The 72,089-nt window shown below is 39.8% G+C and overlaps 1 protein-coding gene across 1 annotated transcript; it reads left to right on the top strand.

Moving 5' to 3' along the window:
• Positions 1-17,761: 17,761 nt before the first annotated feature.
• On the top strand, positions 17,762-57,038 carry RNF11 (ring finger protein 11). The gene is made up of 3 exons (XM_044430117.1): positions 17,762-18,309; positions 51,584-51,753; positions 54,680-57,038. Exons 1-3 carry the CDS (start codon positions 18,187-18,189, stop codon positions 54,849-54,851), a joined length of 465 nt encoding a protein of 154 aa, XP_044286052.1. The 5' UTR covers positions 17,762-18,186; the 3' UTR covers positions 54,852-57,038.
• The last annotated feature ends 15,051 nt before the right edge of the window (positions 57,039-72,089 follow it).

The raw sequence follows: 72,089 nt of genomic DNA on the forward strand, positions 1-72,089 counted from the left end.
TATTGGCATTTTTTCTGCTTGGTTTCTGGTTATTTTAGAGAATTTTCATTTTTTTGGCATTATATTTAAAAACGAATACACAAAATACTGTATTATGTATGTGATGCTTTTTTTCTTCCTCAGTGGTCCCCAAAATAATTTCCCTATTTTTGCTGGTCCCCAGCTGAAAAAAGGCTGAAAACTACTGGTCTAGACAACCATAGGAACATTTGGAGTTCCACCTCTGATCTTGGAAAAGTACTCCAACATAAGACCTGGGGCTCCAGGTTTGGAGACCCTCTCTCTGCCTTTGCAGCTGGCACAGTTCTTTCCCCACCAGTTATGGCTCCAAAGTTGCAAGTGTCACTTCAAAGCCAGCACTGGAAGGAGGGAAAGTGTGAAGGTCCACTGGGATGTAAAGAATCTCACAGTGCCTCAAATCCTCTCCTTGTTTGCTGAAATAAAGCACTTTCAGAGAGGACGTGGACCATCTGTGCGTTTTGGACAGTGGAGGAAACAGACAAAATGCTTTACTTCACATTCATTCTGTCTTCCATATTGGATGCTTCTAATTCTCTGAGTTCAGCAGGTTATGATCATCCATATTGAAAGGAACTGTGAGGCTACAGATGCTTAACTGGGAGTAAGTTCCATTAAACTCTACAGCATTTACTTTTAGGCAGGCATGTATGGGATTGTGGTGTAAAATTTGAGCAGGTAATATCCCTACAAAGAGCATTTACCATATACTTGTGAGATCTTTACATATGGAAGTAAACCAAAACTGTGAATGAAAGTTGTGATAGAGAAGGGCTTCATGCTTATTTTGCTTTAAAAAAAAAGGAGGAGGAGACAAAAATTATAACACCATGTTCCAGGATGCATAGTTTATTTCCACATCTCTTTGTTTCATCCATAAACATGAAGCCTAAAAGAGGTAAGGACACAGTTTCTAAGTTACAAGTGGTCCATTCTCCATGCCACCCCACAAAAGGTTGCCAGTTGAGCAGTCCATTTTAACATCAAGGAGAGTGAGGCGGGCACCTCCAGTGTGATGCTGGGAGGTGGCAACAAGGTGCTAAAGGAGATGTTTATTTATTTATTTATTTAGACTATTTATATGCCGTCCTTGCGCAAAAGTCTCAGGATGGCTTACATAAATAAGAATAATAATATAAAACATAATACAAATAAATTCCAGATCCACCCTGGCTGCAGATTAAAACATATATAGCCAATATTAAAAGTTATTAAAATATTGTTGGAATGAAAAGGTCTTAACCTGGTGCCAAAAAACAAATAATGATGGCACCAGGTGAACTTCTCTGGAGAGCGCATTCCATAGGCGGGGCGCCAGCGCAAAGAAAGCCCTCCTCTGGGTACTTTGCCTCCTCATATCTTTCACTGAGGGTTCCCGGAGGAGGGCCTCTGCTGCTGATCTCGGGGTGGGAGGTCAAATACGGAAGAGCAAATATGGAAGGTGTTCCTTTAGGTATCCAGGCTTCAAGCCATTAAGGGCTTTATAAGTAATAACCATCACCTTGAATTGAGCCCGGTCTTCGATGGGAAGCCAGTGAAGCTGGTAGAGGACTGGGGTTATATGAGAATAACGCCCAGTCCCCGTCAGCAACCGGGCTGTTCTATTTTGCAACATCTGAAGTATCCGGACTGTCTTCAAGGGCAGCCCCACATAAAGCGCATTGCAGAAATCCAACTGGGAAGTAACCAACGTGTGTGTTACTGTTGCTAGGCAATCCTCCTCCAGGTAGGGACACAGCTGATGGATTAACTGAAGCTGAAGGAAAGCACTCCTCGTCGCCACAGTCACCTGAGCTTCCAGGGACAGCTCTGGGTTGAGGAGCACTCCCAAGCTGCGGACCCTGTGCTTTAGAGGGAGTGCAACCCCATTCAGGGCAAGGTCCAAGCCACCTACCCAGGAGCTTGAACCACCCACCAACAGGACCTCCGTCTTGTCTGGATTGAGCTTCAGTTTATTGGCCCTCATCCAGCCCATTACCTCGGTCAGGCACCGGTTCAGTACAGCCACTGCCTCACCTGGATCGGTTGAAAAAGAGAGGTAGAGCTGGGTGTCATCAGCATACTGATGATTCCGCAGCCCAAACCTCCTGATGACCTCTCCCAGCGGTTTCATGTAGATATTGAATAGTAAGGGGGACAAAATGGATCCCTGCGGTACTCCATGGCATAGCTGCCATGGTGCAGAGTCAAAGTCCCCCAGCACTACCTTCTGGAATCGGTTGTCGAGGTAGGAGCGGAACCACTGCCAAACAGTGCCTCTTACTCCCAGTCCCGCTAGCCTATCCAGAAGGATACCATGGTTGATGGTATCGAAAGCCACTGAGAGGTCCAGGAGGACCAACAGGGACACACTCCCCCGTCTCTCTCCCTCCACAGGTCATCATACAGGGTGACCAAGGCCGATTCAGTACCATACCTGGGTCTGAAGCTGGATGGAAATGGGTCCAGATAGTCAGTTTCATCCAAGAGTGCTTGGAGTTGTTCCTCCACCACCCGTTGCAACAACTTGCCCAAAAACGGGATGTTGGCCACCAGTCTATAATTGGCGGCCATCTCTGGATCCAGGGACACCTTCTTTAGGACCAGCCTGACTATCGCCTCCTTTAAAGGAGCAGGCACCTGGCCATCCCTCAGAGAGGTGTTAATGACCTCCAGGATCAGGCACCAATCCCTTGTTTGACTTTGGTCAGCAGCCACGACGGGCAAGGGTCAAGTAAACAAGTGGTGGGACATACTTGTCCAAGCACCTTGTCCACATCATCAGGCCGCAATCTGTGAGTCACATGTCCCCTGAGATAGCTTGCTCCCTTTAGGAGTAATGGAGGATGCAACCCCATTGCCAGTATGGAACAAAGAGTCAACTACCAATCCAGAGAGCTTTTGTACATGGAATGAGAGGGGTTGCCATCTTGTCTTTTGTCTCAGGAAGCAAAAATTAGCTTGCATACTAAGCTGCTGCTTCACCATGTAAAGGTAGTGTGATTTCTGTCAGTTCCCACACCATCAGCAGCCCCCCATAGCTCCCATTCTCTGGGATCCCCCAACCTTCTGTAAAAGATGATCAGAAGGCATAGCAGGTACAGAAGGAAGGGAATTCAAGAATTCATAATTCTGCAAATTTTTTGCTCACAGAAGAAAAGTTAGGACTAATTCTGCTTTTATATTTAAAGGACCACTTGCTTGCACATGAGTAGTCATGCCCACCCTCTGAGATTTTGGGGAGAGAGCCCTTGTTATGGATCACACTTCTGTCAGCAGTCCAGTTTATCTTCTATTTAGAATCTGTATATGTTCCTTATAGTCTAAGTTTGGCTAGTGCAATGTGATATATAAGCATGTTGGATGAAAGCTGTTTGTGCTGTCAGCTGGAGTGGGCTTCAAGGAACAGGATCTCTCACACTTTGCCTTATGTCCATCCATATCTTGGCTGCCATGGTCCCAGCAATGGGACAAAGAGCACTGCTTCACCCTTCTGAACCAGGAAGACAGTGTCTTGCCACACAATTGCACCCAGAGAAGGCCAGCGTTTTGGAAGTTAGAATTCCAGGAAGGGGCTGGATGGCATTTCCATTGCTCTCACTGATGTCAGTGGTGATTCTGGCAGTTTCAGCCTTTAAGGAAGGTGGGGGGCTTCCTTAAAGCATGTTCTCTGGATGAGATCTCGTATCAGAGTGTATAACATTATCTGGACCAGGTCTGCATTGCACTGCACTGGCCATACTGTTCTTCCTCCAGCTGGTTGGTGGAACAAAACAACATTTGCTGTAGTACCCAGATGGTAGAACATCTTCTGCTTGTTTTGACATGCTTTTCATATTGGTTAGTTATCCAGGAGAAGAGCTGGTTTATTAAGGTATTTGCTGTTTTTGTTGTTCTTCCAGTTACTACTACTACTACTACTACTACTACTACTACTACTACATTTATACTCTGTCTTTCTTCCTTTTGTAAGGAAGTCAAGGTGGCTTACAGGGTTCACCTCCTCTCCATTTTACCTTCACAACAATAGCTCTCTGATGTAGATTAGGCTGAGTGTGAATGGCCCAAGCATTACTCAGTGAGCTTTATGACTGATGGGAGCTAGAACTGGGATCTCTTAAGTTCCAGTCCAACATGCTAACTACTAAACCACAATGGCTCTGTTAGATGTTTTGCTGATTTTTATTTTACCAGTGTTTAAACGTGGCTTTTTATGTGGTTCAGCACTTATCTCCCATGTTCACTTAAATGGCTTCATTCCACTCTGCTTTACACCTGAGCAGCAGGCAGACCTAAGTACAGAGAATATTACAGACATTTTAACCACTAATGATCATAATAAAGTTGTTTTAACTGTCAATTATAATAAAGCAAATACTGTACATGTAATATTTTCTTATTAACTTTTACAATATCTTTCTGTTTAGATTATTTGAAGCGTTTAACCTCTGCTCTTACAGCAGGTGCTACTATTTTTGGACTTGCTCTGTTTATTTTGGCATTAGCAGCATGCTACCTTTACAATAAAAGAAGGTAGGCTTAAAGGGTTTACTATTTCTTCTTGTTAAATAATCCAGACAGTGTCTTTTAAATACTTCTGTGAGTAATCATTGTATGTGATAAATCTGCAAGATGTTCAAAGTCCAGTGTATAACCAGTTAAACTCACTGTCAACCCTGGTCTTCAACTCCTATATTTAGTAATGTCATTGAAATTGCTTGAATGAAGTAATGTTTTCAGGAGCAAATGTGATTTCTATTTGATGGTGGATTGGTCTGTTAGAGGCAGTGATGAACTAGAAAAAAATATTCACAGAATTCTGAAATTTTGAGATGCAATATTACAATTTTGTCAACATATTGCTTCCTCCCTAAGTTCAAATAAAAGAAGGTGACTTATCAATGTTGAAACTATTACCATTATATATCCAATAGATCATATATATTACCATTATATATCCAATGGAATATATTTCTAGGCTTTTTCTTTTCATAAAATAAATGTACAATTTTACTAATTTGTTACAAAAGATGAGGATTTGCATAAATTTCTTCCAAACTGCACTTCTGCTGCAGCAATGCAGCACCTTTCTGGTATCACTCTCTCAGTCCCTCTCTTCCCAGTGCAAGTAATTAGTACTTTGGAGATGCTAAAGTGGATCAGCCTTTCCCCTTAAATTCTCCTGCAACTCTTAAAAATGTTGCAAGAATCAGGAAGACCACCAGTGCCCTCCAAATGTGCCATCTCACTGGGCTTTGCTTTCTCAACTTTAACTATGTATCTAGACAGACAATCTGAGAATTCTGCCTGTTGCTTTTCCAGCACTAAAATGTGCACCTTCCCAAATTCCTTTTTCTTTAAAGGAAAAAAGAGCATGGTGGTTATTTCTTCACAGAAAGGCCAACTCATTAGCACAAAACCCCTTGGGTGGCAGAATATTGCAATAATGTAACCAGATACCCCTTGCGAAGCCCTATATAATTTACCATTCAGTCTCTCAGGCAGGGAACTAAATCAAGTCTCTGGTAAACTCCCATATATGGCTGGTGGGCTGTGCATGCCTTGGTGAAACACAAATTGTGTGAGTTTGCCACAGGGTGAATATAGCACTACATACTAGAAGGGTTTTAAAAAACAAACTTCAAGAACAGCCCATCCCAACCTCCAGATGTTTTCAGCTCCAAGCAGGATGGCCAATTCCCAGTAATGCTGGGAGTTGCCATCTAAACCATCCAGTGGCATATATTTGGGCTTTTTGGGGGGGACTTATAAATGACATACACGACATTGAATCATTTCTCATATGTGCTAGCAGTCTCAGTAGTCTGAATCTGTATACAATGCAGTACATTGCTCTATGAAGTAAATATGTGCTCTAGAAACTAGTGGTGTACCAAAAAAACAACAAACCCTTCTTCCACAATTTTCCCAACCATTTGCATTCATCTGAATGGAAGAACAATTGCTTTTGGAAAGATACGCAAAGGCAAAGAACATTCAGATATATTCTTATGGGCTGGTTTGGGTTGTGAGGCGGCTGAGGATTATGCATATGGATCCTTTTTTCTTTTTTTTTTTACTTATGACCATCTCTCCAGCAGGCGGCAGCCTGTAGCACCCTCAGTTTCCCATGCTTCAGTTAAATCCCAGGGGAAGAAATAATGCAGTAATTCTTCCCATACAATTTCTTCATATCAGGCAGCCAATGGAGAAGTGCATAATAGAACAAAAACATAATCACACAGTACCCTCTGCCATCTCATAGTGATTAGACAGACTAAAAAGAAATTATCACAATACATTCAAAATGTATTAATTCCACAATACATTATAAAGCACCTCAAGAATAAGGCAGAAAAAGAAACTTCTGGAGGGAAAAACAAGAATCTGTGCCATAACCCATGTAAATGGAGAGCTCTACTTGTAAGAAACTGTTAGCGAGTTTCCCTTCTTCTTTGAGAAACTGAGTGAGATTTCTGCAGCCGCAAATGGGATGGATACATTGAAAGGCCATTTGTGTGAGTTCTATGAACACACACAGGGCTCCACTCACCTTGCACAGAATGCATTATTTCCTATGCTGCAACTAGGCCTCTCAAGGCCCCTCTTTTGGAGCCAATGTGAGGCTTTTCGGTCAGGATGTTCAATTTTGTTTTATTTTTTACTTTTATGGGAAAGCATTGCCATGATCCCTAAACTATAGAATAATTTAGATCCCCAGATCTTGTAGTTGGAAAGCCATGCTTTGATTCCTCCCCTTCCCTCTTCCCAGTCAGATTAGAGAGAACTGTGGCAGTAGTCTCTCCAAGGTCAGGAAATAACATCAGAGAAGGAGGCAGGGGCTGCCAGGATCCGGTTAGTGGTCCAGACTCTTTCCTTCCCCCTCCAAACTGCCTCTGCTTGATGGCTGAAAATGGATGTCTAGTTAAAATGCAGAATGGGAGATTCAAAGACATGGAGATCGCCTCCACCAGTTCTCCTGCTCTGCATTGGATACTTGGAAGCTTCTGAGTTCAGGAACTCATGAGCATCAAGGACACAATCAGTAGGACTATGCCCTGAATTACTTTATTTCTAATGTCAGTTCAATAATACAGCATCTTTCAGTGCATTCAACAGGGCAGAATTCTGAAATCATTCCTGAATGAATCATCTTGATTACGGTATGACAATTACATCTTGCTATCAATATCCTTTCTACAACAGTAATTTTAAGGAGACACCATTCTATGGTTTTATGGTCGCCTTGGACCAATGCCTTCAATCTATATTTGAAAAAAGGACTAAACATTTACATACATGTATACTAATGAAAGGAAGAAAACTAGCTGTTTATCTGCTTTTAGTATTAGATATATTAATTCTATGATTCAGAAGTTAGCATGAAGAAGATCTTAATTTTCTATATATTTAATCATATTTATGTGTTACAATTCATTTCAGGCAACTTGGTCAGTTTTTTGAGATTGTGTTGACTAGTGGAAAATCCAGAAAAAGACCTGAGCCCATTGCTTCTCAGCCTTATAAGCCTATTTCTCTTTCACAGAATTTTCATTTTTCACGAAGACAGGTAAAATATAAAATCTTTCTACAAGTGGAAAATAAATCTACAGTTTATGTTGCATTTCTTAAGATGGATACCATTTAGAGGCCAAACTAATACCTTTTAGACATTTGCACAAGTTCAGCATGGAAGCTCTTAGCGTGGTTGGCAGCACTGGGTCATCCAAAGCTAATACTGTACATAAGAGTTGAAAACTCAGCATATACCTCCCAGCAGAACTGGGACTTGAGCTGGATGAATACTGGGAAAAAGTTACAGAAGGGACAATACAGAGTAACAACCAGCTGCAAGCCCATATGTGAACTGAACTAGAGGTACTAGGAAAGGAGAACATGTGAGCAGAACAGGCAAGCAAAAAAGAAGCTGACTGGAATGGGGGAAGAGAGACATCAAAGAAACCAGCAGGTTTATAGAAATAAACAGCGGGAATGTCCAGTGTTGATGTTGCACAAGGACATGATAGAGCAAGAGCACTCCCGATACTTGTCCAGTGCTGTAGCACCTATGCCTTGGGTCCCAACATAATGCCCAAGGCAACAGTCTCTTGGTGCCCCAAACTGTTATTCAAGAAAAAGTTAAGACATTTTAACATGAAAAAAATGTAACTTGGCAGCTGCCACATTGCAAAGTAAAGCACTAGTCCCAAGGGTCATCTTCATTTCCAAGAATGCCTCTGGGCCTTACATGGCCCCCAGAAGCATTCTTGGGAAATAAAATGGTGGGTGGCCCCCCAGAAGCATATCCTGCTGCCTAGGAAAAAAAGTGAGCTGGGGGTCCAGCAAGGAGTGTGCTGGGGACTTGAGGGGGTGGTATGGAACAAGGGGGTTTGCCTGGGGAGTTTGCCTGGGGAGCGTGTGGGCGCCACTATTGGGGTGGTAATGGGCAGGGGAAGATATGGCATCGGGGGTCTAACATGTCATCATAGAAGAAGGTGGGACAGATGTTTGGTATCTGATTATTCCCCCAACCGGAGGGTTCTGGGTAGATTTATCAGCCGCCCCTCGGGCCTGACAGTGCTGTTGCTGAACGCCAGGATGGTTCACGATTTAATCATGGATGAGGGGGCCAACTAGGCATGCATTATGGATACCTGGGTGGGAGAAGGGGGGGGATGTCACCCTTACTCAGCTGTGCTCACTTGAGTATCTGATTCGCCCTGGTTCATCGAGCATCAATTTCCCTCCTGGGGCTTCCTGTTCCCTTGAGACCAGGCCTAGAGTGTTTGTACCTGGCACTGAGCAATCGAGACAGATTAAGGATTCTGCTGTTGTACCATGCACCCTTCTGCCCATCAGACTCCCTACCTGAGCTGACGGAGATCGTCTCGGACCTGGTGTGGAGGACCCCCAGGATGTTGGCCCTGGGGGACTTCAATCTCCATGCTGACAGTGTTCTGACCGGGACGGCTCAGGACTTTATGGCTTCCATGATGACCACGGGGCTGTCTCAACATGTCATTGGCCCAACCCATGAATGAAGTCATAATCTGGATCTGGTTTTCTCAATGGGGAAGGAAGGTGATCTGAATGCAAGAAACTTGTGTTTAACTCCCATGTCATGATCAGATCACTTCCTCATGAGGTTTGTGCTCAGGGCTGCCCTTTCTCTCTGTAAGGGTGCGGACCCCATTAAGGTGGTCCACCCTTGGAGCCGGATGGATTCTGATGGATTCCTGAGGGCTCTGGGGGAGTTTCCAGTTGGTAAAGCTGGTGCTTCTGTTGATGCTCTCATTTGATTTGTGGAATGGGGAAATGACCAGGGCAATTGACACAATCACTCCTATAAGTGTCTTCGCCCACCAGGCAGAGCCCGCTCATCACCATGGTATACACCTGAGTTATGGATGATGAAGCAGGCTGGGAGACGATCAAAATGCAGGTGGAGGAAATCACGGGATGAATCTGATTGAACACACTTACGTGCTCATTATCGAGCCCATGCTGTGGCGGTGAGGGCGACGAAGAAGCAATACTTCTCCACTTCCATTGTCTCCTCACAGTGACATCCAGTAGAGCTTTTTGAGTGGTGCATGGCCTATTACATCCTGGCCCTAAAAAGACCCTGTAGCACCATCAATAGCCCGTTGTGACGACTTTGCCCAGCACTTTAAGGAGAAATTTGCTCAGATTCATCACAAGCTGGATTCCACAGTTGATAGGGTTCCATTACGGGAATTGTCCAGAGCCCTGTCTGGTTCATCATCATTGGATGGATTTCAGTTGTTGTGGTTCGATGATGTGGACAAGGTGCTTGGACTGGTACGTCCTACCACCTGCTTACTTGACTCTTGCCCTTCGTGGCTTCTTACTAAAGCCAGACATGGAATTGGTCCCAGAGATCATCATCACCTCACTGAGGGAGGGCCGGGTTCCTGCCCCGTTGAAGGAGGCGGTGATCAGACCCGCCCTGAAGAAGGCATCCCTGGACCCAGAAGTGGCCGCCAATTATAGACTGGTGACCAACATTCCATTCTTGGGCAAGGTGTTGGAGCAGGTGGTGGTGGGACAACTCCAGGCACTCTTGGATGAAACTGTCTGGACCCATTTCAGTCCAGCTTCAGACCCGGGTACAGTACGGAATCTGCCTTGGTTGCCCTGTACACTGACTTATGCAGGGAGAGGGACAGGGGGAGTGCATCCCTATTGGTTCTTCTGGACCTCTCAGTGGCTTTCAGTACCATCAACCATGGTATCCTTCTGGATAGGCTAGGTGGGTTAGGAGTAGGAGGCTCTGCTTGGCAGTAGTTCCATTCCTATCTGGCCGGCCAATTCCAGAAGGTGGGGCTGGGGGACTATGGCTCTGCACCATGACAACTTTGCCATGGAGTACCGCAGGGGTCCATTTTGTCCCCCTTGCTCTTTAACATCTACATGAAACCACTGTGAGAGGTAATCAGGAGGTTTGGGCTGCGGAGTCACCAGTACACTGATGACATCCAGCTCTACCTCTCTTTTACAACCAATCCAGGTGAGGCAGTGGCTGTCCTGAACCGGTGCCTGGCTGAGGTAATGGGCTGGATGAGGGCCAATAAACTGAAACTCAATCCAGACAAGAGGTTCTTTTGGTAGGTGGTTCAGGTTTCCAGATAAGTGATTTTGGCCCATCCTGGATGGAGTTGCACACCCTCTAAAGGACAGGGTCCACAACTTAGGAGTGCTCCTTGACCCAGAGCTGTCCCTAGAAGCCCAGGTGGTGATGAGCGCCACCTGGGTGGCGAGGAGCACCTTCCTTCAGCTCTGGATGATCCATCAGCTGCGTCCTTATCTGGACAAGCACTGCCTAGCAACAGTGACACACGCTCTGGTAACCTCCCAGTTGGACTATTGTAACGCGCTCTACATGAGGCTGCCCTTGAAGATGGGCCAGATAGTTCAACTGGTGCAAAATAGAACTGCCAGATTGCTGTCAGGGACTGGTCGTTATATAATACCAGTCCTCTATCAGCTTCACTGGCTTCCCAGTTTAAGGTGCTGGTTATGACCTATAAAGTCCTAAACACCTTGGGACAGGATACCTAAAGGAATGTCTCTTTCCCTACATGCCCTTCCACCCCTTAAGATCTGCAGCAGAAGCTCTGCTCTAGGAACCCTCCCTGAAGGAGATCAGGGGACAGAATACCCAGAGGAGGGATTTCTCTGCAGTGGCGCCCTGGCTATGGATTGCGCTCCCCAGAGAGGTCCTCCTGGCATTGATATTAAATGCTTTCTGGTGCCAGGTCAAGACCTTTTTATTTACCCAGTATTTCAAAGTTTAAATTTTAATTGTGTTTTTATTAATACTGCTCCTGGGTTATTCGTTTTATTAATATTATTATTGTTTGGGCTAATAATAGGATATTTTATATTGTTGTATTTATTGTTGTATTTATTGAACCATTGTTGTAAGCCATCCAGAGACACATATTGATTGGACGGGTTACAAATGTCCCAAGTAAATAAAAATAAATAAATAAGGGGGTTGGTGGTGCTTACTTTGCCTTTGAGACTCTATGTGCATTTTATCTGCCTCCTTTTTTCTTTTTTTGTTTCTATGTTTCTATTTCAAAGATAGGCTAGACATGCACATGGTGGGCATGCCGTGAGCGGAGCCGGCTGGAGCCGGGAGTCAGACGAGATGGTCTGGGAGGCCCCTTCTGACTCGCTCTGTTTCTATGTTTTTTGATGAGTATATTTTTTCAGTGTTTACCTTTTCTTTTTTCTTCTTTGATATTCGCCTTCTGTGAAATAGAATTTTCATTGTGCTTTGTGTGAGCAAATGGTGTGATGTGATACTTAGTGTGCAGATTCTACCTCCACTTTGTATTCAGTTTCTTGGCCAAGTTACATGTCTCATTAGTTTGCTTTCTGTGAAATAGGCACTGAAATGGTGGGTTCAAAGGGTAGTTTTGTGTTTGGATGCTCAGACTACACCCCCACCCCCTGCCTTGGGTTTTGCGGTTAGTTACAAAATGGTGACATGCCAGTTATGGGTTATAGAACTGGTTTTATGGTTTTTGATGCTTTATAGAACTTCATGTTAACATATATTCTCAAACATTTATGCTAAAGTTTCTGAAAGCAATAGAATGATCATGTCCTTGCACTGCTGGTATAATATCATGGTCTGCTATTCCATGGCATTACACATGTAAACGTGTTGCTGCAGAATGTCTTATGCTTATAAGTATGTGAAAGCTCACACGCATCAGTGCCATTAAATGCACTTTGGATTTTGTGCATATTTTAGGAGACTAGGATAGAAGCCCTTCATCCATATAAGCTTTTATACAATATTTACATTTTATTCTGTCCAGATTTCCAAGTGCTTATAGTTCTGGAAAAAGATACCTTTGTAGTTACATCTTGTAACAAAACAACTCTCTGTTAATTATCAGGATATTTAATTGCATTAATAAAGGAGAAGTTCCACTTGATAACCAGAATACTACCAACATTTTAGTGCAAAGTGTGCTGTATATGATATTAAATATTCTGTTAATGCTTCAATAACCTTTTCCTTTATGTCCAACAGGAATCAAAGAAGAAACCCACATCATTATCAATAGGTATTACAACTTTTTCTAAGAATAAAGGAAGACATTGGAAACTAAAAAGAAAATAGAATGTTCAATAATGCCCATATTGGTTTGATTCACAACTTTCTCTACGTTTTAGCATTTCCCTAGGTTGTTTGTCGTTTGTATTGTAGATGCAGTAATCTCTTCCATGGCTATCATTTAGATCAGCCTCCTCCAATCTAGTGTCCCTAAATATTTTTGACTGTTTTTCCCATTATTCCCAGCCTGCATGATCAGTGATAGGAATTGCAGTCCAACACTTCTGGAGCACACCAGGTTAAGGAACACACGAAACATCGATTAACCTGCCGTAGAGTCTTATATAAAAGGCACCCTTTGAAGTTTTTCCATGATCTAGAACTTTAAATAATATCTTGTTTGCCACAGAAAAAGCACTTCTATGTAGAGAAAGCTTTCACAACCTTTTGCAAAATACTTTAATGTAACTGTAGTAATGGTTGGATCCTAACAACTATGGGCAGGGATTAACTCAGGAAGCAGCTTTCTCATTTTCTTTCCTAGTTCCTTAGCATCCCTGTTTCATAAGACTTTGAACAGCAGATATTCCAGAACAGCATTAAATGTACTATAGAATGTCCATGTAAATCAGAGTCTTCTCTCCCTCCCTCCCTCTGCAAAATGAAATGCCTTCCACTTACATTAGTATGCAAGCTAGATACCTTTCTGTGTCCCAGTTGTATTCCAGTTCCTATATATTTTGCTTATAAAAAAGAATACTCTTAAGAATTGATGTCTCTGTAAAATATTAATTATTAGCAGTTAAACATACCTCCCTTTCCTTTAGCTTTCCCACTGCACTGGTAACTAGACATTACTCTTCCATCAATGCTCACAGATGCTTGGTGTTCAGGCAATGACTGTCCACAAGAAGGGGCTGTTACCCACAGACAATAATGTTTAAACAGCCGGGTTTATAGTACGCAGATTTCCTTATGAAAAGCTGCTAATCTTCCTCTTTTCACATAAAAATTATGTGCAGAAAGAAATAAAATATCACCTTCCATGAAATATCGGGTGAGCTATCAGTATCCACACCATCCAATTTCCTTTACTGCTGCATTAGTTAGTAGAAACATCATAATTAAAATATTAACAAACTTGTGTTGTTCAGAAGTGTGTGAGAACTTGGATAAGAATATATGCCTCATAATTAAAATGTAGAACATGACTTCTATTAGTTCAATATCAAATGTCCTTTTACTCTAGCAAGAACTTCCAACATTGGTATTTTGATTTACTTCTTGTTATCCTTGTAAAGTATGGTCCAGTTCAGCTATAGGAAGTACTCTTCACTCTCCTCTCCTCTTTTGCTTGCCAAAGCAGAATATATCTCCAGGAAGCATCCCCTTCTGATTTTAAATTAACAGAAGGACTTAACAGAGTTAGTAGAACAGTTCCAATGGCACCGTAGGTTGTTTAAACAAAGCTTTTAGAACAAATCAGGACCTGAAATCACACCTTGATCCTGGCTCAGTTTCACTAACCATAAACAAATTACTCTGTCTGGATGCCAGAGTTTGTTTGAAGAAGTGAAATCTTCGAATTATCTTGCAGATACAAATAGTGCAAACAGGATTTGTTTTTGTTTCCACCATATCTATATTGCGACAATATAACTTACCAGTAGGCATTATTAATGTGTGAAAGTGCTTTGTTAAAATATCCTATAAATGTAGTCAAAAGAATACTTCAATTTTAAATATTTTGAGTAGTTTTAGTAGCACTGAGACTTGTGTTCTGTTATCAAGCACTTTGCAGGAACTTTTGAAATGCTTACTCATCATCACGTTAATGTACATGAGGCAGTTTTCAATAGTCCCACCTCCAACCCAACTTGCAATCTAGAATCTACTATTACAATTTTAGGCTACCTGGCTTTTCCCTTCTCCCTCTCACCCTCTCTCAACACAAGCATAAAAAGACTCATTCCTCCTATTTCTTTGTTTCATAAAAGCCAAGTGGTGATGCTACTAGTGCAATCTACCTTTGTTTAGGATGTAACCCAGTTGTGAGTCACAAATCACCTGTTGAACTAACACTGCAGAGTTATGGTTCTTTGCTACAGTTTCATTTATTTTTCAAGTATTTATATCTAATGTAAAATATTTTGAAAGTTGACTTGCAACAATTACATATTACAGTAATACAACCAACACAAAATAGAGACAGGCTCAGCAGGTAAAAGCAAAATGAATCACATAAAAGCATTATCTGAATGATAAGGCAAATGCTTACCAGAATAATAATTAGAAAATCTTTACCAAATGGTGAAAGGCAATACTGGGACTTTTACTGAACTTTAGGGGATAAGTTGTTTCACAGTTTGGGCTTCCACCATAGGCTGGAGAAAGGGAAGACCCTCTCTTCCAAATCCTAGGCATCAGGCAGGTTGATAGGAGAATGGCATCCCTAAGATACCTTAGATAAGACTTAATTTATACTGTTAAATTATATTGTTTTATATTATGTTATTTATGATTATGAGCCACCCCGAGGCTTCAGTGAATGGGGCGGCATAGAAGTTCCCTAAACAAACAAACAAATAAATAAATACCTTAAATCTAAGCCATGTTGTTCTGATATGTTGCTGCTGAATGTCTGAATTAAGTTTGTTGTTTTATTTATTGATATACTTTGATAAAATCATGTTTGCTAGCTAGTCAATTTGGGGGTTCTTTTCAGAGCCAAAGATAGGGGATATAAATTATTCTATACATTAAATCAATAGCATATATGTTTTGAAATAGTCTGCATACATCTATGACACTAGCATTATTTTAACTCTATTTAGTATAAATGTAATACATGCTTACATGATAAGCCAAGCACTTCTAATAAACAATACCAACCTTCTGTTACAGCTGCTGGAGCTGGTTCCAAAAAGGCATCTGATTTTGTTTCTATAAAAGAAATGTATTGCAGCTCTGATACAGAAGTCAGTTCAAAAAGGTCACCTAGACGTTTCACTGTCAAATCCAGACCGTACGTGTTTTCATCTCAATCCAGTGCAAGTATAGAATCATTCTGTGAAGATGCATGTGACATTTCCTCTTCAGAACTTTCATCGGCAGAAATCATCGTGGAAAATGGACACTCAAATGTAATCAGCATTACTCCCAAAGAAAAAGAAGGGGTCCCTGTAAATCAGCCAGATCAATACTCATGTAATAATCCAGAGCGCTGTACCTCTAGTGATGTGTTACTAGAGCTAAAGGAAGCAAGAATTTCAAAGTCAAAATCTGAAAATGAAATAAGACCTTCCCGTCATTCTAGTAAAGTAATACGTGCAGCCCAATCATTGACCCATATTTCTGTAGTACAAAATCCATGATAGTATCTCTATATCTCATTGAATAGTTTTAACTAATCTCACAAATGTTGATGACTCTAATTTTTCCTCAAACAGCAAATTCATGAAACAATGACAAGTTGAGTTTTATAACAAACAAAAAAAAAAAGATGGTAGGAATGTGTCTCAACAGTTTGTTTGTTTTTAAGAATGTGTACATACTGGGCAACATTCTCAGAAATTAAATCTGACTAAACATTCTCAAAATCCATTTTAATTTGGGTGTAAGATGGTGGTGATCTCTGTATTTAAGATACGGTATGGATTTCTCTTTGGGTCTTCAATTCAGTTTTATAAAACATTAATAGTCAAGGACTACAATAATATTCAAATACTGTATTTTTGTGGCATATACTCAGTTTCAAAACCTTGCAACAAACTGAATTTTTTCTTTAGCTATGTTGTCTGTTTGAACAACTGAAGCATGCAGTTTATAGAGGTATACATTAAGTAGCATTTAAGAAAAGTGCTTTAACTGTTTTAGCTATGTATGACATTTCACCTATATTATCAATAATCCTTACAGCTAATATGATTTTTAGTATCATCATATTGCAGATGGACTAAGAGAACACTGTCTTGATTAAAATTCAAGCCCACAAAGGCCTGTGATTTGATGGCATTCAGGTTCATGGTTTGCTTTTAGCCATTATAGTACACCAGTCCACATCCTTTAGCATACAGTGAAATCTGGTGCTGCTGTCCAACTGTACTAGTATGAGATAATCACCATCTGGTAATTTCAGATGGCTTGATCTTTGCTATTTATTCAGTACTTTCTTTTGCATTTTTTTTTTTTTGTCTCAGTGATTCCCTTCATGAATCACAGATGTCTTCCTCAGATAAGGAGCCACTAGTTATGTTCAACATGCTTCAAATGCACACACTATTAGACTGCAGATAATCTTTTCAGGTCAGGTTTTTTTTTTGTAAAAGATTGAAGGCAAATCCTGAGAATGCCACCATCAAGTGTTCTTATTTTTCATATAACTTTTTTTCAAGTAGGTTCGTGTGCTTTGGGGCAAAAACACTATTTTGTTTTGATTTAGCACAAAATAATGATAATCTGTTGGTTTTATACTTTATGTACCTTCAGTAACTTGGATTAGACTATTCATCCCAATGACTATCGGGAGAAATGCACCTTTTTATGACTTTAACACTGCATTCCTATGCATACTAAATCAGAAGTAAACTCATTGTGCTGATTACCTGGGAGTTAAGTTCAATCAGGGTTACTAATATTAGTATTACTAACCCTGAGTGCCAGCTGCCAGACAGAAGTATCATCATCCTGTATATTGAGGCCACAAACTTAAACTTACTTAACTGGAAGTCTTTTGAAATGAAAGTAATCTCTGCATTGACAAAGCTAGGATCGGTCTAAATGTTACTGTTTACGGCCTAATTGGCATATTGATCTTACAGAAAAAGTTGCCAGATTCTTATATTAGCAGAGGCAACATATACACCTCCAAAAGGCAAGCGCAGGTCTGCCGTGATCTCCTTTTCTTCATGTGAATGTTAATCCGGCGGCAACTTTATATGGCAGCCATATAATATATGGGCGCGGGCGGGGGGGAGGCTAGTGGCGGGAAGCGCATCCTTTACACCGCGAAGAGGAGCTGGCTGCAGAGGCGCAGCTCGCGGGGTGCCGGGGGGGCGGGGGGGCGAGGCGAGCATGCAGCTAGCGAGGTCGGGCCTGCACTCCAGGCTGGCAGCGGTGCAAGCGGAGAAGAGGAAGGAGGAGCCAGCGAGAGGGCCTGTCTGACACAGCTCAGTGCGCAGAAGGCGGGTGACCAGGAAGAAGAACAGAGCTCGGGGCTGAGGGAGGAGACGGGCTCTTGTGTATACCTGGACGTTGCTTCCCGCTTCCCCGGCAGTGCTCTGAGCAAGCACCCTGGCCGAGGCCCTGATGGCGGCAGAGGGCTGAAAAGCTCCTTTCGCCTGCCCTCCGGGCGCCGTCTCCCCGCGTGTGGAGCTTCTGAGGGAAAGAAAGAGAGGCGGCGGGTCCCTGGGGCAAGCCGACTAGGGGCTAAGCCTCTTATGCAGGGTAGGGAGCTGGCATGAACTTCCTGCGCCGGGCTCCTGCTTGTGCTGCTGCCCACGGGAGGCCGAAGGAAAGCAGCCGCTGTCGCCCGGGGCTGGCGTTGTGTCTCTGAGGAGGAGGAGAAGACACCCCACTTCCCTTTGGGGAAGATGGGGAACTGCCTGAAATCTCCCACCTCGGATGACATTTCCCTGCTGCACGAGTCCCAGTCGGACAGAGCCAGCTACGGGGATGGGACTGAGCCGGATCAGGAGCCTCCGCCGCCATATCAGGTACTGCTGAAAATCGGGTCGGGGGAGGTTCTGGAAGGAGGAGACGAATAGAGAGAGGGAAAGGCGAGAGAGGAAAACAGCAGTGGGAGAAGGTGCAGGTGGTCGTGAAAACTGCTGTGTGTACGTGAGCTAAACAGACAAGCTGACCCAAAGGAAAGAATGCAAGAGCGGGGGGTGGGAGGGGAGACCCTTCCCGGCTTGCTTGGTGTGCCCATATTTGTGAAGATGCAAATTCTCCATTGGCTGATTTTTTTTTTCGTTTGATAAAAGCCCCTCTTGATTTCTTTCACTTTCATTACAGCTTGGGGCAGATATTAACCGAAATGTTTCTACTTCATGCATGAATAAAGTGTCGAAAATTAGGGGCCTCGCTCCTCATCTCTTTCTCCAAGTGCTTTATTCTGCTCTTGGGGTTTGAAATTTGACAACTGGCCAAGCTTTCCTCTCAACTGAAGCATTTGCTTCCTTTCTTCTTTTGTCTTTGCAAGTGTGTTTATGTTTCCATACACTGAGTTTCACTTTTAAAAGAAAGAGGTATAGAAAAACACCATGCACAAGTTAGCTCGAACAAAATACAGATTGAAAACAGACAGAATCAGAACACAAATTCTGACCATCCTCAACTTGGAAGGGAGATCTTAATTTCCATAAAGTTTACTTCCAGTAAATGTGTTCAGGATTGCACTTTATTAATGACAGTGTTTGTGTAGACTTAATGTAGTAATTATAAACATTTTGAAGTAATGATTATAGATAAGATTTTTTCCCAGTTTGGCCACAGAAAGCTTTCTAGTTTTTCACCTTGCGCAGCTTCCTTTGTTTCTGCATGTGGTGACATCACTGTTTGGTGTTGCTCTTTTCTCATTACCTTGTTAAATCAGATATGACCCCGCACACACACACACTGTTGTCTTGGTTTGTTTGTCCTGGCTTTAAAATTCTTGCTCTTAATAATAGCAAATCATTTAATTCAGAGTGTTCTTATGGCAGTAGATCATATTTCTCAATTGTGCAATTGACATCAGGCATAGGAAGTGAGCATCAGGCACAGGAAGTGATGCTTCTCCCATTTTCTTGGCTTAAGCTTTCACCTCTACAAATGTATGAATTTGCAACTTTTTAGTTATGTAGTAGTATCAGTGGTTTTGCTTTTCATGAACATTTTTGCAGATATTAAATTGTAAAAAGAGAAAGAAGAAATGTAATCAGTGGAGTAGTGATCCAGAGTGGAGCTTAGCAGAGTTTTTTATGTCGTAGAGACAGCAGGGAGGTGATCTTCCTCATAAAGAATGCCTAAAAAAAGCTGCTCTAGTTGGTTAAGGAAACTCCAGAACATGAAAGGCATTTCTTGGGGGTCTCAAGGAAAGGAGAAACCCAAATATTTCTTTCTTCCCCCTTCCTCTAATGAGGAGCATCTGCTGGATCTTGGTGCCTTTTATGAATGGTGTGTGTGTGTGTGTGTGCGCGCGCGCGCAGTTATTCTTACATATTATATTAAGGATTTCTTTTCAGTGCCTACTTATTTTTTCAGGATTAGAGGTAGGATGCTTTCTTTGTAAACTATTGATAGGCTACTAATCTTGAAGAATGGTATGTACCGTCATCCTGCATACCCAGAAGTAAGTCCTGTGAAGTTCAGTGAAATGTATTTTCAACAATGTAAACAGAAGATTTCAGCACTGGTATCTTTCAGTGGTGTGTGATAGAATACAGCTTCTAAAAACACTAGTCATAGTCCAGTGCATATATGAAATTGCATATACGAAAGATTGTGCACTTAAATAGTATCTGGCACTAAAGCAAGTTTAAAAGAGGAGATCGGTAGTTTTGGTGAATATGTAAAGCTGGCACACACCTATTTGGGCTCACAACTATTGTATTGCAAGGACTTATTTTCATGTATCAAAGTGTAAAAGTTAGTCAGTAATTTTAAATCACTCATAGCTAACAAAATTGTAGGAAGGATTTAACTTAGAGTCATTACAAAAAGATTATATGTTAACTATGTGTTAGCTGTAATGGATTTTTTTTAAAGGGAAAGAAGGGAAGAAAGTTATGGTAGCCTCACAATCCTGTGTATATTTTCTCAAAGGATAAGACTCACTGTGTCCAATGTGACTTACTCCTTAGTATGCTACAGTTTCTAGAAGTAAATGCCATTGAAAACAGTGGTGATTTCTTCCAGACAGTCATGAACAGGTTTGTGCTGTAGTCAGTTCCCATGCAGATTTTTACTTGGAGGTCGCTGCTGTTGAATTGGGACATCCGACTGATCATATGTAGGGTAGTTCTTTATAGCTGTAATTATGTGCACACCTATTTGGAGGTAAATCTCAATAAACTCCATGGAATTTACATCCAGATAAACATGCATAGGAATGGGATGTAACACTGCAATATATACACAGTCCCTAGAAAATCTGTCCTGGTGTGCTCAATGATATCTACTTCTGAGGAAATGTATTTGTGCTGTAATGCAAAAGCACTGCAAAGCTTTGAATAGCATTTAACCCATTAATGCATGCAATAAATTGTAAATAGCCATGTTGAGAAATATTTTTTCATATGAGTAACATTCCCAAAACTCATTACACCTGGCTAGCCCTAAAATATCAAAACAAGTAATGTTCATATATGCATATTTCAGAACATACTAGTTGTGTTTTGATTTTTCCTGTGTTGATGGTAAGAATAAGAAGTCTATTATTTAATATATCCAAAGCTGGATTTAGAACTCAATTAAAAGAATGCAAGCCATAAGAAAATGTGCTGTAAACCGAATACAGACTTGGTGCATTACAGTTGAATCCAAAACTGGCTCTCTGCCCGCAGAAAGGGGATTGGAGGACTTGGAGCAGATGGGAGACTGCATGAGGTGCTGTAGGGGGAAGCAGAGCAAGGGTAAATCCCATTGAACGAGCAGGTGCTTGCTCATGTGACATTGGATTTAACCTTCATTAAATAAGTACTTAGTATGGAGCATGCTCTCCTGAATGCTAGTGGAACACAACTCAGTATCACAGATAGCATTCTGACATTCTGAAAATATTTACTTTCTATTTTTTTACTCAGATGCAATCTCTCTATAGTCAGTTGGGTTATTGGAGCCTAAATAACTGGAACATCATAATTAAAAACAGTAGTATTGCTATTGGCTATTCGCACACACAGTTGATATCAACTTATGCATATGCTTAGTAAAAATGAAGCTGCATTAGTTAATTCTGATTTTTGCTTTTAAAATTTTCCTTAATGGATGCCATTTAATTTATTTTTCTGCAGCTCTTTTTCTGATGTTCTATACAGAACTGATACAGAGCCATGACAGTAACTATCTGGCTCAGAGTTTGTTGTATTGAATCATACTTGTTGCCTTATTTATTGTGACTCACCCAAGTACCATTGTGTTAGTGAGCTTCCTCTACTTATGAATTAATAATAACATTATGAAAGCAGAATACATAAATCATCCTACTTCATGGTCATGACTCTTACAGAAGTAAGCTAACCTATATGATGGTAAACAAGTGTAAAAGGTAAAGTCATATATATTTTCTGGTTCTGCACTAAGTATATAGAGTATGTCATATAAATGCTAAGGGAGCAATATGCAGTAAAGCAGAAAAGAGATTCATGTGCTTGTTACCATTTCATTTTGTCTGTTTCTCATAACATTTTCTTCCTCTTTTAGTTTGTGGTAATCATTGACAGAATATATGCCAAAAATATTACTATATTTCCAACATATTTCATATGTTATTTCATAACATACTTTATGGCAAACTTCTATGATTTTCCTTTTCCAGCGTTGATAAACAAAGGTCTAACTGACTACTGCAACATGACAATATGCATGATTTCTGCAAGAACACAGAGACAGAACAACTCTCTCAGTTAAAGTTCTTGTAAATGCAAATATAACTACCTACTCCACCACATGTGTATACTTCATGTGGTGTATACATGTGTATAGTTCATATACCTATGCGGTATATGAAGTATACACATGTGGTGGAGTAGGTAGTTATTCTTGCATTTACAAGAACTTTAACCTATTTAAGTTCTTTAACCAAGAACTTTAACCTGTTTAACCTAACTTTAACCTTAACTTTAATGAATAACTTTTACCGCATATACCTATGCGGTATATGAAGTATAGGTATATATATACCTATACTTCATATACCTATGCAGTGGAGTAGGTAGGTAGTTATATCTAGTTATAAATATATACAAAATACAGCAAAGACATGAGAAAAGATTCCTCCTGCAGTCCATCACTTTTTCAATTGTCTGTGAAGAAAGAGTATCCAAGCAACTTATGTATGCTAATCTGAGCTAATTCTGAATTACAAATTTATTTATTTAAAACTTTTATATGCTGTCTGCTATGCATGGCATCTCAGGACGGCTTACAAGTATGTAAGTATTAAATAAATATAAGTATTTAAAAAAAAACCTGGATTGAACCTCCTCCTCCCGCTCAGCAGTTTTTTAAAAATATAAATTCACATTTACTTGAAATTAATAAACACGTGTATGTTCAAATACATCTGCTTAAAGTAATTTCACAAATGATTATTTTGTTTGTTTGCCTATTATATTTATATACCACCTTTTTCCCCTTCAAGGGACGCAAGATGGCTAACATAATCCTCCTCATCTCCATTTGATCCACACAAAAACAACCCTGTGAAGTAGCTTAGACTGAGAGTCTGTGACTGGCCAAAAGTGACGCAGTGAGCTCCATAGCTGGGTGGGGACTAGAACCTGGAGCCTCCAGATCCCCAGTCCAACACACTAGCCACTACGTCACACTGGTTCCATTTTGCGTAAAGTATATTTATTTTACTTTTTTTTTTTACTTTTCGCTTTATATCCTGCCTTTTTCCTACAAAGGGCTCAAGGCAGCTTACATCTCCTCCTCCATTTTATCCCCACAACAACAACCCTGTGAGGTAGGTTGGGCTGAGAGTCTGTGACTGGCCCAAAGTCACCCTGACACAATGGGAGGATAATCCAATTCAGTAAGATCTTGCTCCAGAAATAAAGGGACCTCAAGATATACACCTTGAGAACTCCATCTGGGACTATTCTGAGTCCTGCTTTATATTCACTCACTCTCAGTGGATGTAGCAAATTATACAAATTATATAAGGGGGATCATATTTTCTAGTTTGATGCAGAAGGGCTGCTTAAACTTGCTTTAAGATCGTCTTCTACATATAGAAAGGTAGGGTGAACTATTTTAATAGACTGGTAATTGAATTACTATATCCAGTAATTCTGAAAGAGTTTTTGACCAGTTTCAAATAATAGAGGAAAGCTACACAAACACTCAATAACTTGTTTAAGGTTTTCTTCAGGAAGGGAAGCTGCTTCTCCCAGCAAACAAAATGTTAGGAGGAAGTCAGTCTTGAGAAGATGATATGGTAACTTGTATAGCATCCTTTCAAAATGGACTGTATCCTGTGACAAAACTGGGTAACTATGCTTTGTCAATTCAGCTTCCGACTGAATCACTGGGTGTTGGCAAAGGCTGAGTGAAGCGCATTGGTGACCACAAGCAGCAGCACACTTCTTCTGTTGCTTACATCAAACAAGCATGCCTGGCCTAAAGGGTCATGGAAAGCATTGTCACATGACTAATCTGGTCAAGCTGGTTGGAATTTAGGAAATGGTTTGGCTAATTTCTTGCCATTCTGTCTGTTGTCCTTATTAAACTTTAAAGGTAGTGATAAAACTTGAGAGGTCAGAAACCCATTTCCCTCTGAGGGTCACATTCCCTTCTGGATAATGGTGACACATGTGTCAGCAATGTGACACATGCTCTGGTAACTTCCCGGTTGGATTATTGTAACATGCTGTACGTGGGGCTGCCCTTGAAAACGGTTCAGATACTCAATTAGTACAAAATCATGCTGCCAGACTGCTGATGGGGGTCGGTCATTATTCTCATGTAACAGCGGTCCTGTACCAGCTACACTGGCTTCCAGTTGAAGTCTGGGCCCAATTCAAGGCACTGGTACTAACCTATAAAGCCCTAAACGGCTTGGGACCAGGATACCTAAAGGAATGTCTCCTTCCCTATATGACCTCACGCCCCTTAAGATCAGCAGGAGAGGCCTTGCTCCGGGAACTTCCCTGAAGGAGGTAAAGAGGGTGTCTACCCCGGGGAGGGCCTTCTCTGCAGTGGTGCCCAGATTGTGGAACGCCCTCCCCAGAGAGGTTTGCTTGGCTACTTTACACTCTTTTTGGTGCCAGGTAAAAACCTTTTTATTTAGCCATCATTTTAAGAATGAATGATTTTAGAAGCTTTTAATATTACAGTTGCATTTTCTTTTGTTTTGCTAAATTATGAATGTTATTTATTTATTGCTTTGTTATTTATTGTTTTAATTATTGTAATTATTATTGCTGATTGTAATTATTATTATTACTGTTTTAAGTATTGTAAGCCATCCTGAGATGTTTTATTGGGAAGGATGGGACAAAAATGTTTTAAATAGATAAATAAATAATCTACCTGAGGCTGATGTTAGCAATGAACAGAGCTACAGTCAGTGCCACACCCTTTCTTAGATGTTTGCATGCCAGTTCACACACATACATCTGTTCTTACTCCCATATACATGGACATTTATTCACACATCCATCTATTCATACAACAGCTCCTGAAGCTTTCTCCCCACCACCCCCTGGACTCCTCCCCTGACAGAAGGCCAGGGGAGGCATTTTAGGAGCCTCCATTCCATGGCATTCAAGGCAGCATTTTCCAGTGGAACACTCTTCTTACAGCCCTTCTGTTAAGGCTGGGAAATGCTCAAGAGATGACGGGGAACAGTGTCTAGGTGACTTCAGAGAGCAAGGAGAATGGGAGGCAAAGAAAATCATGAGGTGACAAAGTCCAGGAAAAAATGCTGGTTGGAGACATGTTACTAGTTGGAAATGTCCCAGAGGCCAGTGGTTCTGCCCCTGTCACCCCCCCCCCCTTTGTGTAAGGTCCAGATTTATCCACAGACAGGCACATGGGAGACATGGCCAATTATAGCTTACCAGCATCTTTACAACCTTGAATATTTGCTATAACCAGTGCTAATGTACCCAGGTCTTATGTGAGGTAGTTCTCAATAATGGCACTGATATAAAAATTCAATTATGAAAACTAAGCTTGTGGCCCAGAGTACTTTCTATCTGCTGAGGCTGATTTTTCAGTTAATGTCTCTACATAGCTGATTTTTCAACTGTGTCCCTACCTGGACAGACAGAGCCTTGCCATGGTTATCCATGCCCTGGTAATCTTTACCCCAGATTACTGTAATGCACTCTATGTTGGACTGCCTTTGAAAATGGTCTGAATACTTCAGATGGATCAGAACAGGGCTGCATGGCTGTTAACAAGGATGGCCCATGAGGCCATATTATACCAGTCCTCTGTCAGCTGCCTATTTAAGTCTGGCTGCAATGAAGAGTGCTGACACTAGCATATAAAGCCCTAAAAGGTTTTGGGCCAGGCTATCTGAAGGAACTCCTTTGCCCATATGTTCCTACTTGGTCCTTAAGATCTTCTATGGAGGTCCTTCTGCAAGAACGAGCCCCTAAAGAAGTAAGGGGAGGTGACAGGAGAAGGGTCTTTTCTGCGGTTGCTCCCCATCTGTAGAATATGCTCCCCAACGAAGTGCACTTGACCCAGTCATTGTTCTCCTTCTGACGCCTGGTAAAGACGTTTTTATTTTCCAGATGTTTTACCAGATGGATTTTAATAATTGTTTTTATGCATAGTGTTATATTGATTTTTTCGTCACCTGGAGTTGTCAGTGTTGTGTATTTGGTTTTAATCAATTTTATTTGTAATATTTTGTTTTTGTTATACACTTTTACTCTGCAAACTGAACAGAAAGTGCTGTGGGGTATGGGGTGGTATACAAATGTAATAATAAACAAACTGAGCTAGCAACAAATAAAACTTTCGTTCTTTTAAGTTCCCTTTATTGTCTTGTAGCCCCTTGTCTACTCATACATTATATAAACCATATTATGTTAAACAATTTCTTTTTAGGGAGGCAGGGATCCTCTTGTTTTGTATACCATATATATATTATATGTACTGTATATCACATATATTGAAGCGGAAACAAAAATAACAAGTGGAGTTAATTATTTAGGGATGTACAAAGCTAGAATTGCAATATATTGTGTCACATCATTTTGAGCTATCCCTCAAAATTGTGTGTTAAATCAGTGGTAGAGCACATGCTTTGCATGTAGAAAATCCCAGGTTCGGTCCTCAGCATTTCCAAGCAGGGCTGGGAAAACATGTATCTGCAACCCTGGAGAGCTACTGCCAGGGTTGTGGGCAGAACTGGGCTAGAGGGACAGAGGGTATAACTCAGTATAAAACAGATTCTTATGATCCTATTATTGCAGGTGTGAATTTGGACAGTTTACCTGCTGTTCAAACTAGACGTTAAAAGGTTCAATAGGTCATTAGTTACATCGCACATTTTAAGAGATCATAAACACTCAGATTACATTTGAATTACTGAATTTGAATTTAAAGAATTTTAATTATTGGCTACAGTAATTTAGTAAACTCCTGGTTAGACTATCATATTTTCTACATGGGGCTCTCCTTGAAGACGGTCTGTTTCCATCTCAGAGTCACACACTGTCATTTGTTAAGTCAGATATGCAAGATTTATGGAAAGAGTAATCAATGACAACTTGGAAGGATGGTGTGCGCGCGTGTGTGTGTTTGTGTGTCCGTCCATTAATTTTCTTTGTGATGAAATCAGAGCCTTCAATTGTTTTATACCAAATATGTTTGCTTTTTAAAATACCTTAAATTTGGTAAACATCTGAAATAAGAATTCATGCTGCTGGTTTTAGTGTGAAAATTTGAACATTTCAGGCAGTGTCCAGTGCTAACAGTTCAGCAGAGCTAAACATTACACTAGCCAGAATGGCGGCTAGCACAGCAGGAAAGTAGCATCTCTTAGCACAACTCAAGGAACTGCCTAAAACTATCGCTTCTGGAAAGAGACAAATCAGTGGATTTCCACGGATATATCATATTCTGAAAGCAGTAGTTTAGTTTTCAGTAGCTCTAGCAAATACTGTTTCCCCATTGCACTAGTGCTCATTCCTGCTAGTGCAGTGGCAGCATTAGATACTACCGCATAATACTCATTCCTTGGCATATTGCATGTTGAAAGTTACTTTTTAAAATTGCTAGTTACATACTAGTAGCTTAGTTTTACTTTATTATTATTTTTTGAGATACATGGCAGTTGATATAATTGGATCTGATTCATCTTATACTTTAAATCAATGTTTTAAAGGTAAGGAATGTTTAAGTAAATAGACTGTAATAACTGAAAGCCAGAGTCACCAGGGCATATTTCACTATGATGTAGATAATGTAGATCAACCCTATGTCTGTTTATAAATTAGTAAATCTATCCTATTCAGTTCAGGTGAGCTTACTTTCCAAGTAAATGAGCATAAGATTTCAACCTAACACACTGCCACCAGCTTTTGGAAATGTGTTGCCTTAGCGGTATGTTTTGACTTATTTGTTAGAGCTTTTCTTTCAGCAAATAAATTAGTAGTTTCACTGATTGATTTAAGTTCTCTGCTCTAAAGACATCAGGACACAATTGCATTTTACATATTCTGAATCAGCTTGTGATTTCTTTGTTATCTTATCTCTTTTAAGTCTTATTCATCCTGTCAAAGCTAAACTGCCAGCCCTGATAGAAGAATAGAAAAACTCAGTTGGATAAGGTCTGTTTAGCTCAGCATACTGCTATTTCCCCCCAATTGCAACTCAGGTGCAAGTACAACATCACTGTCCTACTCATATTTTCCAGCAACTGATATAAAAAGATATGCTGCTTCTAAAAAGCAGTGTTGAATCAGACCAAAGTTCCATCAAGTCCAGCATTTCCTACACAAGGGGGCAAACCAGCTGCCCACAAGCTCGCTCAAGCAGGATGGGTGCAAGACATCCACCTGCTCAAGCTTCTCTACAACTGGTGTAATCAGGCATGCCACCTCTAAGTAAAGGAGGTAGCACATAACCAGCAAGGCTAGTAGCCAGTAATACCCTCTTCTTTCACGAAACTGTCCAATTCCCTTTTAAAGCCATCCAAATTGGTGGCAGTCACCATTTCCTGTGACAGCAAATGCTATAGTTTAACTATACATAGTGTAAAGAACTACTTCCTTTTAAACCTACCAAACCTGAAGCTGTCCTAAACCTCCCCCAAGTGAGCATCATGGGATGACTCTGGATTTGAGTGTTATGACAGAGGAAAAAGATGTCTCTCTCTCCACTTTTTCCATACCATGCATTACTTTAAACAACTCTATCATAGAAACATAGAAACAGAGCGAGTCAGAAGGGGCTTCCCGGGCCATCTAGTCTGACCTCCGGCACCAGCCGGCTCCGCTCATGACATGCCCACCATGTGGATGTCCAGCCTTTCCTTGAACACCCGCACCAATGGGGCCTCAACAACCTCTCATGGAAGCCCATTCCACACCCTCGGGGTCCTGACTGTCAGGAAGTGCTTCCTGGCATCCAAATGGAACCTTGACTCCCTGAGCTTTGCTCCATTGGAGCGTGTCCTGCCTTCCTCTGCAGAGGAGAACAGGTCTCTACCCATCTCCAAGTGACATCCCCTCAAATACCTGTATGTCGCCAACATATCCCCTCTGAGTCTCCTCTTCTCCAGGCTGAAGAGACCCAATTCCCTCAGTTTCGCCTCATATGGCATCCCCTGCAAACTGGCCACCAACCTTGTGGCCCTACGCTGCACTGACTCCAACCTGGCTATATCCTTTCTGTAATGAGGGGCCCAAAACTGAACACAATACTCCAGTTGCGGGCGCACCAGAGTCGTGTAGAGTCATGTCTCCCCTTACCTGCATTTTTTTGTAAGCTAACAGTTCCATTTATTATAGCCACTCTTCATAGCCCCCTGATCATTTTTATTGCCTTTCTCTTTTTCCAAATCAGTAATATCCTTTTCCAGTTAAGGTGACTAGAACTGAAGACAATATTCTAAGTGTGGTTGCACCAAAGATTTGTATAAGGGAACTATGATCTTGGTAGTTCTCTTTTCTGTTCTGTTCTTAATTATGCCTAGTATGGTGTTTTGCTTTTTCACAGCAGCTGTGCACTGGGCCACATTTTCGTCAACCTGGCCACTACTACCCCAAGATCCCTTCCTTGCTCAGTCATTGCTAGCTCAGATCCCATCAATGTATGCTTGAAGTTGGGATTTTTTTTGCCCCACTTTACATTTGCTTGCATTAACTGCCTTTTCCATTTTGCTGCCCATCTCCCAACTTGAAGAGATCAGTTTTGACGTTCTGTAAAATCCCCTTTGGTTTTAACCATCCTAATAGTTTACTGTCCACAGCAAACCTGGCTATTTCACTACTGAACTCAGTATATACCAGTTATGACTGCTAGCTCTATCCATCAAAAATTTATCTAATTTTACAAATTCCACAGTTTATGTACTGTGTGAAGAGGTGCATCCTGTTAGTTGTCCTGAATCTCCCATTAATTGGATGATCCTGCATTCTAGTATTATGAGGAGAGAGAAAAACATTATCTGTCCATGTTTTCCATCCTGTGCATGATTTTATACACCTCTTTCATATTCACCCTTATCTTTCTGAGCTAAAGAGCATAGAACATTTCCTCATACGGCATTCTATGATCAATCCCTTGATAACTTTTTTTTGCTGTATAGTATCCATTTTGAGGCATGATGATCAAACCAAAGTGTTCCAAGTGCAATGGAATAAGGACATAATAAAATTAGTAATTTTATTTTCAATTCTTGGCATGAAAATACACTTTTTTCATAGCATGTGCATACTGAATCAACATTTTAATTAAACTACACTCAAACTTGAAGATACCATTTCTTGTCAGTCACTGCTAGCTTGAATGTATATAAGCAAAGATAGGATGTTTAGACCCTAGGTGCATCACTTTACACTTGTTTACATTGTACCACAATTTTTGTTTCAATGCCCATTTCTCCAATTTGAAGCAATCTTTTTGGAGGTCTTCACAATCCTATTTTGCTTAACCACCTTAATAATATGGTGTTCTTAGCAAACTTGCTCAACCTTAACTTCAAATTAAAAAGCTCTTGTCCCACTACATATCCTTGGAGGATTCCACTGTTTACATCCCTCCATTGTGAAAACTGACCATAAATTTTCTTTCTGTTCTTTAAATACCTATGGATTCATGGATAACCAGCTGTTATCCCATGCCTACAAAACTTGCTTAGGAGTCTCTGATGAAGGGCTTTGTCCAGAAGCCCTTTGGAATCCTAAAAGGTTGATTTTAAAATCAAGGAGCAAATTAGCGCAACACAGAAAATGCTTGATTTTCTAGAAGAATTCGCCTTTAATATGCATGGCCATGCACATATTTCGTTTGAGTTTATATAGCCACAAAAGGCCTTCCTAAATTATTTTTAAAGTGATGGTTGTTGTGTACTGCTAGCACTAGATCTGATGAAGCACCAGTAGCTAAATGTCTTACTCTTAGGTGAAGGAGAATGCAGGGAGGAGCTGCTCACAATTTTTTGTCTTCTAACTTATCTTGTGGAAAGATCTTAAGTTAAAGTACAGAACCTTGAAATAATTAAATAAGATAGCAAAAGGGGGGAGATTAAAATGGAGTATACTTGTTAGTGTTGCTTTTTATTTGAAAAACTTGTTTGGGAAGTCATCCCCTTGGATTGTACTGTAAGAGAAAGTGCAACTTTCAGAGGAGAGGGAGCTTTAAATGATGATTTTAAAAGAACGGTGTTGGCATAACATGGCATACTATGTCTTTCATCAGCAGTGATATCACATGAACTTTTCAGTAAGACGTATGCGGCTATATTCCATCCTTCACTTCTAACTGCAGTAGCCACTCTGAACTGGGGAGAAGTAATGTTTGCTGTTGGGAGCTGGCATTCTTCTGGCTAACAGCAAGTGAAGCAGCTTAGGCTCTTTCTTAATGTCTCAGTTTTAACTCTTGCATACATCTTTCTTCTCTGAATGCTTACTTTCAATCAGTGAATGATGCAGGGGTAACATGACAGACACATGCCACTCATACACATAGACAAGGTTGTCCTTGCTAGAATATTTCAGTTCAGGCTGACTCTCTGCATTGTTTTAAGTTCTATTTGATCATGGTAAATTTATCAGCTTGAAGCTAAGTTTCTTTCATGCTTGGCAGGTACTTATTATTCCTATGTGCACATTTTATACATTGCTTTCTGATGTCATAAAAGTTCAATTTCTGTACTGTTCAGCTTGATTAATTTAATAGTTTAGTAATGGGAAAAGTTACATTCCAATAAACTTAACTGGTCCCTATACTTACTTAGAAATTTTCTAAATTAGGCATTTATTGTATACTTTTATCTTTCACTCATGGAAGTTTGTGGGTTCTCATCATCTTCCAGGGCCTCCCTGGGTTTTGGAGCCACAGGTTCTCTATAGGTTAAAAAATGCAGTTTCTACCTTGTATGCTGCCAGTATTTGTTACAAAAAATTAGTGTGTACCATGGTACCATCCTTGTGTTGTGCAATGGATCATACAGGAATATATAGAAAGACAGAGAAGAAATCCTCTGGGAAAAAATCTTGTGTGAAGAATGCATTTATCCCCTTAGAAAGAAAATGGAAGAGGAAGCTAAAACACGATTAAATGCATCATGTAAAGGAAAAGTTACCATCCTCTTTCTTACCAACTTATGGTGCATCTCTGAGGGTCCAGGCCTGTTCCTTAAAGGGAGGTTACAGAGGTTTCTGTAAAACTTCCTTCCCATTCATAATGTTCAACTATAACAGTGATGAAGTACCTCAGTTAAAAGCCGATTGAAAATATAATTTGAAGATAGATTTCAACTCCAAAAATAGAGGAAGGAATTAGTGGGTCTGTATTGGCAACTTCTTGTATTGATGCATGAAATATTCTTAATGTATTTCTAAAATTTTGGGGAATTCTTATTTTAATACTGTGTCTATATATACATAAGAATGGTTCAACTTTCCATTGCTGTAGTAGCCAAGTAGATGTCCATGAGCCCACAAGCACGGCATGAGTATAACAGCATCCTCCTGCTCTTTTTTGTTTGGATGGATATTCCATGTAGGACCTGTTAATCCATCTCTGTTCTCACAGGAGCTGTACAGATAGTTTTGATAAATTTGGTTTGATGGTGAATAGGTATAAGAAGATTTGTTCTGCATAGCTCTTCTATCGTAATATCATCATAGAATATTATTTTTCTGTAGCGTGGGATAAATTTAAAACTGAAGTAGTATGCTATTGTTTGACTGAACTTGCAGAATGTCCCTGGTATGTTCCAACAAGATGTTTTGGTTCACTAAAAAATAAAGATCATACCCTCAGTGCACAGCTCTCTTTTGCTTGTTAATGGATTATTTAGTACAGGGGAAAGGCAAAAGGGAAAAGGTAAGAAATCACTCTGGGAAAAGGGAGGCAGCGAATGTCCCTAAAGTGTCTCATTCTGTAAGTGATGGTTTGTAGGGAGGCAGTATTAAATCAGAAAAATTATGTTGCCTTACCTTTGGATATTGATAAGCGTTAGGTTCTTAAGTGCTTCTTTGTGGTCTCTGCGCATCAAACAGTGGGGCCTACTGTTGGGATGATTTTCCTAGCAAAACTTGTTTTGGCGGGAGGCCCTCCTCCTCTCCCCTAGTATATATTAGAGGGGCTCCTGCCATTTCCCCCAGTTCTTTTCCGACTGCCATTTTGGGTGCCTTGGGTCTCTTCCTAGCATTTATAAAGCAGTTTCAATTTGCATAGCTGTGGCCTATTTATTTAGGACCTGTCAAACACAGCTCCTGGAACCTGACCTGACACTTCGCTTCTTTTTCCTCCAAGCTAATGTCACATAAATTGGCAGCTTCAACTTAGGGCTTTTCCTGATACTTATTTCAGGCATGAGATGACTCTTTCAGGTTACTTCCTTATTGCCGCTCATGCCCAGGGGCTTTTCTGAATTTGAACATGTCACTGATTCATGAATTGCATGACTCTGGAATTCATTTGATACTTCCTAAGTATGTCTGCATTCAAGCAGTATTCTACGAGAATCAACAATATGATTCTTTTTTCCTTGGTGTGAAAAATGTTAGGAAGCAACTCTTGAGTTTTTGAGTGCTGTGCACTTTATTGATTACTGGAGTATATATATAATTTTTGTTGCAATATTAATACATAAAAATCCAAATGCGTGGTTGGTAGTTGTGGAATGTTTGTGTTTGATCAGTGCTGGTGTGGTTGCTTTCTATGATCTTTTTACCCTTTTCTGTTAGCACATGAAGTGAAGTGATAGTTGTTCTGCAGGATTGCATTGATAGTTGGCATCTGAATTGCCTGCATTTTTCCTACTGGTCTATTTGAAGCATTGCATAATACCCTGAGGAACACAAAGCATTAGTGCTGGAGCAGTGTGAACAGTCAGCGTCATACTTATTTTAATAGTGTAATGTTATACTAGAGTAGAATGACTGAGCTGAACAATAAAGCAATGGCCCGTGAGTCAAGAGACTTATGATTTTTAGTCCTACAGTGACTGTCTTATAAATCCCTTCTATGGTTCCAATAATAGTAAACCTGATTGATTACTTCAGGTATGATTGTTTAAGAAACAATATTTCAGTAATATTTTTGCTAAAATACTGCCTTTACCTAAGGGTGCTGTTCTGTTTTCCCTTACCTGGAAAAAGAATTAAGATACACTTAGCTTATTTCTTAGCAGAGAGCGATTTGAATTTGAGTTGATCTGGGTATAGATTCTGAGCAGACGAGATTGCACTGAAGCAAGCATGTTGAATTTGGATTCTAGTCAAAACAAATTGGTTTCAAACTAGTGTAAGATCAGCTGCAGTCCAGTGTCTAATATATACCAGAATGTTTAAACCTTTGTGTACAACATACTGCTTTTCCTCAGACTGCTATTGTTACAATAACATAGTGTAGCACAGTGCTTTTTTTGTAAAAAAAAAAAAAAAAGGTGCCAGAACTCACATCACCAGCAGTAAGCGCGCAACCACACATACCAATCCCAAGCTGAGCAGCGGAGCAGCGTCCCAAGCTGAGAGCAGCACCCTCACTATCTCACTAGCAGATAGCAGACACAAAAGCAGCCTGCAGGCACTATGTTACTGTTTGCTGCTGATCTGCTAGGATTCAAAATCACTTCGTAAAATCCATTGGAAAAAACGGTGCCGGAATGCCGTTCCAGTGCGTTCTATGACAAAAAAATCCCTGGTGTAGTATAATAGTACTATTATTGCCATATTATAGAGTGGCAATATTATAGATGGTGCATCTCCAAAACCCGCCGGGCCAGGACACATCTGATATTTGAACAAGGAATTCACTGTTGCTGTTTATTTATTTCTTGCTTTTCTGGACCTAACCAAGGCAGCATATACAAATCTAGGAAAAAATAATAAAATTAAATGTTAAAACATTCATGTTCCCAATCGCTGTGTTCCACTTATTCATTAGTAGCAAATTTAAAGCTAACAAGAAACTGGGCAATCTGTAAATTTAAAAACTTTAAAAACAAATAGCACTGAATCATTATTTCTTTTATACTGTATTATCAGTCCCTAGTGAACATACTTTGGTTTGTTGTACATGCCCTTACTTCTTTCCTGTATTAAAAGTGCCTGAACTGTGAATGATATCACTCTTGGCCTTGTGCCCTAGCAACTGAAATGCATTGTCACTGCTTGCAGGGACAAGCCTTTAGTTAGCACAAACAGGAACATAATTCATCTATCACATATTACATACAAACACATTTTATCCAGCATAGTAAGGGCAAATTATAGCAAAATCTTTTTAATTGCTGTTATGTTGTTGTTGTTTTTGTTTTGAAACCTACTTGTTTTAAGGTACACTGTATAATATATAAAATTGTATATTTGTGCTCCCCCTTCCCTTGTATGTATGTTGTTGATATTATTCCAAGGTAAGTACACATAAGCCTTCAGAGTGGCAAAAGTTATACCTTTGGACACTTACTCACTCTTTTGCTTTAATCTAGCTCACACAATAGTAGAGATCACAACACTATTCTTTTTGTGAGGATCAGGGATTAAACAAAACAGGTGGATAAAATTACATAGAATGAAATCCTTCATCGCATGTTGGGGCTTCACATACAGATCTTTCATTACCCCCGTCCCAAAATGCATTTATTTAAAATTATTTTAGGCCGCCTTTAAAGGTAGAATCTACTTAAGGTCTTGTACAAGATAAAAACAGTGCAAAACTTCAATTAATAAAGGAGCAGTGCAAAAATAAAATAACATTCTATGAAAAACTAGTCAATAAAACTTTTAAAACAGATATTACTCACAAACATTTATTGCTTCAAGTTCTTTCTAGCCTGTTAAAGCACAATAGCACAGGTAACAAATGTCATAGGTAAACATTATGTTAAATGCACCACTGCATCCTGAGAAGAGAAATTTCACCCAGATATTAGCTACAGAAGATTTTCCTCAGGACCACAGCAGGGAAAGAAAAAGATCAATTCACCTTTCATGCCTCCATTTATCACATTAGCCACATCCCTAGCCCAGTTGATGTAATGTGCATTTTTTAAAATGTGCAGGCTAATATAGAGAGGCTTCAGTCTTAGCATCTAGCCTGAAATTTCTTCGTTTACTAGAAACCTAAAATGTGGCCTCATCTGGAGTATGTGATAGAAAACTCAACCATTATAATATTGGCAATGAATATTTCCAAAAAAGAGATAGTGGCTGAATATAAAACTAAACTGTGATTTAACATTATGTGCATGAGTGGGCACTAATCTCAGTGTGGGCATATTCTCCTCTAGTATGCTAGAAACTGAAACTCAAGATTCTTCTGATGAGGCTGTGGGGAGATCAGAAAAAATTGCTTCTGCTTTTAACCCAGTCATACATCTTTATCATCTAGCAGCTGTTATGATCACTCTTTCCTTTCCGTCGGAAAAGAAAAATATTCCAGGCATGCAGAGAGTTCTTTTTAAAACTTTAGTGCAATGAAAGGAACAGAAAAAAATGGTTTCCTTCCCATTTTCCTGTTCACCTGAGCACATGTTCACAAATCCCTTTTAAACCCTGCCCCCAGCCACTTCCTCCTCCTTTCCCCTCACTGGCTGGGGTACCCAGAGTTTACAATCTTTCCTGCCTGTCTACTCTGCGCTGCTCCAACACTGGCCCTTCTTCCCAATTCAGACCTGGCCCTGGTGAGCTACAATAGGCTCATTTTGTTCTGCCAAGCTTGTCAATAAACAATCAGGAAGTCACTGAGTCAGCATTTGGCCATCCTGCCTTTTCTCACACCTTGTGCAATATGATCTTAGCCCCGCCTCTTCTTTGGGCTATGTAATTTTCTTTGTTACCCTTTTAAATCTTTCTACTCCCTTGTTTCAAATCATCCTTTCACACCTATCACAGCTTTGTCTCTGTTTAAATTTTTATTCTAGGATAGGCACAGGAGACATACTACAGAGAATAGTGGGGCTTTTAAGATATGGATCAGGCCTACTGAATCTACTCTAGAGTAAGCTGTCTGATACAGATTCAGAGTAATGCCTGTTTTGGCCTTCTCCTTAGATTTAAACTGAAGTTAAAGGTTTCCAATCTCTACCTTAGGACCACACCAGAAGAGAAAGGAAACTTGCAAGTCTTAGGCGTGCACCTATAACGCTAAACCATAGTTTAGCATTATGTCACAAATGATCTGTGCCCATTGTCTAAGGACTTCTTCCAGGTGCTTCCCCATGGGAGGCTCAGAAGGTGGGAACAAGGGAGAGAGCCTTCTCAGTGGTGAATGAGACTGAATGATCTCCCTAGTAAGGCCCACCTCTGATCAGCATTGTTGTATTTATAGTTCCAGGTTAAGATTTTTCTCTACTCTTGGATATTTGGCAGCACATGATAAGGCTTTTAATTGGGTCAATTGATTATTGATAGTTAAAATTGCTGTGGTGTTTGTTTATATTGTTGTATGTATGAATGGTTGTATACAATATATTTTAAGAAGTTTGCACTTTGTAAACTGCTCAGATAGTATTGGCTATTTGGCAGTAAAGAAATAAGTGAAATGAATTTATATGAAAAAGACCCAATGGAACCTAAAAGTTTCAGTTTTCCCTGCCTATATATATATATATATATATATATTGGATTACACCTTGATTTTTCCTCAACATGCTGTCTTCCGGATGTATTGGGCTATAGCTCCTAGCCGGCTAGAGATGCTGGGACTTGTAGTTAAACAAATCTGGAGAGCATCAAGTTTAGAAAGGCTGCACTGATTAATGTTAGCAACCAAAGAACCCAGATGCTTATAACTACTCATCAGTGTGAAGGTTGTGTTACCTTCATTTTCTCTGTCACAATTTATTGGTTTCATTTCATACTGAGACAGGTATACATTTCAACGGCATAGGTGTCGCTTACATATTTGCAAGGAATAGTCACCTGGAAAACATTAATCACAACTGTGAAACTGCCAGCCTTGCTTAATATTTCATTTGCAAGGGCAATCCATTCAGTGTTACAAATAAACTTATGAAACAATTTTTTTCTACAAAAAATAAAACACTATGGAAAATTCATCCCCATACCACTGCAGACTCCTTTGGATACAGAGTATCTTTTTTGTTTGTTATCTGAAACAATCTTTTGCCATCTGGTGTTATCAGTCAATATTGTAATAGTTTGGGTGACATTCTATTTATGAAGCAATTTGTTTGAAGCAACTCTCCAAACAGTTGCACTCATTTTAACTATGGTAGTGTAACCCCAACTCTTTATGTAGCTAGCTTCCATGGTGAATGCTTGTTCCATTGTAATAGCTACCGCAGCACAATGATAGCAGTAGGGGCCCACTCCTCTTTTTGCTACAAGTGTATCATCACTGCATACTCACTTGGGTTATTTTCTCAAGACTGATACTACAGTTGATGAGTGGTGGATGAGGGAAACATCAAGGAGAAGCAGTAGTAAACAGTTATTAAGACACAGAGTGCTTCTTCCCAGTGAAATGTTGCTACCCTCCATTAAGTGTTATTCTGCTCCTTTTCCTTCCAGTTCAACCTGCTAGCCAACATTTTATATGGTCTCTTCACCAAATATTTCATAAAGCCCTGTGGCAAGGCTTTTATAAGAGGAGCAGTTTCCTCAGTCCAGGTAGGATTCTATATAAATCTACTGTTCATGTGTGAGACAGTTGGAAACATGAACAAATCTCCATAGGAATGCTGCTGAACTTTGGATTGGATTTAAGGAGAGTATAATGGGTAAACTACATCACATCAGTTTTCATAACATGATTCATTCCCTCTTTGGGAATGAATTATTCTTGCAGTTCAGAGCCTTTTGGAACAAAAACCTAGACCAGGATATGCAGGTTTCTGCAGGCCTCAACTCACAGACTTAGTATTTCCTCAGTTTGCAGTGGTTAACATAATTCACTTTTTCTAACAAGGAAATGTGATTAAACAGCAGATCCAGTTAATTATGGGTTTTATATACAGGCTTCCCTCCTTCCACTTCAGAACAAAATAACTTTCTAAGGGTGCATCTGAAAAGAATTTTCTGTTTCTGCAACTGCTTTTGATATTGTACACCACATTCTGTGATCTATCACTGTTTGCTGGCTTTTTAATTTTATTATCTCCAAAGTTTGTGTCTCATTAAAGAGGTACAAGTGGGAGTTGTCCACATGGAGCACCTTAGAGGTTTGGAGCTACAATATGCTGCTGAATATACTTTTCCAAAGAGGCCTGTCATGGGACTCTTGCCAGATAAAATGAAACTTATCACACCTGGTAGGGGCAGGAATCAAATGGAAAGCAACATTGATGAGGAACTGAGGGTGAAAACTCATTTTGCTCAAATACGCCCCAGGATGTTATCCTGCAAAGAGAGGAACATGCTGTGCAGTAATTGAAGAGTGCAAAAATCAGTTGTTTGTAGCAAGGAACTTTATGCTTCATTAAAATTAGTATTTTTCTTATGACTCCTTTTTGCTGGTTTTGTGGTTTGAAATTGCATGGATGAATAATCAGATTCTAGCCTACTTCTTTGGCCACACTAGAATAGCCTATATAGAAATACAGAAATTTAATTAAGTTTGCAATACAGATAGTTCCCAAGTTAGAGACAAGTTTCGTTCCTGAGAACTTCCGTAAGTTGAATTTGTATGTAAGTTGGATCACATGAATAAGCTAAATGTTTGTTTTAGTATAAGTATCCCTAGCATTGTAATAATAATAATAATAATAATAATAATAATAATAATAATAATAATACATTAATAATAAAGTAACTACAGGTATGAGTGAGAGAGAGAGAGAATATATGTATGTATGTGTGTATATAGTATTGTAATAAATAAAAGAAACAGTTCTCAAAACACTTCAGAACATTCTCGAGGTAATATTAACATTAACTGATAAGGATGGAAATGAAACTGATACTGGAGAATCAGTGTTTGATTGTGCTGCTTGGGGGTGAGTACCACAGGAGTCACTTTCTTGAAGTAGGCCGCAAGGGTTGTTTGTATAGCCATTGTCTTTTTCTCATCATAAATGGCCTTGTAGCAGCTGAGGAACAATGTGCCCTACATGTGCCTGGAAATACACTGGCTTGGGTACACTTGAGCCAACGTGTGGACCAAAAAGCCATGCATGCTCTCTCTCTAGGGAACTAGGCTGTCATTGTTGCCATGTTGCCAAATGCATCGCATCGTTCCCTAGAGATACAGTGTGTAATTCTTTAGAGATAGCCTTGACAATCTGTAGTGAATCTCTATCTCTACAAAAAGCCATGAATATCTCTAGGAACTACATGACCACTGATGACAGCCACTGATGACACGTCACCAAACACATGTAGTTCCCTAGAGATATTCATGGCCTTTTTCAGCAGTCTGCACATTCATAAGCACAAATCATTCATAACCCAGGGACTACCTGTGCATTCTAAAAGCACCCATACATGAAGCAGACTTCATTGTTTTCATGCAAGTAGACTACTTTCAAGTTTTTAACTATGGGACATAGTTTCTGAACACTGAAAGACATGCTTCAGGTAAGAAAACATGTTGAAGAATCAGCTAATTTAAATAAGATGTTAAGTGAGTGTTGAACTTAGCTATTACTATATGTTCTGTAAAATGGATTATGTCTGTGATATAATTAGATGATGCCATTTTTTGTATCTAACAGATCTTGTAAGTTACTGTGGCTGTTATCTATGTAAAGATCTATGTTCATCAAGCTATAAGTTTTCCAGCCAGAAGTTGAATCAATCAACCATTGTACACTCCCCAGACTCCATTTTTAATTGAAAGATGGAACCAAGATATATCTATTGGTATAGAAAGTCACTGATGAAAAAATAATGAGTAATGAGTTAATTAGATGTGCCACGGGAACTCACATTAAACTGCATAAGAGATGTTTCACGGGAACTCGCGTTAAACTGTGCTGCTGTGTATAATAAAATTTATTATTATAAAGTTGGCAAGACTATAATCAGTAGCACAATTTTACTACATGAATGTGACTAAAACACGATTTAGTTCGCAGTACAGACTGCCAGGAACACCATCTTTCACCAGATTTTCTAGCCCTCACATTGCTGAAATTTTCACTGTAAGATTTCATTTGGGCTTGGAATGGGCCTTCAGTGACTCAGGTATAAATGTAGTTGTGATGGCTATATTTTACCTCCAGTATTGATGGCAGTATGCCTAGGAACACCAGTTGCTGGGGAACCTGAGTGGGAAAGTACTTTACTGCTTATAGGCTTCCCTTAGTCATTAGGTTGGTCATTGTATAAACAGAATGTTAAATTGATTATTTGCTTACTTGACCATTAAAAACCAATTCAGTAGATGTTTACACTATATCCAAACTTCTTTCCAAAAATGCTTTTGTATGGGGAAAGCATTCCAGTTATTTTTCTGCTGTATATCTCACTCTGTATATGAGGCAAGCTACCATACAACCATACTTCTTTATTATATTTATACCTTGCCTTTTTTCTTTCAAGGAACTTGCATTATTCTCCTTCTCTCAAACTATCCTCACAACAACCCTGTGAGGTAGGTTGGGCTAAGGGTTTCTGACTTCACCAAAAGTCACCCAGTGAGCTCCATGGCTGAGTGAGGATTAGAATCCAGATCTCATGAGTCACAGTCCTGTGCTCTTAACCACTATACCATACTGGTGCTCAGTCATTTTCTATGACTTGATGTGTTACTTCAAAACTCTTCAGGAATCTGCAGGGTAGCCCTGGGAGTTGTAATCCAAAGAATACCTTGTTGGAAAATGCTGATTTACTGTGATATGCAGGATACTATTCCTCAAAGAAAAGACATGTTTTTAAGTAGTATCTTGTACCCTCTATCCCTAGGGATATAATTTATTCAGTGCAGTAAACTGTATCACATAGGGGTAGGCAGCCTGGTGCAGATGAGTTCATCTCATTAGCCTGTAGCTAGCATGGTCAGTGTTCAGGGACTGTGAATGTTGTATGTCAAGACATTTGGAAGGTACCATGTTGCCTGCTCCTCCACATATCTCAGAAAGTCCTGTAAGAATTGGCCTTAAGTACTAAGAATTCAGTGTGATTTAATCCCAGGTGAGTGGGTATAAAATTGCAATCTAAATTAGACAGACTTTTATTTACGGGAGAAAGCAGCCAATCTAATGAATCATGTATATGTAAACAACAGAAGACGACGCATTAGATCCTTTAAACAAAATTGGCACTTACTTTAATTTTTCTATAATGCTATTAGCTTGGTTTTAGATTTAAGGCACAATGCTATTACTTCTGCCCTCAATACACAGAAGTTTCTGAACTTGGAGGCCTAAATACATCCAATGGCCAGAGTGAGGTATGGTAGCGGTAGTCTTTGCCTCTGCCACACATCACTTTGCCCATAGCCATTTTTGACATCTAGATGAAATGCCAGGGAGGGAGAGGGAAGGAGGCTGGGTTGCCCATGGGAACTGGACTATGGGGACAGCCTCAGCCTGCTCCTCTCTGCCCAGTATTCCACCTTTTCCCCTGCAAGACCCCCATCTGCACTCTCAGAGAGGCAGCAGCTGTAGTTCTTTTTATGCCAGAGGCAAGGTGAGGAGGGCAGGGGCTTGATCTCAGTGCTGGGCCTCTGAAGAAGCCTATGATCTCTCCAATCCTGCCATTTATTCTTAGAATAGACTCATGCCCCATTAATTGACTAACGTCTCCCATTGATTGCAATGGGTCTACTCTGCCTAAACCTGGGACCATCTCAGTAGATATCAATATGCTGGACTGGATAATGTTTTTATATATTAAAATGGATTCTGATGCCTGTGTCATTACTATTAGTGTTTTTATAGGTTCAGAGGGACTGAACCATCCTTCAACTTTTATGAAGCAGAAAATTCAGTCTTTTACTTTGTTCTCATGCTGCTTTCTTAATTTTCTGCATCTGTTAGCAGATCCCAACATGAATGAATTTAAGGACAAGTTACCTTCTGCCTTGTTTTCCTTCTGTCCTCCACTACTTCAGTTTGTTACCAACTTGAGTGCAGTCTGGATCTTCTTATGCTTTTGACTCATTTTTGATAGCTGTTTCTTTGCAGTGTTGGCTATTAATCCGATTTTGATTCAGAAACATAAATGCCAGGCAGTGAAATGTTGTGGCCACTAAGCAGCATCTAGATGATCATAAGATTTTCAGCTTCGCAGCTACATGGATTAAAAATTGCTTGGACCTTGGATTGTTTGGCTCCCATTGCAGTCATTATGGAAAGAAATGTGCTGGCTGCTTCTCAGATGACACAACAGCACTTTGTAGAAGGGCTTTTGCGGGTGTTCCAGAGGAGCAGAGGGGGGAGGAAACTGGTTCCTCCAAAATACATCCTATCCTGGTGGTGCCTCAGCCCCTTTCCCTCCTGCTCTGAAGTGCCACACTTACCCAAAATCAGCTAAGTGCTTTGCAGAACTAGAGGGGTACAGACATGATATTTGCCCTTGCACTCCTGCAGCCTATAATCTGAGTTCAAGGGTTATGGGCAGCACCATAGGATGGTGCCCTTATGTTTAATTTCAAAATTCTATTTTGCAGTAAAAATTATCATTAGTCATAAGTAAACAGAGTGGTACTCTCAGCCCATTGGTTTCAGTGGTTTTAAGCATACTAAGTCTGGGCTGGATTGTGGTTATCACTTGTATTCGTCTGGCTATCAATGTATCACTTTTAAGCAATTTTTGTGGCACAGCAAATTTTAGGATTAGGTCATAAGCAAATTGTAGCAGTTTCTTCTGAAACCTAAATATTGTACTTGTGAATAAGTTTCATTTGTGTCTTTTCAAAGCAGCACATTTCAAAGTAATTGTGTATCATACTTAAAAAAGATAATGCTAAAATCCAGCTTTTTTAGACATGGAAACAAACAGAATATTAGGGGGTTTGTTAGAAGAAAATTACTGTCAGGAACATTTGGGCAGGCAGTTGGACATTTTGGGTGGGAATCTTTAAAAAAAAAAACATGCCACATGTTATATCATTTTATTATATGGCATAATCTTTAGATAATCTTTATCCAGGGATTATGAGTATCTGAGCTACCATTGACCTGTTTTCAGAATATTATAACATTACTATTGTGGTACGTACATTAAACATATTACCCAAAATTGGAGGGAAGGGATAGAGATCAGGTTAATATAAGGCAGGTCTGTGTGTCCCTTTATAAAGTCAGTGACTTTCTAGTTCTGAACCTGGAGCTTTCTACATCTACTCAACAATGTTGCTACAGTCCTTCCCTTACAGTTAGAAGTGTGCTGTTAAATCAACCTGTCAGCACTGGCCCTTGATGTGGAAGCCATCCTTGTGACAGTCGTATAGCCATGTCACCAATAAGCATCCAAAATGCAGTCAGCTGTGTTCTTTCCCTTGCTCTTTCTCTCTCTGTGTGTATATGCATATGTATACTCACATACATGCAATAGTACATACAACCTAATTAATTAGGAACAGCTGTCAGTCATAGAATAGCAAGCTGGCAAAGGGTGATGTAGTAGTTAACATGTTGGATTTTTGTTAAAAAGACCTGATATTTCATGAAAAGACAGAGACACAACATATTCTCAAAGAACATAAGTTCACCTGCTTAAGAGATTTCAGGAGTTTCTTTTCTCTGCACAAGGGAGAAATACTTGATTTCAAAATGAACAAACCAAAAATTCTTTAGTAAACCCTTAACTGTCCATTAAAGCCCCAATATACATGCATTACAGCAACCAGGGCTGGCATCCTCAAAGGGTGGGGTAACCCTCTGCCCCCAAAGATGGCAGATCAAGTGGATCACTGTAGGGTTTAGGCCTATTCTAGGGAGGGTCAGCTCCATACTCCCACTGCAGTAAAGGCCACATTGAAGTTCCCTCAAAGCACTCTCACTCAGAATCTAAAACATCTGGAGGTCATCAGGCTGGGGAAGGCTGTGTTAAAACAAGTTGGATATTCCTGCTTCCCCTTACCTGTCATGATGGACTACAGGGACATAAATAGCCATTATGGATCATTCCTATTCTGATGAATGTACAGGCAGTAACAGACATTCATTAGTCATCAATACTTTGCGACTAAGAGAAGTAAATATGCATAAGCACTGCAAGCAGAAATTATTTGTGCTCTTCATGACATAAAAATGTTGGGTAGATTGTGGTTTTAAAATTGGGACACCCACACCTTTGTGGGAGGCAGATTTTTGTCTGAACCACTTAATCAGCTTCATCATTATTCATTGGATCTTTTGTAACACCAGGGCTAGAAAATTTAAAATTGGCTTTTTAAAAATAACCCCCCACCCAGCATTATCAACTGCACAAAGTTGGGCTATTTTTCTGTAAAGGATCTTAATGAAGAACCTTCTAAGCAAACTAGACATTTTGGCAAATTGCCATGTTTAAACCTGGATTTGATAGAATCACAAAGGTAAGGAGTAGGGTCTGATTTCAGAAGTAAAAGTAGCAAAATATTAAGAGAAAATAACTCATCTCACTGCCTGTAGATGAATCTCCCAAACTCCAAGTGCCTTTCAGAACAGAGTGCATGGAGAGAAAGCTCAAGGGAGTGCAACTCACATGCCTACCCCTTTTGCTCTTTAAATTAGATCTTACTCTTTCTGGGAAGCCAGCACATCAGGCACTATCACATGTCATCTTAACTTGACCTTACAATAAATCACAGTTTATTGATAAGCAGTTGGGCTCATCATGGGTTGTCTCCCTCTTCCCTGTCCCTTAGTACTTCTGTGGATACTCCAGGAACCTGCAGTAGGACTGATTTAGTTTCTCTTTCCTGTTGTGATTGCAAGCACCTTTCCAGTTGCTCCATATCTAACCTCCCCCACTCCAAGATTGCAGTCTGTGGCTTGATAGCCAGTTTGCATGATCTCCATTTTCACAGTCTCTTTTGAGCATCTAAGTGGAATATTGGGGAGCATGCCAGCAGTTGTCTATTTTGTGTGTGTGTGCATGCCCACAGTGTGAGCAAGTATTTTATCCTTTTTGAAAAATAGTCACACTTGAGCAACTGCCTTATATCCCTGTCAAGAAACAGTTATTGCCCAGTCAAAACCCTGTTTTTAAAAGACTAGCCATCTGTCAAGAACTGCTTTCCTTTGAAAATGGCATCAGATGCACTTTTGCAGTTTGCTGAACAGCTAGCATCTCAGGGAAAAGTACAAAGGGCTCAAGACGCTGAGGACAGTGAAAGCCAAAAAGAAAAAGACAATGATCTCACCATGAAGGGGTTATAAATCTCACCAACCATTTTTTGTGAAGCAGAGATTCCTCATACGTTTGCTTTCCCTTGACAGTTCTTCTGACAGTGTATGAGATAAAGCAAAAAATCTAAAAACTGTGTGGAACCTCCCTGGATCAATGTCCAGGATACCTACCATCTGCTCTTTGAGAGCAGGTACCCACCAGGACATTGACTGAGGTACCCCATTTTGCACTCACTTCTGCATCCTTCACAATTGCACAAGTGCATCTTAAAAAGTTTTTTTTAATTAAGAAACTATTATGCATCCTGTAGGTGCAATTGTTTAAAAATAGATTTCCAACCACTGACAGTGGTACCCCATCTTTGGAGCCATCTCCTCAGAGAGGTATACCTGGCCAGGCAGCTACTGTTTTTCTTTCTGGCACCTGGTGAAAACCTTTTTATTTACCAGGCATTTTAATAGTTAACTTTTAGTCTTAATATTGTTTAATTAGACATTGCTGCTGTGCCTATATGCCAACTTGATTAATTGTTAGGGTATGCTGTCATGGTTGTTGTTATATTGGCCTATTGTTTTATTGTTATAGGGTTTTCCCCATTTCTTGTTTTTGATTTTATGTCCTTTTAACTTTGTAAACTGTCTGGAGAGCCATTGATTGGGCAGTATAAAAATGAGATATAAATAAATAAATGTGCTGGTTAGGCACTATGAAGGGGTGGTCACTGGCTATTAAAATGGAGATCAAGAAAACTGTCTGTCATACTGGATATTGTCTTTTTCCCCTGGAAAATAAAAGAATAAAGTGGGGGGAAAGCCACAAACAGGGCTTGTGATTGTGGCTGGGGACACCTAGCCAGTGTGCCACTTGCCCCAAAATGCCATCTAGGCACTTGTGCAGTAGCTGGCATTGGTGGTGGTGACCCTAGCAAGCTTGCCAAAAGTAGTACCTGCTCATGAGAAGCAGTACTCACTTCCTGGTAGCCAAAATGGGCTTGCTTGCCTGGGTTTGAATGACGTGAAATCCACTCGTGGACAGAACAATCCCCAAAATAAGCCATAGGTGGCCACCCTATGGGAAACAGTCTGAGTTTGCATGACAGGATAACCCACCAGAGCTTGTCACTCATGATGGGTTCATGTCATGCAAACTTGTTACTGCTTTCAGTGATGTGATTTGGAAAATTTTCTGCAGAAAAAAAATCACTGCTTTATTTTTCCACTGATTTTTTCCCCATTTTATAGGTCCACTGTTTGCAATGAATAGATGCTAATTGCAAATACAGTATTAGGCAAGCTTGGCAATTCAGGGTTCTGATTAATTTTTTAAGGTGGTTGGTTAAAAACAATCTTGTGAGCACTGCAGTCTTCTTTCGCTCCCCTTTCAGTTTCATTTCTCTCCCCTTTCAAAGTGCCACAGCTGGGTGGCCATAGGCAGTGTCTAGCTGATTTGTAGAGTGGGAGGAGCAGTGGGGTGAAAATAACCTCTGTACTTGTCTTGCTGTACAGTTAGGACAAAACTCTGGACTCCATCCCGCTAGCATTCGCAGACTTTCTCTTGTGCTTAGTCCAGTGTTAGCAAGCAAACTAAGCCAAGAGGAAGTCTGTGAACACTCACGGAATGAGGATTGCACAGCTGGCAAGTGTCATCCATGTTAAATGCATCAACACAAACAAAATCCGCAGCATGTACAGGGAGGAGCTCAATTCCTGGTATGCACTGCATCAACAGTGGGCATGCCCACCAGAAGCTTTGATTCAGGGCCACAACAAAGCAAACCAGAGTCCAGGAAGCAAACCCCGGAGAATCTGATAGATTCCCACCCTCAAAACGGGTTCCTCACAGATTCTTACCCTGCCCTGCCTTCCAAGTCCAGCAGGTTTCTGGCTTTGCTTAAGTATGTTTATTTCCCCCCCTCAAACCTTTAATGTCAAAGAGATCCATGGAGTAAAGGATCAATAATCAACATTGGATCCTTAAACATGCGTAACTAGATCTTTCTAAGGCAACATAAAATTTTCTGATGAAAAGTCAGTAGAAATGATCCTACACAAATGCATCTAATTTGCATTAGTAATTAGTGATATTTCCTATTGAAAAAAATACAAAAATCCCACTTTTCTGATTGCATTTAAAAACATAGATTTACTACTATTGTATCTAATTTGGTCCCAATTGGTGAATATCAGTATTTAATTTTTGTTTCTTATCTGCACATGGGACAGACATCAGGCAGTATGAATATCAAGATATTTAACAATGAAACTTCTCTAAACTACACACATAAATTGTCCAACAATAAAGCTGTACTTCTTGATTAGAACTGAAGGACACAAATAAGAGCAGAGTGGGGAAGCCCTCATTTTCATTGCCTATAAGCACCCTTCCTCTGTAGATTAGTAGATGTCCATCTGGCATCTCTGGCCATCTGTTCCTGGTTTTGCTGCGGGGAGAAGTTGCTTAAATTAAACTGGGATGCTTCACCATTATTATTTGGTCTTTTAAAAAATTGTATTCAGTGTTCATGAATGTAGTAGACTTTGTAATAATTCTTGCATTTTACATAAAGGAGCAATTACTTTTGAAAGAAAGTCTGCCGGATAACCTGATAATTTTATTCTAGCCATTACATGAGAATAGCTGGTTTTAGTCATTTACTCAAAAACTGAAGCATCGAGACAAGACTGATTCACACATAGCAATTTGTGCACTAATGTTTAAGACCACTCTAAACCCTCTTTCTGGGGAGTAATCATTTATTTTAGTGGAAATTATTGATGAGTAAACATGAAAAGGGTTGTGCTATTAATCCACACTGAAGGATTTTTCAAATAATAACTACAGAAATGCTTTGTGGTTTGGGAAGCTGAATTGAATGGAAATCACCATTAAAATAACTACATTTTGCAGCTATGCATTGCAGTCATATTCCAACACTGATGCCATTAAAAACACTGGACAAAATGGACTTTTAGATGCTTAACTCCATCTTGTGGTGTGTAACAGCTTTTGGGGAGATGTATGACAGCAATACTATGTGCTATATGTATACACATTCACTGCACAACGGCCTAATTTTGTACTGTCACCTGGAAGCTCAGATAAATAAGCATATCAGCAACAAACACTATGCAGATGTGAGCCCCCAACCCCTGTGCTGGGTTGGATATTTATACTGGTGCCAGAGATGCAGGCAGTGGGACCAGGTAGTTGAGAGGTAAGATCAAGTTAGGAGGTGCTTTCAGCTAGATAAGACAAATACCTTTGCCAGTAGTCTAAGTGCAGGTATCTAGATGAATGGTGGAGACTTGGCTATTCTTAGCAGTAACCATCCTGTTGAGTTGTCATGTGTGGCCCAATCTTATCTTAGCAAAGTCTTATATTCCATGGTTGCACTGACAAAAGTTAGATATGAAGTATCTCTCTGCTCATCAGGAACACCACAGCCAAAGGCTGAACTTCCAAAGGCTGAGAATTAAGTAAAGCAAATAGCCAGCTGGCAATTGCAAACTCTTGAAACAAATATCAAGTCCCCACTCCCTTCCTCCAGCAATACCCTCCCCTGGATCATGGTGCCTTCTGGTAACACAAGTCCTTTTTGTTCATGGAAAGACCAATCTGGATCCAACACATTGTATGTCATCAAATATAAGAATGTAGAATGTTGTTTTCCTAAACTCTGTGAATCAGAAGACAAATTTTATAACCTGATTTGATACCTAAACCTTAAATGCCTTTTCAAGAATTTTACAAAGATTTTTCACTTTAAAAATATTAGTGTAATAAAAGCAATACTATGAAAGGAGAAAATAACTTGGTATAATGTGATTCAGCTAAAGAATGGGTAAAGAAAAGAGGCAGGTGCAGGGATTGTACAAAATTTGAAGCTATGATTATAGAAAGGGAAAATGAGAGAATATGTGGATAAAAGGGCTAGTAAGTAAAATTTGTAAGATACTGTTAGAAGAACTGGATCAGTATGATTCACATATAGCAACATGGTAAATAGATTTGAAGAAGAAAATCAGTAATGAAGATTGGGAAAATATTTGGAAGAAGATATTAAAATGTATGTCAGTAGGAATTAAAAATATATAAAATTGTATGGAAGTGGTATCTAACTCTGATGAAGTTGAACTGTATGTATAATATTCCAATTTATGTCGGAGATGTGGTCATGGAGTGGGTACATATTTTCATATGTGGTGGGAATGTGAATATATAATGAAGTTTTAGAAAGAGGTTTTTTAAGAGCATAGTAAAATGCTAAGTTTAAATATTGAAACATATCCTGAGATAACATTACTTTCCATATTTGATAAGAAACAATGGAGTTGGAATAATAAAGAACTAATAACAAATTTAATAACTGCTGCAAGATTAATCATCACTAAGAATTGGAAAGTAAAATATGCTATCAATTGTGCAATAGGTACAGAGAAGTATGGAATATAGCTATTAATGATAAATTAACCTGTGATATTAAAATGAGAAAAGGGCATTTAAAGAAAAACAAGCTAAATGAGTTTTGAGGAGCATTTATTATGTGCTAAAAAGAGGAAAAATTGAACTGCCAAAAGAATAATTGCAGTTTTGGAAGGGGGCAATCCCCTGAAATAATGTTTGATTGAGTTTTCTATCTGTAACATGGTCCTGATGGTGGTGGGTGTACAGTATTGTTAAGATATATTTTAATTGTATGTTAATTTTATATGTTTTTACTTTAGTTGTAATTTTTTTTCTTGGTTGTATTTTAGATTGAAAATTAATAAAATCATTTTAAAATACTAGTTTATGTGACTTTCCACTTGTATGGTGCAATGTATGTTGTTGTAGTATTTACTTGGATATTTGGCTGTTTGGTTATCTGATTAACATTGCTAGATGTACATTTTTAATGTATCCAGTTACTTTTATAAAATACTTTATCACGTCTAAGTTATTGCTTGTTTAAAAAGATGGATTGCCCTCCCTTTGCATAAACAGAACTTCATAAATTAACTTCTCTATATTAGCAGGCTAGAAGTCAATCAGTTAGCCAGCCTTTAAGCATAATTTGCCAATTCTCATGTCAAGTTTGTACATCTGTTTAACTAATCCATAGAGAACTCCTGGAGACAAAATTAAATGGTCTTTGCAGAGAGCAGCTTAAAATAGATCAGTGCCAGCTTCCCAGTGAAGTTGGCAATGCTGTTTATTTTGTTCTCTTCTTTATAATTAAGCCATATCACTGTGGTCTAAGATGGATGTGCCTTGCAACTATTTTTTCACCAGAAACAGGAATAAGTAAATAATTTCCATACACTTTAGAATCCATTTTGTCATGAACTTAAAATTGGCAATGAAGATTTATTTGTTTTCTTTTTGTCCTCTCAACCCCCACCCCCTTTATTTTTAGGAACAGGTGCCAGTTCCAGTTTACCATCCAACTCCTAGCCAGACCCGCCTTGCAACACAGCTTACAGAAGAAGAACAAATTAGGATAGCGCAAAGGATAGGCCTTATACAGCACCTGCCTAAAGGAGTCTATGATCCAGGAAGAGATGGTTCTGAAAAAAAGATCAGAGAGTAAGTTACAGAAACACAAAATTTTATGATAACCTCATCTCACCTGGGAGATTGGGCTCATCTGTGTCTCCAGTTGACTTACTCCAATATTGCTTTCTGGCACTTCTGCTTGAATTTATTTCCTTCTTTTTACTTTTCTCTTAGCTGTTCAGGTGAACAAAGTTTTCTGTCCTCAAATATTATCTGATATCCTGAAGCATTTGCAGACAAGCCTGCTATTCTGCAATTGTTCTTCCTTGCTCATGTAATGGGGGATCCTCTCACCATTTTCTTCCACTTGTAACTATTCCCTTTTCTTACAAAATCTTCCAGTCACTTTTCTTAACACAGAAAATCAATTAATGAATGGAAGAAATGAAAGAATTGCACAGTGTCTTTTGATGTGTAGCACTAGGAACCCTCCAGCTAGAAACATCTGCAGTGTCTAGCTTAGACCCTTAAATAGACTAGCACTTTTCTTACTTAAAAGTCTTCTCACTATCTCTTGCCTAAATAGTTTGCCTTGTATTTATGTCTTGTACTACAATTGTAATGTTAATTGTGCAGTGCAACAAATAGTGTTTGAATAATACTGCTAAGGAGTAGTGTGAATTTACACCATGCATCTTTTAGGAAGACAGTATACATAATTTTCTTAACAAGTATACCTAGCTGCAAAGTTGCCTCTGAATAGCATTGAAAGCAGCATGCTTGAGTTCCCTGCTGTAGCATCTCTCTTCAGTGAAGTGTTCATAGCTACTTTCAATTTTTATTTTTTTGCTATAATTTTACAGTAAAAAACATGTAAAGGGCTGTCCACAAAATGCTTTTTATAGTCAAATTACAGGCATAAGGACTTGCAGCCCCAAAAGGGTTTCTCATGGTTCTAAGAGTTAGTCTAAGTCCCCTCCACTCACACACACCCCAGAAGCAATTTGTCTTGGAAAACTTTCCACTGGATTCAGTGGAAGGCTTTTTCTAAACCTAATTACAGTACAAGGGAAGCATCCCTGTATGAGGGTAAATATATGCACAATCTGTATGTTTTGATGGGTGGATGAGCACAGATAGGTGTATGAATCTGAGAAAGAGAGTGAACAACTGGAGATGTTGTATATGAATGCATATACATGTGGAGAGAATGAATGTGGGGCAATCCTTCCCACACTTCCAGAGGGAGCACCCACCTCTACCCTCATAAGCAAATTTAAATGACTTGGATCCAGGTCCTTTTGTGAGTGTAAGGCCTCTTGTTCAAAAGGGCTATCCTGCCCTCTTTTCCCCAGCATTTTCCTCTTGTTTCCTCTAATATTCTCCTTCCATTGCTGCCCTTTGTGCCAACTATATGCTGAGGGGCCTTCAGGATCAGGCCTTGGCTTAGCTAAGAGTTCCTGTGTCATAGGAATAAAATAGGAAGAGGAGCTTTACCTACCAGTATACACTGCTCAAATGCCTGTGCTCCCAACATGGGCTACCTTTGCTGTCAATCATAGAAATGTTTTAAAATGTGGAGAGAAAGTGAAGATCTGAAATAAAAACACGATTACAAAAAATAATAAAAAAATGCTTTCTTGGATATTTGAACTGCCTGGTCTCTTCTGTACTTCTATAACCCATTCAACTGCTCTCTGAACATGGGCCTACAGGGAGAAAGTAATGAATGTAATAGCAACTTTCTTTCAAGAAATTTTCCTTTCCCTTTGCTTTTGGAAAAAAACCGCCTATAAATAATAGGGCAACAAGCAGTTTCACTCCACATGCCTCCTTTAAACCCACAGAGCTCTGTTGCACTAATAATTAGATGTAATAATTTCCATAATGTCACAGCAATGCAAATAAACATAGAGTAAGAAAAACTAATACTGTGGAACTCAGAGTTTGGAATTTGATCAGCTTCACTAAAATCGAATACAGGCATGGACAGGAATAACTGCTATGTAATGATACTAAAGAATATTGCATCTTGGAACCAGGTGTCACTGCAACAGGAAGAAAGCTCATCTCACTGCATCTGTGTTAGTCAGACTGAGGGCACATTCTAGATATCAGAGCAGATTTCGGAAAACAAAGTTGGAAGGTCCTGACTTCCAAGAACTTCTAAGTATGGGATTATTATTTTGTTATTAATTTGATTCACATGTGATTTTTCTGTGTGCCTCAAAGGAGCACACAATTTAGAAGCATTAAAATATAAAACTATTTCAGAAAAATACAAAACAGCTGCAACAACCTGAAAATGCCTTGTTCATCCATCCAAGAAAAAAAAAATCCAAAATCTACAGTACAGCTATAAAGATCAAGCAAAACTTCATAAACCATTGAGCAATCTTTCGAGTTGTTCAAAAGTCTTCATGAGGCTGGAGACAACCAAAATGAGTGGACAGAGAAAGAGAAGGGTAGTATTAAAATTGCAAAGCTAGAAGTAGTAACTTCATTATAATTGTAGATGAAGTCCCACAAGAATTTTGCAGTCTTGCAGTGCCATCTTATACATGTTTCCCAGACATAGGTCCCACTGGATTGGATCCAGACTTGTGCAGAACAGTAAATTGCAAGTCAGATTAATTTAGGGGTGGAAGGTGGGAAGTGGCAATTTTTTCCTTCTTGCTACAGTTATGCCATAGCCTCTACAATTACATTTGCATCAATGCAAATTGTTTTATGGCATAATCCTATGCATGTTTATGCATAAGCTCCCATTTCTTCAATGGCACTTATTCACAGTTAAGCAAGCACAGAATACCAGCCATAATACATTAGATACAAGCTTCCTGAAGTGGTGAGTACAGACTAGTGCTCACTTCTGTAAGTTTCACATCCCCTTAAAAATCCCAAATTATATTATTAGAGGGTGAGTTCAGCAACCAGGTTTCTCCTCCCGCTTTCTTGAGAGCTGGTCAGATAAATATTTGTGCAGTTACGATTTTCTCCTTGTTTTCCTTTGTAGGTGTGTGATCTGTATGATGGACTTTGTTTATGGAGACCCTATCCGATTCCTGCCATGCATGCACATTTACCATCTGGACTGTATAGATGACTGGTTGATGAGATCTTTTACCTGTCCTTCCTGCATGGAACCAGTTGATGCAGCGCTTTTGTCTTCATATGAAACTAACTGAGCCAGAGCTTCTCACGTGTCAAGGAAGACATCTACTGTTAATGGGTTTTATCTTTTTCCATTCTGCCCAAAGAACTAAAGAAAAACAAAATCATGCACCATAAAAACTCAGTTCCTAAACTTTTAAAAATCCTGAATAGCCGCAGTAACTGACAGAAATGGAGGAAAAATGTGTTTTAGAGAATATAGAAAAGATAGGATGTTATTTTTATGTAAATTCTTGATCCAGTGCTTAAAAATAGTTGCTCCTTAAGAAAGATGTTTTAGTACATCCGTCCAGAGGAACAGTGTGAAGACTAATAGTAGATGTTAAACATTAAATTTGTGCATTTAAAATACCAGAAAGTTCTTCTGCTCAGCCATCACTGAAATGAGCAGGAGTGCTAAGAGGGTGTGTGTGTGTGTGTGTGTGTGTGTGTGTGTGTGTGTGTGTGTGAGAGAGAGAGAGAGGTGCTCACTCTTACTAAAAAGGAAAAGAAAGGGATGCTAGAGTATCCTTTCTCCTAAAGAAATTGCCATTTTTTGTTCAAATTGCTTCACAAGTTCCTGGTATTTGGGTCAATGCTCTATTTACAAAAAAAGAAACATAACACTGGCACAAAAATAGGTTTACGCTTGTTTGCACAGTTTTTTTTTTATCCATTGGAAATGGTATCCATTTTGCCTTAGGTCTTTTAAAATAGTGTATTCTTATGTTTGGGCTGGCTCTATGCTTGAAAACTGGTTTATTTATAACCTGTTATAAAAGTGCTATATTTTGTTTGCAGTTAGGAATATGTGGACTTCAAAAAAAGATCTCCTAGCTTGTAAGCAAACTTGAGATGCACTATCTTTTTTCTATATGTGACATTTTATTGTGAGGGTATTAAAGAAAATCAGAAAACAAACTAGTGCTTATAGTTGTAGTCTTTCAGTTTCATTGCTTCATTTCTGCCTAAATGGTTTTCAGAATTCAAATAACTAAAATTACATTTGACAAGTTAAAGTGGAACATGGTAAAATGAAGACAAGATAAAGATTTCTTGTATTCACAAAGTTTGTTTAGATTTTCCTCCTTCAGAAAGTGGTATTTTGGACCATATAAAAGGTATTGCATCTCCCATTCTTGTAGCTTGTAGCTTCTGAAGACCATACTGTTCCTTAGTTTCTGCATTAAATGTATCTTTTGTATTCCGCTGGATGGTATAGCTGTCTGTTAGGCAGATGTTAAATAATCTATATTTTATGTTTTGTACAAATATGCAAAATTAATATTTGGCACAGAATTACATAGGACTGATGAAGTGAGTTAGTAAGGACTGTTCCAAGTATTTACATTTCAGAAATGAAAAAGTTAAGCTGCTTGGTAGAGACAGTCATGCAAAAAGAGAGTAAGTGTAAAGTATTTTATTTTAATCCACCTAGCATGTGGGTTTTTTCCTCTTAAATGTTCTTTCAGTGTAATTTTTATACAGTTGACTTAAAGCCAATAGGTTTCAAACTTTGTTTACTCTATTCAAGCAAACTAGTTCACTGACAACCATATGCTTAACAGTATAGAACGATTACATGTTAAATAATTTCTACAAGATCTGCTGAGTAAAATGCAGAAGTTTTCATAATTGCATATTTATTACCCCACAAAAATGCTACACATGGCATTGTAGATTATTTCCATTCAAGTGTCTCAGTTTACCTCCCAATATGCAAACTAATGTATATGCGCAACTCCAATGCAAGCCAACATCCCCATTCATTTTGGCAGATTGCACCCATAGCTGAAAGAGAGATGCTGGGAAAGAACTCCATGTCTGCGTCAGATTTCACATACATGCAAGAAATGGCTGAACTTGTGTAAGAAGCTGCACTCAACCATGTACTCCAAGACAGTTCTTTGAAGTCACATTGCAAATGATGCACTGATTACAGAAGAAAGCAGTTAAAGCAAATAGTCTTGGGTTGACTTGCATTCCAACAAGAAATCTTTTCCAGTCCTCCACTCTTAATTCAGATATTCTTATTTAGAGCAAGTAAATCCAAAAGAGGAAAAATGAAGTTGTGCAATATTTTTTTAGTAGTAACGTATACTACCTTACCATTCCTTGTGTTGTTTTCCATAAATGTTGATGTCTATCTTGTCAAGTATTATAGCCAGTTTTCTTCTTTTACTTTGGTTGTTAAATTAGCAAATGAACAATTTTAAATACTCTTTTCATGTTCATTGTTCTTTCTTTCAAAACTCTCTCAAAAGAAAACAAAAATGGAGGGGGTGTACTCTTAAGAAAGTAGACAGAAGGGTTCTGCTTACAGAAGCTGCTTTTGCTTGTTTGGAGTGATTTCTGTCCTCCCCATCAGGACTCACCCATTTAGCAGGATTCCCCTGGTCATCTCTGTGTAGCTATTTCAGAGGAGAGGAGAGGCCAAGAAAGTCTGCATCTATCAGTACAGCTGTATGTACTTAAAGTGGGACCTGATTCATTGGTTTGTGCTTAGTTTTGTGTTACATTTTGTGCCTCTGACTTTAACACATCAAACCAAATATAAATTGATTTTAAAACTCATTTTTCAGTAGCATAACAGAGATACATAGTTATTTTGTTCTTTATAACAATTGTTTGGCTAAATAGTCTCCAGACAGAACATCATATTAACTGTATTTTAAATCTCAATTGCATATTATTCTAAGACTACAATCCTATGAACATCCTGGGAGTAAGTTCCAGTGGACTTGTCACTAAGAAGACATGCATAGGATTGCACTCTAAAGACAACTAATTAGAATCAGAACATCTGTTTAAAGTCACCTTTTAAAAGTGAATGATATTAAAATATCAAACTCTAAATGGTAATTGGGATTTTTTCACATACAACAAAAATGTCAAAGTCCCTTATGCCTTCCAATTCCTATGGAATGAAGTATATAAAAGAACATCCTACACCCACAACAGATTCCTGGATAAAAGCAGATTATCTTGTCTACCAAATATGGTAGGATAGAATAAATTCTTCTGTATTGATTACGGCCTTTCATATGATCAGATGGTTTTGAGAAGCAGTTTACAGTTGTTTCTTCAAAACTGAAATGATGTTTGACAGCTGGTGAATCTTTCTTGATCAGCTAAACTGCTGTAAGCTAGTTAAGCAAGTGAGGAAGGCCACATATAATCCCTCTAGACTATACTAAGTCTGGACAGCTGCTGTGCTCTGTATAAATTGGCAACCTTTTGTATTGTTACTCAGTCCCCTTTTCCATATGAGGCAAGGTTCAATTGCTAGGAAAACAATTCTGTTGGGGTTGGAGGAGAATCTGTGGCAGGCAGACTGCTATTTCTTAAACCCCGCCCAAGCAGAAAATATGAAGACACATTCTCTGCACAGGGACAAATTCCTTTGCACAGAGAATCCCTCTGCCTGTGGAAAGTGAGGTCTGCAAAAATCCTAAGCCCCCCCTCAGACATTTCCCCAAGTATCATGTGATGGACCTGTATACTTGTATTAAAATACAAATGAAATATGGTTACCCTGATCAGCAAGGGTGAGCTGCATGCAGATTTAGCCACTGCACATCCAGCAACTAGAGCAGGTCCACCATCTCACCACACTGCCATTCTGCTCAGCAGGAAAGCTTTGGACATGGTAGCGATACAGCAGCAGGATCTGTAGCACAGGGCCACTGTGTGCAATTCTTAAAAACATGATTTTAATGAGAAACCAGTTTGCCCACAAAGTTGGAGTATGCATTCTTGGGTAAACAAAACAAAACACAAATTACCAGCATAGGAAACTTGGGTTTGTTGAAATACTCATATCAATATTACAGTTCAAAGGGTTAGCACACTTATAGCCTGTTTTAGTTTTTCATCTAGTTCAGTATCTTAGCATAGGCTTTCCTAGGTAACAACCCATTCTATCAGCTGGTATAAACCCAACTGTAAGCATTAAGTCTAAAAGGAGAATTAAACCAGAAGACCCACAGCAATCATTCTCTTAAAGCAACATGATAAACCATGCAGTACAAGTGCAGTTATGGATTGCACCATTGCTGCTCAGAAGGCCCCAAATGGGGAAGAGAGACTGCTATGCTTTGCTAGACTGAAGCCAGCAGGGTAAAAGGAGGAGTAGTTGCAGTCTTTGCTCCCACATACTTCGATTCTGCTGGGTGGGATTTTACCTAGGGTGTTTCAGGAGAAGGAAGGAAGCTGGAGGACACTCAAGAAAAATTGTAGCCTGTTCTGTTTTCTTGCCCCTCTGCTTACCAGAAAGCTCTCCAATCTCTCCCAAGGTTCATTTTCTAGCTTGGAGAGACAGTCCAGTGTAGTTTCCTCTACACTAGCTTTGAGGAGGGAAGAGGGAAGTTCTCTAAGTTTGGAGTATTGGACCTTAAAAGGGAAAAATATGAGCCATATTATGGTCACTATGATGCTCACCCAGGAACCATAGGATTGCTTTCACAGCCTTTGTAATGTCAAAGAAACCATACTTCCTTTTGAGTCCCTGATTCACACAATCAAGTTTTATTTTTTTTTCTACTGCAACGTAACATTCCAAGTGAAACTGATTTGTTTGTTTAGAACTGTCACCCTAATATCCACAATGATATCTGCAAGACAGTTAAAATCTTTCCTGACATGTTTATCATCATTCTTATGTTGGATGTTCAAGGTGTACTTTAACCATTTTTTAAATCTTGTTTGACCAACCTAAATGGTCACTTTTTAGGCACTTAAGGAGATCAAATGCACAATAATCCATGATGTATAGATATATTTGTCCTGGCTGAAGTGGACTGCCCCAAAGGGTGCACTTACATTATCATCACATTTTATTAATCAGCACAGTTGGCATTCAGGTTTATTGCAAGGTCTGGTACCTCACCTCTGAGTCCTGAGTGAAGACATGTTATCCCTGTTCAACAATTACTATAGGTTGGGGGTGCTGCCTATAAGCTAGCAGAGGGGTGCTTTGTATTGTGTCTCTTCAAGTGGATTCATCTTCCAGAATGGGCTGTAAGTCTCTGATCGTGTAAGTTACAACAATGTAAGTCTACTGAACTGTGTACATTGTCAGGTAAATGTTTATAAGAGACATGGGACTAAGCCCTTTGATAAAGAAACTTTTGATGCATTATTTAATGTCATCGCTATTGTAAAAAACAAAAATTAAACAATACTGGGACTAAAGCAATATAATGGACTTTTAAGCTTGCTTTCATTATTTCTGAGTGTTGAAATGCATGCAAAGTAAATTTACAACATTGACAGTTTTCTCCAAAAGTCTTTCCAAACTCTGCTACATAGAATCATAGAATAATAGAGTTGGAAGAGGCCATGAAAGCCATAGAGTTCAACTCCATTGCTGTTGCAGGACACCAATTTACACCATCCCACTCAGATGGATAACAAATTTCTTTTTAAATTTTCCTAGAAATAAACACTATATGCTCAAGTCACTATCAGTGCAATACTTTAGGCACTAGATAACCTTTAGATGGCCATAGGATTTTTTGGGATACTTGCCCCAAGCTCACAGCTAGGACTTTTAGGTCAGAGTGGCTTTCCCTTACCTTGTTGTCAGCACAGAAAGAACCGCATCAGCTGCTTTTCCAAAGTTGCATGTGACCTCAGAGATTTTGACTAGGTGTTTCAGGGGGTGGGGAGGAAAGGAGAGAGACACTGCCACAACACAAGATATTCTGGTGACCCTTAGTCTCCTTCCCTCATGGCACTGAGAAACCGAAATGGGTTATATATTAACAGACAAAACATGGAGACAAGCTTCACACTGCCATGCATAAGAATTGGATGGTATCCTATATCTCTTTATTAAGATTACCGTACTCAAGCATTACTCCTGCACAAATTTAATTAGCTTCAATGGAACATGCTGAAGAATAGCTTAGTCTTGCACGGGCATTATTAGAAGAAATTACTTCCATCTGGTTTTCAATAAAAGCAATAGATCTACAGTGCAGATTCTTTTAAGGCAGCAGTTTTAAGCATCCATACCATGGAACTTAAGCAAATAAATGTAAGCAAATAAATCTAGAATCAAAGTCATGATGAGTCCTACTGGTTTCAAACAGACTTAGCTGCAACAATGTTTGCTGGCTTGTGTTGATATGAGAGGGGCTTTTTGAACAAATAGGAAAATGTTGAGAGAAAGGACATGCTACATATATCAGGTAGAATAAAAAGTTAATATCACAATCAAAACACAATAGCAAATCTTAGCTAATATTAACACTTCTAGGTGCTCTAAACATGTTCTGCATCCAGTATTTAGTATACTGTAATTTGTACTAGTATAGTTGCCACACTATCTCTGAACTGTAGTCTCTTTTAAAACTGGATAAACTTCAAATACTCTCTTCTATTTTTTAGAGAAAACTAGTAATTCCTGTTGTAAGAGGGAGTTCTCTAGTACATAAGGATGTAAGAAGAGCCTTGCCAGATCAGACTAAATGCCTAGTTCTTCTAGCACTTTGCTTTTAGAAAGTTCCAGTGTTGACTCAGGTTGAGCATATCATTCCCAAGTCTGTGACTCAACTCGGACTTGACTTGGGGGCAATGAGGAAGTGACTATACTTGACTTGGCTTTCTATTGTCTTTATGACCAAGTTGCTTCTTGGCATAAAGGAGGTGGTGGGAAAACGGGGCACAAGGAGAGTGGGGTTGCGATACAGTCTACCTACTTAGGAACATGCAGGCTGCCATAAACATACGAATCTCTCTTAACGAAAAGCCTTTAATATCTCTAGGGAACTACATGATGCATTTGGTGACACATCATCAGTGGCCATATAATTCCTAGAGATATTCATGGCTTTTTGTAGAGATAGAGATTCATGAGAGATTGTCAAGGCTATCTCCAAAGAATTACACAATGTATCTCTAGGGAACAATGCGATGCATTTGGCAACATGGCAACAATGACAGCCTAGTTCCCTAAAGATAGGGTATTCAAGTGTACCCAAGCCAGCGTATTTCAGGGCATATGTAGGGGGCATTGTCCCCCTTTTTTTCTTTAGCTTCTGTCCTTGTAACCAGGCCCTCAGCTGCCACAAGGCCATTTATGATGAGAAAAAGACAATGGCTATCCAAACAACCCTTGCGGCCTACTTCAAGAAAGTGACTCCAGTGGTATCCACCCCCCAGCAGCACAATCAAACCCTGATTATCCAGCATCAGGTTCATTTCCATCCTCAACAGTTAATGTTAATATTACTTCAAGAATGTTCTGAAGTGTTTTGAGAACTGTTTCCTTTATTTGTTTATTACAATGCTGTATATACACACATACATACAGATTCTCTCTCTCTCTCCAGTAGTTACTTTATTATTACTGTATTCTTATTATTGCAGTGCTATATTGTGTTTAAGATGTTTTATCAAACATGGAAGTGTTTCTTAAGTGTTTTATATGCAGAGAAAGGTAAAATATACATATACTAAGACAAACATTTTTTGATAGTGGGCATGTAGTTCCCTAGAGATAGTCACAGTTTTTGCAGAGATTGAGATTTTCTAGAGATATTCGTGGCTTTTTGCTCCACAGTGTTGGCTCAAGTGTACTCAAGCCAGTGTGTTTTGGGGCACATGTAGGGCTTCAAGGAAGAAGCAGAACTACAGCAAAACAGTTTCTGGGAAGGGCAGAAGCACAGGTGCCTAGATTACTTCCCTTACTCCTCTGTTGCTATTCATTTATATCTTGAAATCCTGCTTTTATTCATAACTTCCTAGTCCATGAGGTAACCTTAAGCATAACATTAATGATGATGGAGATGGACGTGGTGCTGGGAAGTCAAGGTTTGATTGTGCTGCTGAAGGAGGGGTATGTTTAGCACTGGAGTCACTTTCTTGAAGTAGGTCCCAAGGTTGTTTGCAAAAGTGCTTTTCCTGTCTGGTACCTCTGCTCTGCTCCTGCACATTTCCAGGGACAATAACAGCACCAGAGTGGGGGCCAATCATGTTGAAAAAAATCATTTTCTAAATTTCTGTCTTGATAAATTCCAATAGCATAACTTCGTTTAAATAAATCATGGTAGAAGTAAAGGACTCCAGTGCATCCCTGAGAGTGCAGATGGAACCTTGGGAATGTAACACACACACCTCCCCCCACCCTCTTTTTGTTGAAGTTGGCTCTTGACACTTGAGAAGAAACTTGATTTGAAAATTTCTTGCAATAGCTTGAGACTTGACCTTAGACTCGAGACTTGGAGTAAAGGACTCGAACATATCACCAATTTCACATTGGGAATATAAATCCCATCTGTCATCTCTTTTTCAGTTCTCTACAAAAGTCGGACAAAGGTGACATCATACTCATTTGTCACACACAGCTGCCAAGTTAAGGGGGAAATGCATGTGTAACACTCATTTGGAAATGACTTGTTCATCTATGTGCATAATACCTGGGTATATGGCCTTTAGCTGATTCGGGTTTTGACTGGAGAAGACAGAAGACACTTTTCAAGCGTTCCCACCCACAGATCACCTGCATAGAACGAAACACTCAGAAATGCTATGCTTACTCTATACTGAGCATGTTCTAGTTCAAAATACTTTGCTCTGTAAACAACCTTGTGCGTATTCATGATGCTTAATGCATACACATACTACATACACATGCCACATTTGCAAAATTTATTTTTTATTTGTTACATTTATATCCCACTTTCACCCCCTAAGGCATAGTACATTATCCTGTTCTCCATTTTATCCTCATAACAATCCTCTGAGATGGACTGGGCTGAGAGTCAGTAACTGCCCAAAGTCACCCATTAACTTCATAGCCAAATGGAGATTTAAACCCATGTGTCCCCAGTCCGGGGGCAACTCTCTAGTCAATACATACTGGGGCACTGCTCAACATGGACTACTATAACAATAACTTCTTTAAAGACTTGGATTATTTTTGTACAATCCAAGCATGGCTTTTATTCGAGAAAAAGATTCAGCATTGTTTACTATTGGTTCTTGGGCTATTTTAACATTATCTGAAAATCCTTAGGCACTGCCACAAACTGGAATCGCTTCTTCATCACTGTCTCACACTGACAGAAGTGAGAAATGAAAATATCTGTTATTTTAAACACAACAGTACACTGTCAGATCTATCTCTATCACTATTTCTATATTCATAAAATAACATTGGAAAAGTTAACATTTGGTGGTTTCCTCCTTGTACCAGGATACTGGGCACTTCATTTTAAAAGAAGTTGCTTCTTTAAATAAGGCCATCTATGTAAACTTAAAAATTACATTCACCACTGACTCAGATCTAGGTATCAGCAGTAATTCTAAAGACCTCATGCTTAGTCCTCCTAATATTTTTGACAGATCAAGAAATCTGTGAACTTTGAAAAACTTATACGCAGGAAATCACAAACATAAATATTAACTGGGGGAAAGTAATACTGATTTTTAGTGTAATTCCTTAATATTTTTAACTTAAATAAATTTTGTGCTAAACCTGAGGAAAAGCACCTTAAATTTTTGCAAGTAATGTCCTGTTGTGGAGATTTAAATACAAGCCAAGATCTTCTTTTCCTCCTTTTTTAAAAAGTAAAATTATGAAAACACGGTTGCTACAGAATGAACACCATTTTCTGGGGAAGATTTGGCTTGGTGCAAAGCAGCTTGAATTCTGAAGTGTGTTCTTGTTTCCATGGAATAATTCTTGTAATTTTGCCTAAAACAAAATAGACATTTTGTGATAACACATCTCAAGCACTTCCTGCTATCTTTAAATTTCTATGATTAACAAAACAATGTTTAGTCAAAAGAAAACAAAAATAAGAAAACATATTTCCTTGATTGCTCTCTTTAATATAGATGCACTGACAATTAGTGGACCAATGCAGCTCTTTGTTAATTTATTTGTTGTTCCAGCACCTGGTATTTAGCAAGCAAAACAATCTTAAGACCTGACTTTTTCCTTATAAGGAAAAAGCTACTAATCAATCCTGCAGAACTGTACTCAGAAAGAAGCCCCACTATGTTCCCTGGAGCTTAGTCCTAGGTAAGTGAGTATATACCATTTCAGCCTACACATGTGCACTCAGAAAACGTCCCACTGAATACAATGCAGTGTACTCCCAGTTGCATTTAAGATTGCAGTCTAAGTCTCCATAATGCCAACCAGCTGCAAAGCTCAAGTTGGGAGCCCCTTAAATAAATCTGTGTTTATGAAAGAATCCTTATGTTCTCTCTCTTTTTATGCAGGATAGGAAATCCAAAATATCACCTCGCACCAGAACTCAAAATAAGCCCAGAGAAAATAAGCAGAGAAATGAGAAACTTAAATGCCACTGGAAAGTATTATCGAATTTCAAAAAATATCTTATCAGCATTAGGCCACCTATCCCAGTTTTGTTTATTCTGCCTGTCTACAGTTCACCAGGATTCAGGGTAGAAGTTCTTCCTTTGTGACCCAAAGACTTTCTCTTTTTTGTTAAAATATTTATAAATCACCATTCTGCCCAAAAGAATCCCCAAGCCAATATGCATCTTTAAAACAAAGCAATTACATTAAAGACAGAGCAAGAGAACCCTCTTCAACTATTACATCAAGATAGCCAATTTATCTTTCCTTGTCTTTTCTTTTCCATGCTACTTAAAATGGGTGGATGATACATGGCCCATGTATATGTAGCCCCCCCCCCCACCATTGCCACTTTTCCTCAAATTTACCCAAATTTGGGGTGAGGCAAGGAATTGTCATCCGTAGTAGCTAAGGAGAACCACAAGGGTCAAAATTAGCTTCCAAGCAAAACCATCCCGATCCTTTTGCCACTCTACAGCCACTACAGAAGCCATGAAAACCCCCCGATTCTGTGGGGTTCTGGCACTTCTACCTGTGAGCACCCTCTCTTCAAATACTCGCTTCACCACTTCCTTTCATATCTGAAGGGGCATTTTAACAAACTTACTTCGCTCTCTCCAGGATCTTTACAGCTTCTTCTTTTTTACCTTGGTCCAGGTATAATAACGCAAGTTCCAGCAGTGCATTTGGAATTAAGTAATGATCATACTTTATCTTTTTCTCACTGCAGATTAAAGAAGAAAGAGCAGCACAAATGTATGAGACTGCAACAAACCTATGTATACAAAAGAGTAAAGAACCGATTCAGGTTGTATCAATGTGTCCTGTGATGCTAAGTGGTCCCCATTTAGGCTCAGAAGTGCATCTCAGGGCAAACTCTGCATGACACTCAAGCTCCTGGATCCTCAGCTGCACAGAACCCCCACGGCCCCTGCACATGGACCCATGTCCTCAGGGTGCCATGCAGGCCTCACCTGCCCAGGCATGACCTTTCCAGACAGAGAGTCAAGGCAAACATTCCACCCCTTCCTTCCCTGTCCACACCACAGAAAGTGACATTGCAACTGGCATGTACCATGCATACTGTAGACAGGGGTGCCACAACTGCACAATCTGAAAATGGGATTGTAGAGTAAGGAATATCCCACACATAAATAAATGTGGCACAGTCTGTTTGAATGTTATGCTTTGTGACAGTGGGTAGGAGCATGTGTAAAGCCACCTGTTACACTGTTAAGTTTTCTTCTGGAAGAAGAGAGCATGACCGGGCTCTGTAACAGGAGTGGCCTAACCAAGATTCGGGAGCTGCATACAGCTCTTTGAGTGTATTTTGCAGCTTGCAGATCGCAGCCCATGGGTGCCCACAGGTGCGCACTTGCTGCTTGCCACCCCAGTCCCCACCCACAGGCACCTGCTTGCTGCCCACGGGCACCCCTGTGTGGCGCTCGGACATCGCTTGCTGTATGTCACTCTTCCAGTGAGCAAGTCTGGCTACCTCTGCTCAATAAATAGGGATCCCAGATGCAAACGGATGCATACCCTTTCAACACCCCAGCCCCCAGGCATCCCCCTCCTCATCTTCTGTTCGCACAGCCAATACGCTGGGAGCATTATCCAACATAATCATGATGTTGAGCAGCCGAGCTGACTACAAAGCAAATGATTGGTGTGTGGCTTCTTTTGGTGTACTCATGTTTGAACATGTGGTGCAATAGGGTTTCTGCATGCAACTCACAAGCAAATGTTACACAGGCCAATATTGCCATCTATACCTTGCCTGTGTAGCCTGTGCTCTAAATGCACAACTGAGTTGTGGGCTCCTGTCAAAGCCTGTGGAGCGATGGCTTTTCCTCCGTTTGTCTAGGACAAGGATTACTGGCATGACCAGGTTGGGGTGAGGTTGGAATCAACCTCAAAAACATGGAAACATTTATGTGGATATGATGTGCATCATGAGGAATTCTGTTCAGAGGCTTCGCTAGTTGGATGCAGTGAATGGCAGCTCAGCACTCGTGAGCATGCCAGCATGTTCTTTTTGGGACACTTACTTGAAGTAAATGTAAACAAAGTGGTCCTCTGCTTCTGAATGTTTGCCAAGGTATTTCAAGCACAAGCCTTTCAGTAGCTTTATCATACACCGGTCATCGGCAAGGAAATCTGTAGCTGCAAAGGAAAGCAACAAGGATTTGAAACAGTTAAGTGCCATCTTTCTGTTTGAAAAATGTAAAGGGAGCAACACACAATGCAGCACAGCCGTTCTGTTCCAAGTTTTCTTGTCCAAAATCACTACGTATATACCTTAGCCAGGGGATAGGCCGCATAGCTCCCAGTCACCTATCATGACACTGACCAAGGATCCCCATCCCTCTCACTTAAAAAAAAAAATTACAGATTTTCTTACCAGCAGCTGGAACAGCTGTGAAATCGATTTCTGCAGATGCTGAAAATGGCAGGTTCAAAGGCACTAAGGCCCACCCCTGCATTGTACTCAGTCCTTTGGGCAGATTACTAATCCTTTGGCACACCCCCACAGCAGCCTTTCGGTGGTGGTGCCAGAACTGTTTCTCCATCAGCCAAATGTGCCATTGGACCAAAAAGGTTGCTTACCCGGATTTATGCCATATCTCAGATGTGCATAACTAACTAGGATCCGACATTATTTAAATACCCAATTAGCCTGCAATTAAGACAATGGAGCTTTGAAAATCATACAGAGATGCTTCTGTGCATCCACAATGGTCCCCAAGTAAAGTCTCCCAGGCTGGACAGCACAAATCAAGTCTTAATAAGAAACTAACCAGAAAAGGAGCTGTGATGAATACAGATTATATCAGTGATACATACATTTCAGCAACATACTGGTATCATCATTAATTCATTTTCATTCCTCCTTGACACTAATTACAGTGGTACCTTGGCTCACGAACTTAATCTGTTCCAGGACTCTGGTCGTGACCCAATTGGTCGTGAGCCAAGTTAAATTTCCCCATAAGGTTCAATGTAAATAAGGTTAATCTGTTCTGTAACAATTTTCTTTAATCAGAAAAATGTAAAGCAAAGTGACAAAGATCGCGGCCATCTCCCCGTCCCCCAGCACGACCATGATCACGCCTGTCATCCCTGCATGTGCCCATCATCCTGGAGTGCTGGAGTAGGGGAAACGGGCATGAACACGGGCACACTGGGAGGGAGGGATGGGGGCGAACGCAGGCACGCTCGCGGGGGGAAGAGGGGCATAATCGTGCTGGGGGGAGACGGCCGAGATCGTGGTTGCACTCCTCCGGGAAAGACAGGCGCAATCACGGGCCCAGCACCTGCAGGAAAGATGGGCATGATCTCAGCCATCTCCTCCCACCTCCAGCATGATCGCAGCCATCTCCCCACTAGGGGAGCGAGGGGGAAACGGCTGCAATCGCAGCCACCACCTAATGCGGAGTTCACGACCTAAGTCAAAATGTTTATGAAATTTTTGTTCGCGACCAGATTTGGTTGTAAACTGAGGCATTCGTGAGCCGAGGTACCACTGTATTTACAAACTGGCAACATGTTGCAATCCAAAGAAATACAGACTTTAAACATGCTGGTGAAAGGTTTTGTGACTGACCAGAACAGAGTAAAGGAAATAAAAAAAAAAACACAAGAGAGCGCTTCTTGCTAACCCATGCATTCTTTTTGCAGAGAAGAGGATGGTGATGCATAAACATGTATCTGTGAGAGGAAAAACGAAGGTCCTTTTGCTCTTTTGTGGAAAAAGGAGATACTATTTCTGAGTCCCACTGTTTCATATTCAAAGTGTTAGTTATGTTACGTTATTCACAAAGTCGTGCCCAACCCATTGCGATCCCATGGACAGCATTCCTTCAGGCTCTCCTGTCCTCCACCATCCCCCAGAGTCCACTTAAGCTCACACCGACTCAATCTAGCCACCTTATCCTCTGCTTGTTCTTCTGCCGTCAATTGTTCCCAGCATTAGGCTCTTCTCCAGTGAGTCCTTCCTTCTCATTAGGTGGGCAAAGTATTTGAGTTTCATCTTCAGGATCTGGCCTTCTAAAGACCAGTCAGGGTTGACCTCCTCTAGGACTGACTGGTTTGATCTCCTTGCAGTCCAAGGGACTTACAGGAGTCTTCTCCAGCACCACAATTCAAAGGCCTCAATTCTTCAGTGCTCAGCCTTCCTTATGGTCCAGCTTTCACAGTCATATATTGCAACTGGGAAAACCATAGCCTTGACTATACGAATTTTTGTTGGCAGCGTCATGTTTCTGCTTTTTAGTATGCTGTCTAGATTTGCAATAGCTTTCCTCCCAAGGAGCAAGCGTCTTTTAATTTCTTGGCTGCAGTCCCTGTCTGTGGTAATCTTGGAGCCCAGGAAAATAAAATCTGTCACTACCTCCATTTCTTCCCCATCTATTTGCCAGGAAGTGATAGGCTCGGATGCCATGATCTTACTTTTCTTAATGTTGAGTTCCAAGCCAACTTTTGCACTCTCCTCTTTTGCCTGCATCAAGAGGCTCTTTAGTTGCTCTTCACTTTCTGCCATTAAAGTGGTATCATCTGCATATCTGAGGTTGTTGATATTTCTCCCAGCAATCTTAGTTCCAACTTCTGATTCATTTAGCTCCACCTTTCAGATGATGTTCTCTGCATATAAGTTAAAAAGCAGGGCAACAGTATGCAGCCTTGCCAAACTCCTTTCCCAATTTTGAACCAATCAGTGGTTCCATGTCCAGTTCTTCCTGTTGCTTCTTGACTCGCATACAGGTTTCTCAAGAGACAAAGAAGATGGTCTGGTACTCCCATCTCTTTAAGAACTTGCCACAATTTGTTGTGATCCACACAATCAAAGGCTTTAGCATGGTCAATGAAGCAGAAGTAGATGTTTTTCTGGAATTCCCTAGCTCTCTCCATGATCCAGCGTATGTTGGCAGTTTGATCTCTAGTTCCTCTGCCTCTTTGAAATCCTGCCAGTACTTATGGTAGTTCTCTGTCCACACACTGCTGGAGCTTAGCTTGTAGGATTTTGAGCATAACTTTGCAAGCATGTGAAATGAGTGCAATGGTGTGGTAGTTTGAACATTCTTTGGCATTGCCCTTCTTTGGGATCGGAATGCAAATAAAGCTTTTCCAGTCCTGTGGCCACTGTTGAGTTTTCCAACTTTGCCAGCACTTTTACTGCATCGTCTTTTAGGATTTTGAATAGCTCAGCTGAAATACTCTCTCCTCCATTAGCTTTGCTGTTGCTCAGACTTCCTAAGACCCTTTTGACTTCATATTCCAGGATGTCTAGCTTGAGGTCAGCGACTGCCTCATTGTGGTTATCAGGAACATTAAGGTCTTTCATCTATAATTCTTCTGTGTAATCTTGCCACCTCTTAGGGCACCTTAACCTATTGCCACCTTAATCTCTTCTGTCTCTGTTAGGTCCCTGACATTTTGGTCCTTTATCATGCCCATCTTTGCATGAAACATTCCCTTCATATCTCCAATTTTCTTAAAGAGATCTCTGGTCCTCCCTATTCTATTGTTTTCTTCTATTTCTTTGCACTGTTCATTTAAGAAGGCATTCTTATGTCTTCTAGCTATTCTCTGGAATTCTGCATTCAGTTGAGTGTATCTTTCTCTTTCTCCCTTGCCTTTTGCTTCCCTTCTTTCCTCAGCTATTTGTAAAGCTTCCTCAGACAGCCATTTTGCTTTCTTGCATTTCTTTTTCTTTGGGATGGTTTTAGTTGCTACCTCTTGTACAATATTGCGAACCTCCGTCCATAGTTCTTCAGGCACTCTGTCTATCAGATCTAATTCCTTGAATCTATATATTCATCAGGAATATGATTTAGGTCATACCTGAATGGCCTAGTGCTTTTCCCTACTTTCTTCAATTTAAGCCTGAATTTTGCACAAGAAGCTCATGATCTGAGCCACAGTCAGCTCCTGGTCTAGTTTTTACTGACTGTATAAAGCTTCTCCATCTTTGGCTGCAGAGCACATAGTTACTTTGATTTCTGTGTTGACCATCTAGTGATACCCATGTGTAAAGTTGTCTCTTGGGTTGTTGGTAAAGAGTGTTTGCTATGACCAGTGTGTTCTCTTGACAAAATTCTGCCAGCCTGTGCCCTGCTTCATTTTGTACTCCAAGGCCAAACTTGCCTGTTATTCTGGTTATCTTTTGGCTTCCTACTTTAGCATTCCAATCCCCCAAGATGATAAAGACATCATTTTTTGGTGTTATTTCTAGAAGGTATTGTAGGCCTTCATAGAATCGGTCAACTTCAGCTTCTTCAGCACTAGTGGTTGGGGCATAGACTTGGACTACTGTGATGCTGAATGATTTGCCTTGGATTCAAACTGAGATCATTCTGTAATTTTGGATATTGTATCCCAGTACTGTTTTTCCTACTCTTTTATTGACTATGAAGGCTACTCCATTTCTTCAGAGGGATTCTTGACTACAATAGTATACCTGATGGTCATCTGAATTAAATTTACCCATTCCTGTCCATTTATTTCACTGATTCCCAAGATGTTGATGATCAGTCTTGTCATCTCACGTTTGACCATGTCCAGCTTACCTTGATTCATAGATCTTACATTCCAAGTGCGCTACACAAGCCCCTTTGCCACGGCAAGGTAGTGATCCATGAAGTGGCAAAGTGCTAGTATTAACATCCAAAGTCCTAAATGGCTTGGGGTCAGGTTATCTGACATCCCGTATGTTCTTACCCAGACCCTATGGTCATCTTCAGAGGTCCTTCTTCAGGAGTGAGGCAGGTGGCTACCAGGAAGAAGGCCGTTTTGGTTGTGGCACCCTGCTTGTGAAATGAGCTCCTCAAAGAGGTGGGTTTGGTCCCTACTTTGTATTCTTTTTGATACCAGGTGAAAACCTTTTTATTCTTCCAGCATTTTAACTGTTTAATTTTTAACTTGATTTTTTAAAACATTG

Source organism: Varanus komodoensis, unplaced genomic scaffold (genome assembly GCF_004798865.1).
Source record: "Varanus komodoensis strain SLA01 unplaced genomic scaffold, ASM479886v1 scaffold20_1, whole genome shotgun sequence".
In the NCBI taxonomy this organism is placed as follows: Eukaryota; Metazoa; Chordata; class Lepidosauria; order Squamata; family Varanidae; genus Varanus; species Varanus komodoensis.

Excerpts from the sequence above, each read along its gene's own strand:
- RNF11 (XM_044430117.1), top strand. The coding sequence starts at position 18,187 with ATGGGGAACTGCCTGAAATCTCCCACCTCGGATGACATTTCCCTGCTG. Across the intron at positions 18,310-51,583 it reads AGCCTCCGCCGCCATATCAG|GAACAGGTGCCAGTTCCAGT; the intron begins GTACTGCTGAAA and ends CTTTATTTTTAG. Across the intron at positions 51,754-54,679 it reads TCTGAAAAAAAGATCAGAGA|GTGTGTGATCTGTATGATGG; the intron begins GTAAGTTACAGA and ends TTTCCTTTGTAG.